Below are 72,089 nucleotides of genomic sequence, written 5' to 3' on the forward strand. Positions count from 1 at the left end.
TCTAACCATTCAAACAGCTTTTGTCCTTCCTCCTCCGGGCTGGGAGAACAGTTCATAGGAAACCTGTGAATCCTGCTTTCAAGTCTCAGACTGAGCCTTTGGGTTTCACATGCTGTTTAATTAATAATTATTATTTCCAAATTCTCCTCCACATCCTGGCTTTTTTCTAACGGAGACTACATTATTAAATAAAGGATTATAATTGTTGACACTCAAAACAGGTCAAAACAAGAGGAACAAGATCTATTAGGAGAAAACTCTTCTTACTGATTCCCTCACTTATTTTCACACAGTTAAGTTTTCATAAGCTCAGTTTTATTATTTGTATTTCAGGAACATGTAGTGAGTCCACCACAGACTGGGGCTCCACACACTAAGTATAAATGCACAGTGACAACTAGTCCCTTCCCTAAAGAGCTCACAACAGAAATAGACCAAGAGAGGCAAAGAATGGATCATTACCCTATTTTACAGAAACTGAGCCCAGACTCTCACAGGGCAAATCTACACAGCAGCTGGGATGTGTAATTCCCAGCTTAGGTCCCCCTACATGCACTCACTCCACTCCAGCTAGTGCACCAAATATAGAGGTGTGGCGGCAGTGGCCAAGCAGCGGCTTGATGAGCCACCTGACCATACACCCAGAGAGGACTATGCCCAGCAGTTAGCCTCAGCTGTCACTCGTACCACCGCAGTCACACTGCTCTTTCTAGAGTGCTAGTTCATTTGGGCCTCAATTTCCTGATTAAAATATTCTTCTAATTAACACATTTGTTTGAGCCAGAGAACCTCACAGAGAGAAGCAGTTTCAAGACGATGCAGGAGAAGCTGCCATCCTCTTCTCTGTGAGCTAAGAAGAAATTGGTTTCACACTTTGTGAAGTATTCAAGCCAACTTGCCATGTAGGGAGACAGAGCAAACTCAGTTATCGTCTGATATCTGGGTCCCCACCCTCCTCCCTCCATTTTAAACTTAAATAGATTGGCAAACCTCTCTTGACTTATTGGGAAAGATGCTCTATGCTGTTGGTGTGTCTATTTACTGCACGTTTGTGAGCCTGGGCAATATATGAATCTCAAAAAAAGGTTCCCTTACCCAGATGATCGTTCTTAGGAGCTTCACATTCAAAGCAGCAATTCCATGTCTCTGTAGCATGGGTGGAACCTGTCGGGACGAACTCAGTGCAAAGATTCTCTGTGCTCCATTCCAGGCCAGGGGATCCAGCAGAGCTGTGGTGGTTTATCCAGAAGAGGAACTGTGTGTGAGAGCTGGGCAGTATGGCCAGCAGATCCGCATACAAGTGCAGATCCATTGGCCCCAAGCACTGTCCCAAGCACTGCCTTGGCGACAGGTCCTGTGTCAGCAGTCACAGTGCCCCCAGGCAGGAACGTTATACTGTCTGCCCAATAACAGCAAGGCACAGAGCAAAATACAGTTTCACCTTTAGAATGACTGGACTTAGGCAGAAGCATAAAATGGACAACCTAGTGACCTGGGTGATGCCAACGCACCCCATGTCTTTGATGTGGCTACTCTTTAGAAATAGCTTTTCTTAAATGGAGGAGTCAAAAATTAAAGCTTCGTATAGTTTTCAAGTGCCCCAAAATGATACAATACTTTCAAATGATTATTTATAGATATGCACCTGTCCTCTGCACCCATGTGTGTGTGTACATATGGCATGAGATATTTAAAATGCGATCTTGTCAACTCCAGATGCCTAAAGAGTGAATCTTTTTGTGCAGGAAGCTTTAACTGCAGTAGCTGAAAAATATTTTTTAAATGTGTTGCAGTAGCAGGAGTATTTTTACTCAGAGAGGGACCATGTGAATTAAAATTTGATTTGTGACTTGTGTGTGAAGTAGTTGAAGTCCATGAGCTTTTTTACAAGACTGAAGTTATCTCTTCTGCCAGGAGACTGCAATTTGGAATGAAGCCACATGCCCTGAAATAACTCAGACTAGTGCAAACCAGCCCATCTGCTTAGCAACGTCGTGAACAAATTACCCCAGCACGCTGCTCTTGCTCTCCCTATGGGCTTTTCATGGAATACATAGCACTCGGTTGAAGGTTTCTGGCCCGATTAGGCCAACTCACAGCCAGGGCCGCCCGGGGGGAGAGGGGGAGGCAAGTGGAGCAATTTGCCCCAGGCCCCGCAGGGGCCCCCACGAGAATACAGTATTCTAAAATATTGCAACTTTTTTTTATGGAAAGGGCCCCCAAAATTGCTTTTCCCCAGGCCCCTTGAATCCTCGGGGTGGCCCTGCTCACAGCTGTGTTTCTGGTCACACTTTGGAACTCTGGGGAGAAATTAGGTTGTTCTTACGTCAGAAGGGACAGTATTACACAGAACAAGCTTGCATAAAGACGTAAGAACAGCTGTCCTGGCTCAGGCCAATAGTCCATCTAGCCCCGTATCCTGTCTTCCAGCAGTGGGCAATGCCACATGCTTCAGAGAGAATGAACAGAAGAGGGAATCATCATGTGATCCATCCCGTTAACCCCTCCCAGCTTCTGGCAAACAGAAGCTAGAAATGCTCGGAGCATGGTGCTGCAGTGGTTGAATTACTTGATCATTTTTTTGCTCAGTTTCACTTCACCATTTCAATGCACTAACTGTAAAACTTAACAATCAAGGAATTTGAATAGATACCACGACAGAATAGCAAGGATTATGAAAAGGAGTCAGAAAAGAAAGACTTGGACTTCGGCAACCTAAAAATACTTTTCCTTTGCTAAGCAAACATCTGGAAATAATTGGCTGCTTTCAGGGACAACACAACATCAAAGAAACGCACCAAAGATATCCAGATATAAACAGATATCAGAGGGGTAGCCATGTTAGTTGCATCCAACGAAGTGAGCATGCACCCACGAAAGCTCATGCTCCAATATGTCTGTTAGTTTATAAGGTGCCACAGGACTCTTTGCCACTTTTACAGATATAATCAGAGTTATTGGAAACCTGTTCAGGATGATATAAGTTTTTACAACTGGAAAAGACACTAAACTCAAACTGCCAGACAGATCTCTGTGTGAAAATCTCTATGTCACACACTGCTAGTGACAAGACAGAGAAAACCTTGAGATGCAGATGGTTCAGATCCAGAAGAGAACTGTCTGGAAAACTAAATTTGCTGACATCAATTTCCAAGAAGGAAATATCGAACATGTCAGGATTAAAGAAAACAAACAACTCCTAAAAATGGATCTGTGATTTAGTCTCAGTGCCTGTCACACCAGTTAGTGGGATAACTCAAAACATCACCTTGCTGGCCCTGCTGAAAGATTGCTGCAGAACAGGTTTGGCACGAATGCTCTAAAATCGCCCTGTTATTTCCCTGCACTTAAAGATAACTCTTCTGCAGTTTTAGAGAAATTTGGACACAGCTCCTAGAAAACAGGCACTGTTTGTACGCTAGCTATGGCAAAAGGGTTTGAGGATCAAGTGAGCTGCAGCGGGGGGTGACCACAGCAGCAGCACGATCTCCTGGTGCGCTGGTACAAGGGCAGAAAGAATCAGATTCGAAGCTGCTGTGCTCAGGGCTGGCTCCAAGTTTTTTGCCACCCCAAGAAAAAAAAATTCCTGCACCCCATAGCCCCACCCCAACTCCACCCCTTCCCCGCCCCATTCCAACCCCTTTCCCAAATCCCTGGCCCCACCCCCTCCCCCAGGTGTTCTGCATTTTCCCTCCTACCCTGCCTTCCCAGGCTCCGGGGAGGAGGTGGAGGTGAGCTGGGGGGGAGCGGTTCCTCTGCCCACCCCACGGTTACTTCCTGCGGCCCTCCCTGCGCCCCCCACCACTGCAGCTCACCTCCACTCAGGGCCAGCTCCTGGCGTTTTGCGCCCAAAGCAAAAAAAAAAAAAAAAGGAGCTGGAGTGCCGCCCCTTGGAAAGTGCCACCCCAAGCACATGCTTGGAGTGCTGGTGCCTAGAGCCGGCCCTGGCTGCGCTCCCGCTACACTGCTGACTGGAATCAAAGCACTGCACAGGCCTGACCACTGAAGAGTCTCCCTCTCTTCCACCAGCTGTATCTTTTAAAGGAAGCTTTCAGAGGGTAGAATCCCTGCAGGGAAAGCCAAGTAGAATTTTATCTAGAAATACAAACATCCCAAAGCAGCAGCCTAGTGTTTACTGCAGGGTTATTTGCATATTTTCAGGGTGTTCACAGGGAGAAGGTATATTCTGGTTCCAACCCATCCCTCGGTGTTTTTCATCTCTAGATGTTTTTTCCATCTCTGTGTGTGTGCGCTGATTTGTGCTTGAAGAGCTATGCAGTGCCCTCTCTTTTTTTTGAATTCTGAGAAATGTTTTCATTAAAAATAAAACAGCAGATACATCAAGACATTTCCTCTGGTAAAGCTTCATGTTCTGAATATAAAATAGGGTTAGCCAATTTTTACAGCGCAGCCTCCTAATGCTTTGCTGCTAAAAAAAGGGACAAGTTAGATTGTTTCAGAAAGCAGATGAGACAAATTGTGTGGACAGCGTTCTGGGCTAACCAGACCAAAAAAATAAAAAAGATTTCTGAACCAATACGTTCTGTGAAAGAATAATAAGAATCCTGGACCATCTTCTTTGTTTCAACTCATTATTCCAAAAGCAGCAGAGTGTCCTGTGGCACCTTATAGACTAACAGACGTTTTGGAGCATGAGCTTTCGTGGGATGCATGGGATAAAATAATGCAAGTTTTTTCACCTGGACAGTCTAACTGCTTAGGAAAAGCAATCAGATCTGACCATAATTTCAGCACAAGCATGGCATCAAAACCAAACATTACAACAGTTCAGAGAAATTCAGCTTATGATTACAGCTGCCGATTAATAACAGTTAACTCATGCGATTAACTCAAAAAAAATTAACCGTGATTAATCACACCATTAAACTATAGAATACTAACTGAAATTTATTAAATATATTTGGATGTTTTTTCTACCATTTTCAAATATATTGATTTCTACTACATCACAGAATACAAAGTGTCCAGTGCTCACTTTATATTATTATTTTTTTAATTCAAATATTTGCACTGTACATATGATAAACAAAAGAAATAGTATTTTTCAATTCACCTCATAACAGTACTGTACTGCAATCTCTTTATCGTGAAAATGCAGCTTACAAAAGTAGCTTCTTTTTGTTGCATAACTGCTCTCAAAAACAAAACAATGTAAAACTTCAGAGCCTACAAGTCCACGCAGTCCTACTTCTTGTTCAGCTAATTGCTAAGACAAACAAGTTTGTTTTCATTTATGGGAGATACTGCTGCCTGTTTCTTATTTACATTGTCCCCTGAAAGTGAGAAAAGGCATTAGCATGGCACTTTTGTAGCCAGCATTGCTAAGTATTTATATGGCAGATATGCTAAATATTCATATGCCCCTTCATGCTTTGGCCACCATTCCAAAGGACATGCTTCCATGCTGATGATGTGTTAATTATGTGTTAATTAAATTTGTGTCATCTGCAAATTTTATGAGCAATGATTTTATATTTACTTCCAGATCATTGATGACAATTTTGAATAGCATTGGGCTTAGTAGTGATACCTATAGAACCTCCTAGAAAACCCATATTTGATGATGGTTCCCCACTGACAACTATTTTTTGAGATCTGTCAGTTAGCCAGTTCCGAATCCATTCAACATGTACGCTACTGATTTTGCTGAGTGCTATTTTTAAAATTGGAATGCCAGGCAACACTAAATCAAGTGTCTTCAAAAAATGTCAGGTACATTCCAGTTACACAGTTATTTTATCAATCAAATTTGTAATCTCAAAGAATGAAATCAGGTTTGTTTGACAAGACCTACTTTTTGGTTGATTACCAAAACCAGCTGTTTGGTTGGTTAATAAAAGTAATTATTATAGAAAGAGCACTATGCAGTCTCAGTTGTGCAACATGAGATCCCCCTTCTCTTGATAACCTCTCTACTGTAGTTGATATTTGGGGGGCTGAATTCTCACAGATTAAAATAGGCGTAAACCTGCTCTTTGGGGTGAGTAATTCATTAAAATAATCAATAACTATCGATAAGGCTATAGCATCTTCCAATAAGTGTTCTGCTAGGATGCATATGGCACTCCCCTTAGAAAAAATTTTTCTGTTTTTTTCCCTTAAATTCTCACCAAAAAATCTACATATCATGAAGCCTAGATTGTAGGTACTTATATGCCCTCTATCAGTTGAAATGAATGGTTCTACTCAAAAAGTGACTCAGGTGGATCTGCTTGCTGTGTGTATTCAGTCAATATATTTTTATCATACGAGGAAGGCTTGACACAAATAAGAGTGAGATGGATTCTTGTGTATTGCCACAGAACTGTTGACTAAGAATTGTTGCTGTCTTCAAACATAATGTGCTCTAGAGCTCAAGGAAATGTAATATAAACCTGGATTGATTCCCACCTCAAAGAGGCCCCAAAAACATCTCAGAGATGATCAAGTTAGTAAAACCATAAATTGGTCAAAAATAGGTTTTGGGAGGGAGAAGTGAGAAAAGAGGGGGCAGAAGTCATTGACTGTTGCAGAATGCTCCTTGCTTTTGCAAATCAAGTCCCAGTCCTACAAATACTTATGCATGTGCTTAACTTTAAACTTGAGTAGTTTCACTGAAGTCCAATAGAAGAGTTTACATGCTTAAAGTTAAGCACATTGTTAAATATGTGCATAACCAGGACCTAAATATCATTTAGGATAGTAGCTTTCAACTTTTTCAGACTACTGTATCCCGTTCAACGCTCTGATTTGTCTTGTGTGCCCCAAGTTTCACCTCACTTAAAAATTACTTGCTTATAAAAATTAGACATAAAAATACCAAATGTCACAGCTGAAAAATTTGCTTAATTTCTTATTTTTACCATACAATTCATTAGAATATAAATATTGTACTTACATTTGAGTGTTACTGTATAGAGAGCAGTATAAACTACTAATGGTTCATGTGAAATTTTAGTTTATGCTGAGTTCACTAGTTTTTTTTTATGCAGTGAGGTTGTAAGACTAGGCAAATATCTAGATGATCTTGATGTAGCCCGGGTTGAGAACCACTGATTTAGGAGATAAAGTTAGGTTCCTGGTTTTGTACATCTTGATCATAGGACACTTGGTATGTTTCTATGCCCTGAACGCATGAAGCCTCTCTGTTACAATCCAGTTAATAATATGAATATTTGCAATTACGAATCTGAAATGACTGTTCTGCAAATATTCATAGACTCTAGGACTGGAAGAGACTTCGAGAGGTCATCGAGTCCAGTCCCCTGCCCTCATGGCAGGACCAAATACTGTCTAGACCATCCCTGATAGACATTTATCTAACCTATTCTTAAATCATCCCAGTTTTCTTAAAACCTTTCCTCACAGGTCAGGTTTTCTAAACCTTTTATCATTTTTGTTGCTCCTCCTCTAGTTTCTCTCCAATTATCTACATCTTTCCTAAAGTGCAGCCCCAGAACTGGACCCACTACTCCAAGCTGCAGGGCCTCACCAGTTCCAGTAGAGAGGGACATTTACCTCCCGTGTTTTAACATTGTCATCTGCAATAGATTCCAAAATGGTATTAGGCCTTTTTCGAAGCTGCATCGTTATTGGACTCATCCACTCCAACACTCAGATCCTTTTCTTGGAACTACACCACCATCCAGTATTTCCCCATTCTGTAGTGTGTGTTTTATTTTTCTCTAAGTGAAGTATTTTGCACTTTTTTTACTTGAATTTATTCCAGTTGATTTAGATCAATTCTTCAATTTTGTTCAATGTCATTTTGAATTCTATCCTGTCCTCAGTACTTGCAACCTCCCAGCTTGGTGTCATGTGCAAATTTAATAAGCTATTCTCCACTCCATTACCCAAGTCATGATGAAAACATTGATTAGTTATTTGGCCCAGATGACCTCGTGGATGACACAGATGTGCCCTCCCAGTTTGATATGAACCATTGATAACTACATTAGAACTCAAGTTATGAACAGAGTTTATAACAGGCAACCATACAGATTCATTTGGATCAGGAAGTATGCAATTAGGCAGCAGCGATTCCAAAAAAAATAGCAAATCCTGTACAATACCTGTGAAACATAAGCTACTACAAATAAAGGGAAAAATGTTAAAATATTTGACAAAGTAAGGAAACTGTTTCTGTGCTTGCTTCATATAAATTAGATGGTTAAAAGCCCAGCATTTCTGCATCAGTATAGTTTTCAACTGTATTAAGTTAATGTTTCTCTTGTAAATTTTAAAAAGAAAAAGTCATAATGTTTTGTTCAGAGTTACAAACAATTTCCGTTCCTGAAGTGTTCCCAGCTCTGAGTTTCTACTGTTACTCGTTAGTTAGAGTCTTTCAGTCAGTTGTGCACTCCCTTAGAATATTTCATCTAGACCACATTTCCCATTTTTTACAAGAAAGTCATGTGATTGTGCTTCACTAAAAATCAAGATACAGCACGGTGGTTTTTTTGCTTCCCTCATCCACTAGGCAAGTAAAAAGGGGAAACATGGTTGATTTGGCATGATTTGTTCTTGGACAAATCCATGCTGGCTGTTCTTTATAAACCTTTTTCCTCTAGGTGCTACAAACTGATTAATAATTTATTCCACTGTCTTTGCAGTACTGAAGTGTGGTCTGACTGGGTCTTAAAATGCTGGTCTTCCATGTCCCCTTAAAGACAGGTACTATGTTTGCCTTCTTCAGTCCTCTTGGACCTCACCTGTGCTCCAGGAGTTCCATAGATAATTGCTAATGGTTCCACGATTGCTTCAGCTAGTCCTTACACCCCGGAATTAATTTCATCAGGCCCTGCCTACTCAATAACACCCCACTTATCGAGATTCTCTTTAAACCTGTTCTTTCCATAGTTTGGTTTGCATCCCTTTGTTGTTAAATTGATTGTGTTGAGTATTGCGTCACTATCAATCATTTTAGAGAGACGAAGCAAAATAGGCATTTAACACCTCAGCTCCATGGGCCAGACATGTCCTTTAACCCTTTCAGCCTGGTATAGTATTTGTACACTCCAACACAAGCGTCGAAACAAATCTTAACTTGCTGTGATGTGGCAATTGTTGTCCTCTAAACATCGGTCCTCAGACCATTTCAAGAATGTCATATATTATATCTTGTATCTATATCAACATCAACTTCTACATTGTCAACTCCAATCATGGGCTTCAGGACCCAAAGAGTCAGGAGAGTGGCTTAAAAAAATACATAAGTTTGCGGGTTATTAAATGAGTAAGTTGGGGTCTTTTCTTCCTTGCCTTCTGATTTTTATGTGGTCTGCCAGAATACATTTCGCTTTTTGGCAGCCATCAGGACCAGAAACTTTAAAAAATAAAAGAAGGGGTTGAGATTTCATAGTTATGTGGATTCGGACTAAGATTTTAATTAAAAGGCATCAAGTATCAATGAGAGCACCATGAAAATTACAAGATTGGCCCACTATGTACATTCTAAGGTCTATGTCCCATCACCTTTACAATGAGTATATCATCATCTTCAGGTAGCTGCTCGAAATTCAGATGGGAACGATTTGTTGAAGGAAGGTGCTATTAGTGGGAAAGGTTGGTACAATGAACCGAACAACAAAGGTCTGTTTCAGACTTGTGTGCAGGTGTGTGTAATGCCAGGAAGTTCCTGAAATTTCTCTATACAGACTAGTCTAGGAATTAAAAATGGCACATGCATTCCTGGCCACTCACTTTTAAAACCTTGGCCTATAATTGCCAGGCACTTTTCTCTAAGAACATTTTTAGTAGACATGCAGAGAGGAGATGCGGTTCCAGTGGTTTTAGAGCACTGGCTTTGCAGTAAATTGAGTTCATTTTCAGGTCTGCCAGAAAATATCCTGAGATCACCCTTGTGGCAAGTCATTAGGACCCAGATCCTCAAGGTACTGAGGAAGTCCTAACTCAGACACCTGGAAGAAGCTGAGCCTTAGTCTCTCTGCACCTCAGTTCTCATTCTATATAATGAGAATAGCAGCACTTGCCCTCATCACAGGTTTGAAGGTAAATAAGTTAAAGATAGTGAGAGTGCTCAGATACTACCTGGATGGCACTACAAAAGAGTATAAGACTGACAAACTTCATTAAAAAATATCACCATTTGGAATCAGTGAATGGGAGAAAATATCATTCTCAGTTGCAAAATATTTGGTGCACTCACCAATTTGTTTTGTTTTTCAATTATTAGGTTCAACTTTTCTTTTTTCCATCATAAAGCTTTTCTGTTAGGAACATTCCTCAGGGAATAATATTGTTTTTAATAAACCCTGCATAAGATTTGAGATCACAAGAAGAGTTAAGAATGAAGACAAAGACGTCGTTCATGCGGATAAATGCTAGGTTGCATTATTTCACCGAGCCGCAGAGATAGTACATAGATTGCACACTATGGGAAAGGATCTTTTCCTGCTAAAAGTGTTGCAAAGATATTGAGAATTAAATAGAGATGTCACAAAAATTTAGGTTTAAGCTGAAACCATTTCAACAAAGCGTGAATCGCTTCATCACACAGTTTCTACCTCCACTTTTAGTGTTATTCTTTGCTTGCTTTGTGGAGGATACTGAGCGTCTAATGGCATAACATTTTCCTGCAAGCAATTTCTCTCATAAAACAGCCATACTATTGTTCAGACGAAAGTCCATCAAGCCAGTTCCTGTCTCTGACATTGGCCCAAGGCAGGTGCCAAATAGGGAACAAACAGACAGGTTACCAAGTCATCCATGCCTGTCACCCCAATCCCAGCTTCTGCAAACAGAGGCTAGGGACACCATCCCTGCCCATTCTGGCATAGCCATTGATGGACCAATCCTCCTAAGTCTATCTAGTCCCTTTTGAACCCCATTATAGTATTGGCTTTTCACAACACCCCTGGCAAGGAGTCAGAGATTGACAGTGGTTGCAATAAAAAATTTTTTTGTGTTTTTAACCTCACTACCTATTTCATTTCATTTGGCGAATGCTCTGTTCTTAATATTATGAGGAGGTAAATTACACTTCCTTATTTACTTTCTCAATACCACTCATGATTAATAGACCTCTATCATATCCCCCATTAGTCACCTCTTTTCCAAGCTGAAAGTCCCAGTCTTATTAATTCTCTTTCATATGAAGCGTTCTAGACTTCTATCATTGTCGCTGTTTTTCTGAATCCTTTTCCACTTCCAATATATCTTTTTGGATGGGGCAACCACATCTGCACACAGTATTTCAGGTGTGGGCATACCATGGATTATATAAGGATATGATCTTCTTTCTGGAGTGGTACAGCTATTTAGACCCATCATTGTATATGTATAGATTAAGCCTCCCTCTGTCAAATTCCCTCTCAAACTCCCCTGTCTGCAGCTCCCTGTCCGCTCTGCTCTGCTTTAAAGAGAAAGGTTTTGGATGTAGTTTGGTTTATACGTTTTCAAGGGACTAATGGGTCACGAATAGGACTGAGAAGGGACCTCTGCTCCCTTCCCACTCCCCTTCCCAACTCCCTTGCAAAATTCCCTGTTAGCAGCCCCTGTTCGCAAAGCTCCCTGGTCACTTGTGCGCGGCTTTACAAAGCCCTGGCCTGAGTGAATGCCCCGCCCACTGGTTAAGGCTTAGCCAATTACCAGAGGCTTCTAGCTTTCAAACCTTCCTTTGTAGCTCAGCCTCCAGCTGCCAGCTACAGCACACGGTCCTTCAAACCACCAAAACAAACAAACAAAGACTGACAAACACAAGCTCAGCACATAGCAAGTAACCCCCAAACACAAACGAACACACACACTGCAGACAGTCACTTACCCCACAGATGCTGTATTTGCTCCTCTTTCACCTGGAGAACTCCCTTGCGAAACTCCCTGTTAGCAGCCCCCTGTTTGCATTCTTATGACACTAGATTAAAATTCTAAGTTTGGTTGTCATTTGCAAGGAAACACACAGAAAGTGAACACAAAAGAGGAACAGAAACTGTCAAAACAAATTCACTGAAAAATTCAAAATAATACTCAGTATATGCCAGGCTTACCTTACTGCATACATTTAAAAGCAGAATTGAAATGTGATGCAAATTAAAACAGTATCCAAGTATCCACTGACTGAAATGGATCAGAAGCCATATGCTGAATATTAAACAACAGAGTTTTGAAAATAATGTGCCAGCTCTCATTATGTATATCTTAGATTGAGATATTCATAAGTGGTAGTGATGGCTGATTTAATATATATATATATTATATTTACAGAAACAAAAGATGTCAAGTTTTGTTCATCAGGTACACAGACAGTTACCAGACACTGGGGCAAGAGATTACAAGTCTCAGAGGCTATCGTTATTTATGCATTAAATATTAATTTGAAAATTCATATTATTAATTCTGATTTTTAAAAAGCATTTCAATCATCCAGTACATATAGATATAATACTTGATTTAGGTGACCATCCACAGTACAGACAAAATAGACAGCAAATGGTAGATACGAACAATTGAGAAGCAGCTTATAGTCTGAAAGTTATTACTCGGAAACAATTGGTGAATACTTCTGACTAATGAATACCTGTAATAATAAAGGGCGTTTCATAATTTGAGCTGGTTCGGAACTTTCCTTTGTCTGTTGGGAAATCGGGTTACATACAATCAAAATATTCCAAAGTAAAATTTCAATTCTGCCAAAAAGTTTGCTTTTCTGTCAGGAAAATTGAAGTGTAATATTTCATGTTGTGTTGGTTTGACTGGAATTTGAATATTTCATTTTAACTCAGTCCAGTAAAGCATTAAACTGCATTTTGCTATTAGAGCCTTTTTTATCGGAGGGGTAATTTGGGTCACCATTTACTCCTGTGCACCATGCTCACTGAAAGACTGAATCTCCCACAATGCAATGCAGATTTCTCTCTCCCAACCTCTGTGGTGCATAAAGGCTATGACATCACTCTGGGTGCATCTTGGGAGATGTAACGTAGACAGAGATCCCAGTCCCGAGAGTGTGAGCATCAGATTCCAAAATTATAACTTCCATGAGGCAATGAATCACTATGATAACATATTGGTTAATGTTGAAATGAATCACTTTCTGTCATTTAGACAAATGGAAACAAAAGATTTCAGTTTGGGATTGACAAAATATTTAATTTTGATTGAAAATGTCAATACAAAATATTTCTGCCAAAGAGATAAAATTTCAACTTTCCATCCCAAGTTGGGACAAAAGAAATGTTGAAATTTCCTGTGAGGCAGAAATTCTGAATTTTGCACACCTATATTCTCAAACAATTCACTAAAGCATTATAAACAAGAAACTCATCATTCTGATAAATAGTTCAACCAACCCAAATAGATGCTTAATTTTAGTGTAAGAAAAATGATACTTGGGATGGACACTTCCACCCACAGCCACTATTCTGCGTCCATGTAATGGGGTACACCTGCCCCCTCTAGAGATAATATAAGATACTATTATAGAATCAGAGAATCTGGGAAATGTAGGTCAGAAGGGGCCTTGGGAGATTGTGAAGTCCAGCCCAATGCGCTGAGGTAGGATCAAGTGAGATTTTTTAAAATCTCCAATGATGAGGAATCCCACAATCTTCCTAAGAAGCCTATTCCAGAGCATAACTACTCTAATAGTCAGAAATGTTTTTCCTAATATCTAACTTAAATCTCCCTTGCGGCAGAGGAAGCCTATTCCTTCTTGTCCTGCCTTCAGTAGCCAGGGAGAACAATTGATCACTGTCCTCGCTGTAACAGCCGTTAACATTGAAGGCTGTTACCAGCTTTCCCCTCAATCTTCTTTTCTCAAGACTGAATATGCCCAGTTTTCTTAAACCTTTCCTCACAGGTCAGGTTTTCTAAACCTTTTATCATTTTTGTTGCTCTCCTCTAGTTTCTCTCCAATTTATCTACATCTTTCCTAAAGTGCAGCACCCAGAACTGGACCCACTACTCCAGCTGAGGCCTCACCAGTTCCAGGTAGAGAGGGACATTTACCTCCGTGTTTTACATTTGATACATCTGCAAATAGATTCCAAAATGGTATTAGCCTTTTTCGAAGCTGCATCGTTATTTTTGACTCATTCCACTCCAACACTCAGATCCTTCTTGGAACTACACCACCAATCCAGTTATTCCCCATTCTGTAGTTGTGTGTTTTATTTTTCCTTTCTAAGTGAAGTATTTTGCACTTGTTTTTATTGAATTTTATCCAGTTGAATTTAGATCAATTCTTCAATTTGTCAATGTCATTTTGAATTCTAATCCTGTCCTCCAAAGTACTTGCAACCTCCCAGCTTGGTGTCATGTGCAAATTTAATAAGCATATTCTCCACTCCATTACCCAAGTCATTGATGAAAACATTGATTAGTATTTGGCCCAGGACTGACCTCTGTGGGATGACACTAGATGTGCCCTCCCAGTTTGATAGTGAACCATTGATAACTACATTAGAACCTCAAGTTATGAACAGAGTTATGAACAGGCAACCATACAGATCATTTGGATCAGGAAGTATGCAATTAGGCAGCAGCGATTCCAAAAAAAATAGCAAATCCTGTACAATACTGTGTTAAACATAAGCTACTAAAAATAAAGGGAAAATGTTAAAAAGATTTGACAAAGTAAGGAAACTGTTTCTGTGCTTGCTTCATATAAATTAAGATGGTTAAAAGCAGCATTTTTTTCTGCATAGTATAGTTTCAAAACTGTATTAAGTTAATGTTCTCTTGTAAACTTTTAAAAGAAAAGTCATAATGTTTTGTTCAGAGTTACAAACAATTTCCGTTCCTGAAGTGTTCCCAGCTCTGAGTTTCTACTGTACTCGTTGAGTAGAGTCTTTCAGTCAGTTGTGCACTCACCTTAGAATCATTTCATCTAGACCACATTTCCCTAATTTTTTACAAGAAAGTCATGTGGGATTGTGCCTCACTAAAATCAAGATACAGCACGGGGTTTTTTGCTTCCCTCATCCACTAGGCAAGTAAAAAGGGGAAACTGGTTGATTTGGCATGATTTGTTCTTGACAAATCCATGCTGGCTGTTCTTTATAACCCTTTTATCCTCTAGGTGCTTACAAACTGATTAATAATTTATTCCACTGTCTTTGCAGGTACTGAAGTTGGTCTGACTGGTCTAAAATTTGCTAGGTCTTCATTGTTCCCCTTTTAAAGACAGGTACTATGTTTGCCCTTCTTCAGTCCTCTGGGACCTCACCTGTGCTCCAGGAGTTCCCATAGATAATTGCTAATGGTTCCACGATTGCTTCAGCTAGTTCCTTAAACACCCCGGATTAATTTCATCAGGCCCTGCCTACTTGAATACACCCCACTTATCGAGATTCTCTTTAACCTGTTCTTTCCATAGTTTGGTTTGCATCCCTTTGTTGTTAATATTGATTGTGTTGAGTATGCGATCACTATCAATCATTTTAGAGAAGACCGAAGCAAAATAGGCATTTAACACCTCAGCTCCATGGGCCCAGTACTGTCCTTTAACCCTTTCCGCCTGGTATAGTATTTGTACACTCCATCACAAGCGTCCGAACAAATCTTACTTGCTGTGATGGGGCAATTGTGTCCTCTTAAACATCTGGGTCTCAGACCATTTAAGAATGTCATATATTATATCTGTATCTATATCAACAATTTCAACTCTACATTGTCAACTCCAATCATGGGTCAGGCCCAAAGAGTCAGGAGAGTGGCTTAAAAATCATAAGTTTGCGGGTTATTTAAATGATAAAGTTGGGGTTCTTTCTCCTTGCCTTCTGATTTTTATGTGTGCAGAATCACATTTTCTAGCTTTTGTTGGCAGCCATCAGGACCAGAAACTTTAAAAAATAAAAGAAGAGGTGAGATTTTCATAGTTATGTGACTTCGGGAGCTAAGATTTTAATAAAAGGCATCAAGTATCATGAGATGCACCATGAAAATTACAAGATTTGGCACTATTGTACATTCTAAGGTCTAGATCCCATCACCTTTACAATGAGTAGTATCATCATCTTCAGGTAGCTGCCTCGAAATCAGGGGAACAATTTGTGAAGGAAGGTGCTATTTAGTGTGAGAAAGGGTGGTACAATGAACCAGAACAACAAAGTCTGTTCAGAACTTGTGTGCAGGGGTGTGTGTAATGCCAGGAAGTTCCCTGAAATTTCTCTATACAGACTAGTCTAGGAATGTAAAATGGCACATGCATTCCTGGCCACTCACTTTTAAAACCTTGGCCCTATATTGCCAGGCACATTTCTCATAAAGAACATTTCTAGTAGACATGCAGAGAGGAAGGATGGTTCAGTGGTTAGAGCACTGGCTGCAGTAAATCTGAGTTCATTTTCAGGTCTGCCAGAAAATATCCTGAGACACCCTGGGCAAGTCACTTAGACCCAGATCCTCAAAGGTACTGAGGAGCCTAACTCCAGACACCTGGAGAAGCTGAGCCTTAGTCTCTCTGCACCTCAGTTCTTCATCTATATAATGAGAATAGCAGCACTGCCCTACATCACAGGTGTTTGAAGGTAAATAAGTTAAAGATAGTGAGGTGCTCAGATACTACCATGATGGGCACTACAAAAGTGTATAAGACTGACAAACATTCCATTAAAAAAAATATCACCATTTGGGAAATCAGTGGGAGAAAATATCAATTCTCAAGTTGCAAAATATTTGGTGCACTCACCAATTTGTTTTCATGTTTTCAATTATTAGTCTCAACTTTTCTTTTTTCCATCATAAAAAGCTTTTCTGTTAGGAAACATTCCTCAGGGAATATTTGTTTTTAATAAACCCTGCATAAGAATTTGAGATCACCAAGAAGAAGTTTGAGAAATGAAAGACAAGACGTGTTCATGGGATAAATGCTAGGTTGCATTATTCAGCGATGCCGCAGAGAAGTACATAGGATTGCACATATGGGAAAGATCTTTCTCGGCATAAATAAGTGTTGCAAAGATATTGAGAATTAAATAGAGATTGTCACAAAAATTAGGTTAAGCTGCAAACATTTCACAAAGCGTGAATCGCTGTCATCACACAGTTCTACCTCCACTTTTAGTGTTATCTTTGCTGCTTTGTTGGGTACCTAGACGTCTAAATGGCATAACATTTTCCTGCAAGCAATTTTCTCTCCATAAGAACAGCCATACTAGGTCAGACGAAAGGTCCATCAAGCCCAGTATCCTGTCTTCTGACAGTGGCCCAAAGGCAGGTGCCCCAAAGGGAACAAACAGACAGGTTACCAAGTCATCCATGCCCTGTCACCCAATCCCAGCTTCTGGCAAACAGAGGCTAGGGACACCATCCCTGCCCATTCTGGCTAATAGCCATTGATGGACCAATCCTCCATGAATCTATCTAGCTCCCTTTTGAACCCCATTATATGTAATTGCTTTCACAACACCCTCCGGCAAGGAGTTCCAGAGATTGACAGTGCGTGCATGAAAAAATATTTTCTTGTGTTTGTTTAAACCTACTACCTATTAATTTCATTTGGCGATGCCTTGTTCTTATATTATGAGGAGTAAATTACACTTCCTTATTTACTTTCTCTATACCACTCATGATTTAATAGACCTCTATCATATTCCCCATTAGGCACCTCTTTTCCAGCTGAAAAGTCCAGTCTTATTAATCTCTCTTCATATGAAGCCGTTCTAGACTTCTAATCCTTTTGTCGCTGTTTTCTGAACCTTTTCCACTTCCAATATATCTTTTTTGAGATGGGCAACCACATCTGCACACAGTATTCAGGTGTGGGCATACCATGGATTTATATAGAGGCAATATGATCTCTTTCTTGAGTGGTAACAGCTAATTTAGACCCCATCATTGTATATGTATAGATTCTAGACTCTAGGACTGGAAGGGATCTCGAGAGGTCATCGAGTCCAGCCCCCTGCCTCATGGCAGGACCAATATACTGTCTAGACATCCCTGAAAGACATTTATCTAACCTATTCTTAATTCCGAGATGGAGATTCCACAACCTCCTAGGCAATTTATTCCAGTGTTTAACTACCTTGACGTTAGGACTTTTTCCTAATGTCCAACCTAAAATCTCCCTGCTGCAGTTTAAGCCCATTGTTCTTGTTCTAGCATTAGAGGCTAAAGTGAACAAGTTTTCTTCCCTCCTCCTGTGACACCCTTTTAGATCTCTGAAAACTGCTATCATGTCCTCTCTCAGTCTCCTCTTTTTCAAGCTAATAAAACCCAATTCTTTCAGCTTTCCTCCATAGGGCATTTCTCAAAGACATTTTAATCACTCCTGTTGCTCTTCTCTGGACCCTCTCCAATTCTCCACATCTTTCTTGAAATGCGGTGCCCAGAACTCGACACAATACTCCAGTTGATGCCTAATCAGTGCAGATAGATTAGAGCGGAAGAAATCTTCTCGTGTCTTGCTCACAACCACCTGTTAATACACCCAGAATCCCGTCACGTTTGCTTTTTTTTTTTGCAACAGCATCACTACTTTGCGACTCATATTTAGTTAGGATTATGTTTTCCAATGTGCATTACTTTGCCTTTATCAACATAATGTCACCTGCCATTTGTTGCCCAGTCACTCAGTTTTGACCGATCCTTTTGTAGCTATTCGCAGTCTGCCTGGGACTTAACTAGCTGAGTAGTTTTGTATCTTCTCAAATTTTGCCACTCATCGACTCTCAGCGCTCCTCCCTTTTCCAGATTGTTTAATGAATATGCTTGAACAGGACTGGTCCCAGTAACCCAGTACCTCTCCTCTCCATTCTGAAACTGACCATTTATTCCTACTCTTGTTGTTTGTTTTTCCATTCAGTATGCTAACCATGACAGGACCTTCCCTCTTATCTCATGACAGCTTATTGTTTTCTTAAAGAGCCTTGGTCGTAGGGCTCCTGCCACAAGGCTTTCTGAAAATCTACTTACACTATATCTACTGGATCTCCTTTGTCCGCATGCTTGTTGACCTCCCCTCAAAGAATTCTAGTAGATTGGTGAGGCATGATTTCCCTTTATAAAAACCATGTTGACTATTTCCCAACAAATTATGTTCATCTATGTGTCTGACAATTTTGTTCTTTACGATAGTTTCAACCAGTTTGCCCGGTACTGAAGTGAGGCTTACTCGCCTGCAGTTGTCAAGGTCACCTCTGGAGCCCTTTTTAAAAGGCTCCATGAAGTCCATGTAGTCTGATATCCTTTCTCTGACAACAACTAGAAAAAAGATACTTCAGAGGAAGTTACAGCACCACCACAGTAATAGCTGTGGGATAATCTGTCCAATATATTAGCCCACATCATGCTGGTCTCTGATAGTTAGAGATTGGCTTAAATCCTCAAGCACAAAGTTAGTACCTCTTTCAAAAAGTCAGCATCATGAATTATGACAGCACTGGATATTCTTGATATCCATAAAATTGTACAATCTTTTTTGAATCCAGCTAAATTCTTGACCTCAGAAACTTCCCATAGCAGGCAGTTCCACAGCCTTATTACATGATGCATTAAATTGTATTTCCTTTTATTGGTTTTGAATTTCCCATGTTTTAATTTAATTGATTGCTCCCTCAGTCTTATGCTATGGATCAGTCATTATTTTATAGACTTTTATCATGTCCTATTTTATTTATTCCCTTTCCAACTTAATCTCAATCTCTCTTCAGGAGAGCTTTTCCAAGCCCTTAATCATTCTTGTTGCCTTCTTGTGAACCCCTTCTAGTTCCTGTGAACCCCTTCTAATATCTTTTATCCTTTATGAGCTGGGGTGACCAATACTGCACACAGTATGTAGATGAGGCTGCACCATTGATTTATTTAAAGTCGTTATAATATTCTTTGTATTATTTACCATCATGTTCCTTAAGAATCTAACATCTTATTTGTTTTTATTACCGTAGCTGCACATTGACCAGAGGTCTTCAGTGATGAAAAGTCCCTTCTAGTATATGAGTAGATTAAACTTCTCTCTAGTTGTCATGTGTGTTTATTGACAATGAATTTTGTTTGTCTTTGTATTGACCATTCACCTAGCTTGGTTTGGTGTCTCTGAAGTTCCTCACAGTTTCAATCCTCAGTATATTGAAGCAGTCATGAATCCTGCCTACTAAACATACTGGTATATCTTCCCTGATGCAGCGATTGGTGACATTGTTTGAATCATCCTTTAAGGATTCTTTGAAATATACAAGCCCCTCTGCTTGTCAGGCAGGTCTTATTCCACGTACACTGAACATTGTCTAGGTTCTCTCCTTCTCTGACATCTCTCTACAGTGAGTTGAAAAGTTTGTAGTTGTCCCCTCAGCTGAATCCATGAAATTACCAGTTAGATGGCTCTCTCATATCTAATCTCTTTAATGTGAGACCATTCGATGCTTTCGTAATTCATGCAATCAGCCAGAATCATAATGCAAGAGAGCCAACTGATATTAATTCCTCAGGCATCACCAAATGGCATGTAACTGTAGGCAACAAACGGACAGGAGAGAGAATGGCAATCTGGAAAGTAAATGTCAAATGACACTTGAATCAGCCTCCTCATTTTACAAAAGAAACTTTTAAGATATTTGACATCCTTATCCCTCAATTGCAACTTGAAAACCACTATTGTGAATAACTTGACATATCTTGTGGCTGATAATTCTAGTCCCTGATGAAATCTGAAAACACTACAACCTCTTCGTAAATTACACTCTGCTTTCCTTGTAGCACCACTGATGCAATCCAGACATCATGTTTTTTACCAAATAGGTTTTAATAGAGCTGGTACAAAAATAAAAACATTTCACATTTTTTATGGAAATTTCACACCCACAAAATCCCTGAAAAATTCAATTATTTGACGTGGTCTCATGCTGGAACAACAAGTACCTCAATATAGCTGGAAACAAAGAGAAGAACTGCTCTAACAGCTACTGCAATGCCTTGCCATTTGTGTGTGAGGAAATAAAACCCCAGTTGAGAGTCCACTGAATGAGTATTTAATTAATTGTAAATCAAAATGTAATGATTATTTGGATAAGTGTGACAATGAACTCTATTATTATACACTCCGGATTCTGACTCTAGTTCCATGTTTAACATTTGTAACTCTTGTCTGATGCTCATTCGGTTTCCCCAGTATTCCGTGACTAGTAGCATCAACAGGTGTTCCAAAAGAGGGGAATGAATTGTCAGCTTTTCATCACAGGTTACCATTACAGATAAGCAAATACTAGCAAATCCCCAGCAGCAGATGAATCGTTTCCATTTAAGTATTCAGTAGAAAATGCACTCAAAAGCCATGCACTAAGGCTGCATCACCAGAGCAAAGAATCCTGTGAACAAGTGATATGTACCTGATATTTTCTATGCAGAAATATTGGTATTTGCTCTAAGACAGCATTTTAAGCTCACATGTTGTAACGGCGTTAGAGTGCATTATTAATTAGTAGCAGTATTGTACCAATCCTTTCCATGCTCTTGCTGGTACACTTTATGTAGTTACAGCTAATCCGCTCATTACTCAACTAGAAAGTGGAATACTTTGGTTCAGCTGAAAGAGGAGACTTTCCAGCTTGAAGAAAGCTATTTGTTGTTGGAAGAGGCTAGTATTTAATGCCTTGCCCTTGCCCTTGCCCTTCTTTTCCCAGTCTGAGATCCAGCCACCAAACTCTCACATCAGACTAGATTCACCAGTATGCTCCAGCTGGTTTGCACAGCGGTGGTGATGCAAACCAGCTGTTTTCCTGATTTACGTGTAGTTAAGCCAAGTCTGCGGTACCATCACATTGCTGCACAGTGCAAAGTGGTCAGAGCATCACTATGAACCTCCCCCTTCATTGCTATTTCTTATTTTTCACTGGAACCACCCTGGGAAGTGTTTTGGGTGGGGACAGAGCTATTGTGACTTGTCCTGTTGCTGTGAAACAAAGCGTGGCAGAGACTGGGGAGCATCCGGAGATACAGCACTTGAACATGTGGAGACCGGAAGGGGAGCTGCTGTTTCCAAACTGGTATCTAGGCAGCTGTGCGAGGAGATGTGGGGACCAGGGATGTTTCCCAGGTGTTCTTAAGGTGTATCATGACCATGTCATACACGCAATCTACAGGTGTGCAATTGTGGTGTTATATGTGCAATCTACAGGCACTGGAGTCCCTTGGTATGTGCTCTCCTATCTCACAATGGAGCCGAGTTGACACCATAAAGGCAGATCCAGACCCATAAGTAAAAGGCAACGTCTGTTTTCTTACGTGGAAAGCCTGATTAGTCAGCGAAAAGCTGGAAAATGTGCCATGTTTGTCTTGGCTACTCTGGGAATTCTTCTGTGTATGCCCAGGACATGCACAAGGCCTTGACAGCATTTATAACACAGTTTCAGTCTGAATTATAAGGTCCAAAGGAGCCTGACCTGCCTTTTCCCTCATATTATTTATAAAATTAAGGCAATTGGTGTTCAGACCTAACCTGTCCTTTAAAGGGAATCGGAGCTTTTTTTCCTTTTTTTTTTGCATTCAGCATCAGCTGTCCATAATCAAGCAGCAGAGCCCCATGTTTACAATCCAGCAGTGAGAGTTTGGGGACAAGCTACTTGACAATCTTGGTCTTGTAAAACATTTGTGAACTCATGAGTGCAGGAGCGGACGCTTACCTACAGCGATGCTGGTGAAGCATGGCTTCATTGAATGAGGTGGCTAAATCTAACCCTGCCACTCCTCACGGTTAGCTGGGCCCAGGGTGACCAGATGTCCCAATTTTATAGGAATAGTCCCTGACATTCGGGACTTTTCTTATACAGACACCTATTACCCCCCAGCCCCATCCCAAGTTTTCACCTTTGCTATTTGGTCACCATAGCTGGGCCCCTAACTGGCAGCAGCTGTGTCTAGAAGCCTCCCTGGGGACCCAGGCCAAGCCCACTTCACTCCTCCCTCCCCTTAGAAGGTTGCTTCTCTGTCAAGAATGGACCAGAACAAGTTCAGTCTCAAATGAATCCCAATCTAAAGAGTTAGTGTTAACTGAAGTCTAGAAGGTAGAAGTAAACAAAACATAGGCCCCATTACTTCCTCCCCCAGACTATGGGTGCCTCAAATCTCACTGGGGCAGAAAAATGTCATCTTTGTTCCAAGCAGAAGTCTCTCTTATTGGAAACAGCCACATCTTTCCTTCCCTCCTTGGGCCATCTCAGAGCTCAGCTTCGCTCCTTTAAATTGGCCTTTGCTGTGCCTCTCCTCCTCTCTCCTCTGAGACATCCTGGGTACCTTGTGTCATAAGTAGATAGGTAAGGTAAGGGTTAAGTTTCTTTTACCTGGAAAGGGTAACCAAACACCTGACCAGAGGACCAATCAGAGAACTGGATTGTTTAAAGTCAGGGGCGGGAATTTGTATACTCGGGGTCTTTTTTGTTTTCTCGGCTGTGAGTAAACAAGGTTTCCTCCTAACTCCTTCTTATTTCAAATATTATACCAAAAGTCTGTGAGTACAAAGGAACCCCCAAAGCAATTCGGCTATGAGGAGCTTTGGGTTGTACGAATAGATGTGGATGGCTGTGTCTTTTGTTGTTTTCTCGGCTGTGAGTTAACAAGCTTCCTCCTAACTGCATCTTATCTCCAAGTGTCTCCTACACATCTGTGAGTACAAAGGAACCCCCAAGCAATTCGGCTATGAGGAGCTTTGGGGTGTATTTACATGTATGTGGATTTGTTGGACTGGTTTAATTGGGCTATCTTTTAAATCAGACTGTTTCTTCATATTTTCTTATAAGCAAGAGCCTGTATTGAGTTTCTTAATGCAAGATTATTGTTTTATATTTTCTTTCTTTTTTTATATAAACTTTTCTTTTAAAACGTGTGGAAGTTTCTTTTCCTAGGGAGGCAAAGGGAAGGGAAAAGCCAGGCTGTGGGCTATTTTCCTATTGCTTTCAGGGAAAGAGCAGGCTACGGGGAAAGATAAAAAGAATCACCTCTGTATCAGGTACCTGTCTCCCTCACGGGAAGGCAGGCACGGGGAAAGGCAAAGCCAAGCTGTTGGTATTTTGCATCTCAATTGTCCTGAGGGTAGAGAACGCTTATCTCTTGGGAAGCAGAGAAACCGGTTTCTTGATACTCGCAGGCTAGACCAAGAGGCAAGCCTGGGAAGGAGGGGGGAAGGGGTTTTCTCCCCTGCTTTTAGCATCCAAGGGATTTGGAATCTGGGTGTCCCACCAAGGGAGGGTTGGGGACACCAGAGAGAGGAAAGGGGGGATCAGGCCCTATCAATTCCTGATCTGGTGGCAGCCTATCAGATCTAAGCTGGAGATTAAGCTTAGAGAACTTCATGCGAGTACCTTATATTTGAACTCTAATGTTCAAATTGAGGATTAATACTTGACACCTTGACCAGACCATTCAGTTCCTCTCCTGAGGTGAATCTTTCCAGCTGCCTGGCTGGGTTAATTAAGGGGCTGGGTTGGTTCTCTCACTACGCATCACACAATTGTCTGCTATTATCTCTGTCTGTTCGTTTACCCAGCAGTGACTCCTAACAACTCTTTTAGGTTTGCGTATTGCCCCTCCAATCCTGGGGCTCTAGGCTCCTAGTGAAGGAGGAATAAGCTTGAGGCCTAGACTGAGGCTGCTGCCAGGGTACAGACTCCACCTCACCAGTTTCAAAGAGAGTTTATAACATGTCAGTGAATTCTGCTTCCTGACTGCCATGGATCAGTGCTTCCCTGAGTACTGGACTCAGGGTCGCACTGTTAAGATCCCCGTCATTGGATGGCTTCTGAAATTGCTGTTCCTTTAACTCAAATCTTTTTCTGATTCCACATTTCTGATTCAAAAATGAAAAACTAAACAGAAAAATTAGAGCAAAAAAGTTTATTTTGGGGATTCACGGCAGAACTTTCTCACTAGCTACCAGCAAAATGGGCCAAATTGAACCCAATGATTCTCAGTAATTAATGGCTATGGGCTTGGGAAGGATTGCTAGCCCCAGTTCTCAGCACTGAAGCTCTAGCTGGTAGGAAGTTTCCAGGCATACCACATTCCATCAATAAGAGTAAAGGGCTGCCATCAGAGACACCGTCAGGAAAACTCTAGGAAGTCTGTGGCCTTTCAAACCACAAGTATACATGCACTGTGATATAGGGTGAGCTGCTATAATGCATAATTGTATCTCTGAAAGGTGGCAAGCCTCTTTGCCACCTCTGAATAGTTCTGATGAAGATTTCCATGACTTGTATATTATGTGAGGGGCAGATGGTTGTTTCAACCAACCAGAAAGACATTATTGCAAAGATCTGCTCATGCTCAGGGCTGTGCAGCTGTTTTACATTTTGGGCACTGTAACAGTGTAGGATTCACCCCTGCGGCGCCTCCTGCTGGTCGTCATGGGAATTAGCTCTTCCAGCCTCTGGAGCGCCCTCTTCAGGCCAGTGTTCTGCTGCCATTGGCCACCCTGTCCCTCCCAGGACTCAGGTGCCCAATTATCTGGGATACTGCCCCCTGGCCATACACCCCTCAGTCTCAGGGTCTCCCCTCCCCAGGGAACCCCCACCCTCTATCCCCACATCACCTCAGTCGTAAGCTACTGCCAATCACCAGTTAGCGCCCCACCCTGGGGCAGACTGCGGTATCAGCCACTGATCACAGGCAAAGGTGGGTCTGGACCTGCTGCCTCTCTCTGGAACCCAGTGCCTCTATGGGGCCTTGCACAAGGCCTGGCAGCCTGAGGAGTTGCCAGCCTGGAGCTCCCCAGCCCCTCTGGCCTTTCCCCAGCCCTGCCTCACTCTAGGTACCCTGAGCTTCCCAGCTGCCAGGCCCCTTTCTCTCTCTAAAGGCAAAGAGAGACTGTCTGTGCTTCTGGAACACTGGCCTGTTTGTACTGGCCAGCTGTGGCCTGACTGGGGCGTGGCCACAGCTGTGGCTGTTTCCCCAATCAGCTGAGGCTTGCTGCTTTCCTGTCGCAGCCTCAGCCCTCTCCCAGGGCTGATTTCAAGCCCTTCAGGGCAAGAGCAGGTGACCCTCCCCGCTACAGAATTCCTGTGCACCACAAATTCTAGCTGACATCAAGGAATACAAGATTGGCTTCCAATTATTGTAATAGCTTCACTAACACACTGTACATGCAGCACCAAAACTCGTAAAAATATCTTCTTGATTATTCCAGGTAGCTAGTAATTTGATAATCAAAACCATTTCTTGTACTGTGTGACATAAAGTGAATGTTAAATGTGTTCCTCTCCCAGCAATAATCACAAAAGGAGTTCAGATGACCACCTCCTGCCCTCCATTGCTGGACATTTTTCTGAGAAATTCACATCACTCCCACTACATGCTCACTCTTCCTGCTCCAGACTGTCCGGGGTTCTGGAGGAGGCTCAGAACAAGATCAGGGGAGACAAAATGTGGGGTAAGTGCTGTTCTCACATGGAGAAGCATGTTCGCAACCTTAACTTCTCTTGGTGGCAGCTGACTTCTTTCCTACTCAGACTGAGAGACACCAAGGGACGGAGAAGATAAGACATGTGGAGACATTTGTGTGGTGATGGGGGAACAGATAGAATTATTTAATCAAAAGGTTAAAAAAAGTTAATTGAATCTAGTATTAATCTGAATTTATCTTGAAATTTACTTGTTCTTCTCAACAGTTCTCTCATTATTTTATTCAGCTCCATGCTTAAACTCTAATGATACTGGCTGCTTTGAGACTTCAAGAAAGGAAATTTTAATAAAAGTTTGATTTGATGTTATTCCACTACAAGTCCTGTGTTTAATTAAACATGAGGCTGAAGAGATATATTGACAGTATGTCTGCTTAAAGCTCCACTGGCCAAAGCAAAACATGGGTAACAGTTTTATGCCATTTTCTTTCAGTTCATTCCAGCTTTCAATCAGCCCTAAAAGATGGCTTTGGTGCTTTGTAAGAATTCTTGTCATGGCCACCTGTCTGGAAAGCAGAGGCAGTGCTAATATTGAGATAAGAAAAAACCTGTCTTGTTCATTTTATCATTAGGGAACTACTCTTTGTCTCAATTCATGGGCTCACTCAGGATGCCTAATGTACACCGAGTCCCGGAGAAAATGGCTAAGCAATAGCCAAACATTCCATGCTGATCGTTCCTGACACACGCTCTGTTGCAGTTCTTGTAACTGCTCTTACGATAACTCCCGAAAATAATAAAGTGCAGTAAGTAAACTCCTGAATTGCTAAATCTCTCTCAATACTCCACCCTCTCTCATGTGGAGAGTAATGTCAGTTAAAATCAATGGGACATTTGCTGTATGCAGAAGGTGAAATTCTGGCCTCCACTAAAATCGACAAGAGTTTTACCCAGGGTCTGGATTTCACCAAAGCACTGTAGGATCAAGTCCTAAGTTGTTAGCCAATTTCACATTTCACCATTATTTGCTACTTATGGGGAGAGCTAATCATAGCAGATGTAGACAAATTACCTCTTTCCTGGCGTAGATGTGTTATTGCTATCTGCTATCTCCTATTTGTGCATCTTGTGACTGACTCCTGGAGGACATAGCTATCTCGTACAACTCGATTTATATTTTTGGAATGCAACACCCCACTGAAATCAATGGAGCACTGCAGATTTACACTGCTGAGGGGCTGGCCCAGAGGATATACATTGACACTAGACTACCTTAGAGATGAATGAATCCAGCTTTTGCACAAAAAAGAGCTCAAAAATGCATTCTATTAGGTACACGAACTGTTTGTTAATTAATAATCAGAGTGCAGGCTGGAGGTAGCTCAGTACATTAAGCTGATAAGGTGAAAGTCGGAAAGGAAATGTGCTGAAAGCTATTACCGAGCTAGGAGAAAATTCACAACATGGTTTATTAACTGATTCCATCCAAATTAAAGGTTTTTCTCCTTTCAGAGATTAACATAACATTGGTTTAAGGGGACAGCTTTACTTAATTAAAAGGTGCCTTTTGAAACATTTATTTCATTAACGTTTACTGGAGGCACAGAGCAGCCAGACCAGATATCCCTTGTCCACAAAGTCACTCCATTCTCACATAGCTTCTCCTCCTGGGCCAGAATGCCAGGGACCTGTGCTTCCATTATGGATGCCCTACCATCACACCGGTCAGCGTTGCTAGTTAGTAGCATGCTAACCCTCCTGGAAGAAGCGCTTTTGGTGATCTTAGTGAGTGCACCCTATTGTGAGAGGCACACTAGAATCACATCCTCTGTTGTGTCCTGCCACACTGCAAAGCCTGTTCGGGAGCCAGTTACGGCTTCCCAATTCTCTACCTGGCCCCAATCCTAGGCACTGCTTAGAGCAGCCTAGCTGCTGCTCTTGTCTACTCCTGCTGGGCATTGGTCTTGAAGTGACCTGCCACCAGTTGGGCACTGATAGACTATAGTGTGCTCTGAGCACATCTTCCCCCCCCCCAATACATTTCCTGCACCGGGGTCTATGTTTAGGCTGCTGTAGGATCCAGCTCAGAACCAGCCAGGGACTCCCCCACTGTAGGGAATTCCCAGAAGGGAAAGAACCAGGAGTCTTCCCTCTGTTTGTATTGTGCAGGCTGCAGAGCAGGGCGACCACCTTAACATTAACACACCTCTCCAATTCTGCCCTTGAACCTAGATACTAGAACGAGTTAGACTCACCCCAAATGTGGGCACCGGTTGGCTCTAGGATTTGCTGGGGGTGGCTGAAATCCATACGAGATTCGCAGCAGCCAGGACACCCCTATCCTGTTGGAAAGTTACTTCTTCTACTAGGTAAGGAATTGATTTCAGTGCTGCTCCCATCAGAGAAGAGTCCCCATTACAAATGCCAGGTATCAAGACGAAGAAGAAGGTTTTTCTGCTCCAGAAAGCAGCAGCGAACTGCTGGAGCAGATGGGCAGGATCTGATGGAGAGTAAAATATGCTCAGATCAGAAAGTCTCCCTGTATAACTTTTCCCCATTCCCTGACATTTGCAGTAATTCCATCACTAGTGCTGCAGTGCTTATAAAGCTTTAAATAGCATTCCTGCCTTTATCCAGTGACTTAGAACTTCCTGTTTGTCTAAAACGAAGAGAGATTTTTAATTGATGACTGTTTTAAAGGAATCGTTGTACTCTGAGATAGGTGTTCAAACAGTCCCTTAATGAGTCCGTGACTTCCCTGAACTGTTCCGACTTGCTTTAGATCCTTCCATCTTCACATTTGGTTACCAGCTATTAGAAGGATTTTTTTGAAATCTTCAGGAGTGATATTGGGCACTATATCAAGAGAACAGATTAAAGTTTCAGTTCCTATTAAAAATCAAAATCAGAGAGAATTAGCAACCACCGTGAGGCTGAGTTTAGTGGAATGGGAAGGAATACCTGGATGCTAGTGAGATGTTCAGAAAAGACATACCACCAACCCCATTTTTTTTTTTTTTGCTTTATAGTCAAACCTTCAAACTTTATGTTATTTTACTGCTAACTCAGGCCACATCAAAATACTGAGATATGCTTTGAAAAACTTGCACCTGCATTGACCATAGCTGGTTGAGATTTTCTATAAAAATTACTTTTCAATTAAAAATATAATTTCCACAAAATCAAAATTTTCCACAGAAAATTTCATTTTTTTACTGATTTTTTTTAAATTTTCAGTTAGGAAAAATCTAAACAAAATATTTAGTTCTGGATCAGTTCAACATGAATCAGAATATTTTGGTTTGGGGAACTGAATCAAGCATTGCATTTCAAGTCAGGCATATGAGTTTAATGTCAAACTAAGGTGCTGTGATGCCTCCTGGGAATTGTAGTTCAGCTGTTGCGTCCCCATTCGTTCCTGTGGGCTGGGCTACTTGGCTGGACTATAGCTCCCATGATGCACCATGGTCTCCCTCTGTCCAAGCCTTGTAGTGGAGTCACAGGAATCATGGGAGTCACAGGACTGATGGAGTCTGGCAGATAGCCAAACCCATAGAAAAGAATGAGAGCATAAGGCCCCTGAACTACAGCTCCAGTGTGACACTGTGAACCATAAGAGAAGTTAAGTCAAACTGATTCAAACAAAGCTTTCTGTATTTCCAAATCAAAATGAACTTTTCATCCCATGAATACTTTCACTATGTTGATGTTTCATCTCAATTCAATGTAAAACAAATATTGAAGTATCAGAATTTCCTAGGGGATATAAATTCTAATTTTTGCTTAGCCCCCAGGATGACCATGTATAAAATGTGTTTGTATCTGTTGTGAACTTGCAATCCAGAGAAATTCATGAGGGGCAATATACACTAATGACAGCACAATTCTGTCTCTCATAAACTCTTAGATTTTAAGGCCAGAAAGGACCATCATAATCATCTAGTCTGACCTCCTGCACAATGCAGGCCACAAAACCCTACCCGCCCACTACTGTAATAGACCCCTAACCTTTGGCTGAGTTACTGAAATCCTCAGATCATGATTTAAAGACTTCAAGTTACAGAAAATCCACCATTTACACTAGTTTAAACCTGGAAGTGATTCATGCCCAAAGTTGCAGAGGAAGGCAGCCTCCCCTCTCCAGGGTCTCTGCCAGTCTGATCGGAGGGAAAATTCCTTCCCAACATGAAAGCAACTGAGGGCAAGACCCAGCAACCAAACACCTGGAAAGAATTCTCAGTACAAGTGTGTAAAAATGTGCAAAATCCAGCAGTTTTACTTGCCTTTTCTTGTGACAATCTACTTTATTTCATTTCTTCCTGGAAGGTTTTGCATCTTGTGGAGTTTTGGGATCAAAATACAGCACTGTATGCTGGAAACTGGAATCACTCTGGGCCCCTATTTCTCTATTATTATGAAGGGGGCTACAATCTGCTTCATTTTAGGTAATTAATATATTTGTAGCCTTCTTCCTCCTGACCAGTGGCCTACATGGCCCTGAGCTGAACACAATTTGGATAACTCCTTGCTATTGTACCAACAGGATAAACCACTCACATCAATACTTTAAGTGGGGTGATAACTGATGGCAGCTTGTTTCTTAGAGCTTTTAAGTATTTTGTTTTGATAAACTGACCATTTTCTACCAAAGAATACGAGTGACCAAGAATTCAAGTGTGAGAAAACATTAAAGAGGCCAATGTAGTAGTGTTTACAATCATCCTTCTGCCAAAAAAATGAAGCACTAAATTTCAGACTCCACACGATCATTTATAGTAAATCAGCACAGTAACCTGCCCACAAGCAATCTGCTCCTGACAAGGTTGTAATGGCAGCTGGAAATGCTGCAAACATAGCTCATTCTCATGGCATCTTCATCTACTAATAAATCATTGAGGAGGGCTTTATAAGCCATGGAAGAAGACTTCTGAGCCTAAGAAGACTCAAAATGTTATTGTAAATGGGGACTCATCACTGAAGGTGCATGTTTCTAGCAGCACGACACAGAGCTCTGTTAATGCCCTGGAAGGAAAAATAAAATCATCACTGATAAAGTGTGCAGACGACACAAACGTTACGGAGTGTTATATAATGTTATATAATGAAGAGGCGAGGTCACTGATTCTGGATTGATTGGTAAGCTGGGTGCAAGCAAAACAATGTGTGTTTTCATATGGCTATGTAAATGTATACATCTTGGCACAAAGAATGTAGGTATAACTTACATGATGGAGGGATGTATCCTGGGAAGCAGTGACTCTGAAAAAGATTTGAGGTTGGTGGTGGATAATCAGCTGAACATGAGCTCCTAGTGCGAAATGGGCTAATGTGATCCTTGGATGCATAAATGGGAATCTTGAGTAGGAGCAGAGAGGTTATTTTACCTCTGTATTTGGCACTAGTGTGACTGTGACTGGAATACTGTGCCCAGTTCAGGTGTCCACAATTCAAGAAGGATGATAAATTGGAGAAGATTAGAGAAGAACTATAGGAATGATTAAAGGATTAGAAAACATGCCTGACGGTGATAAATTCACAGAGCCCCATCTATTTAAATTAACAAATATGAGTTTAACGGGCAACTTGATACAGTCTGTAAGAAGCTACATGAGGAACAAATATTTGACAGTGGGCTCTTTGATCTAGCAGACAAAGGTATAACAAAATCCAGTGGCTGGAAATTGAAGCTAGGCAAATTCATACTGGAAATGAGGCCTACATTTTTATCAGTGAGAGTCATTAACCAGTGGAATAACTTACCAGTGGTTACGATGGACTCACCATCACAGACAATTTTTAAATCAAGGCTGGATGTTTTTCTAAAACACATGTTCTAGGAATTATTTGGGGCAGTTCTCTGGCCTGTGTTATGTGGGAGGTCAGACTAGATGATCACAGTGGTCCCTTCTGACCTTAAAATCTATGACTCCATCAAGAGATCACAGAAGGGCCCACAAAATTAGCAGTGCTGACAGTGTCTCATGAACTTTGTATCTGATCTTGCAGAATTTTGCAGCCCTGTTGCCCCCACACTTACAGTCCTTAGGATTCTCCCCCACTTACAACATGCTCTGGTTCCTACATGCAAAATCCTAGAAATAACTCAGTCTGTGGAAGCCAGCCCCCCACCCACTAGCAAAGGGCCCCTGAGGATAGGGGGAGAAAGTACTCAGCCTCTTCCACCTCTGATGGTCTTAGTGTGATTGTAAGACGCAGCTGGTCTCATATGGGACCTCACCGCCCTCATCCTTTTCACATTAAGCAGCATTCTGGGGTCCTGCTCCCCAAGATAGAAGGGAAAGGGTAGTTCTACAGGGCCTTGCGGGGACCTGAAAGAAGGGCTGAAGAGCCAGACTTCCTATGTAACACCTACAGAATATAACCTAGAAAAGGAAGGATCCAGCTATCCAGCCGCTACCACAAAAAAGCACCTGCATCTAGAAGTTTGGAGGGAAGAGACTTACTCAATTTATAGAACTTTCCCACAAACTGAGTTTTCCAAAGCAACCAGAACCAGAGGGAACTGAGAAGCCATTAACCTTCATGGGAACTGGCACTCAAATCCCTTAGGTAGCTTTGAATGTCCTATGTCTGGAAATTTCCACCACATGTGTCTGACGAAGTGGGTATTCACCCATGAAAGCTTATGCTCCAATACCTCTGTTAGTCTATAAGGCGCCATAGGACTCTTTGTTGCTAGTCTTTGTTGAGATTTGTATACCAGTCTATTGCACGGTGATATTCAGACCCTGTTTAATCTCATTGGCTAAAGCATAAATGTATAATGTTGAGTTCCCATAAAGCAAGCCCAAAGTAATAAATGAATCATGGCCAGGTTGTAACCACGTAAGATACTCTAAAGGAAGGGTAAGATACAGCATGATTGAGGACTGAGAACTAAGTAGCACAGGGAGAAAACAAACAAAGAATAGTACAAATACTGGGTAGTGAGGTCTATAGCAGGATTTCTCAGCTGGAATGTTTCAAAGTGTCGCATGAAAGCTCCTGTGGTTCATGTCCCCTGGGCTGGCTGGGCTCACCCCCTGCTCCAGTCACTGCCACCATTCAGATCTGGCCCAGCCAGATGACGACAGGAGTCTGGGGAGGCCAAATGTGAGTTGGTGGCCCTGCAGCCCCATAAGCCAGGCCACAACTCCACTCACAGATATTTAGTCTAGTCAGGGGAGCGGGGCCAAATCTGAGCAGCGCTGTAACCCTAGAGGTTGCAATGCTTGGCATGGAGATCCAAGCCCAGCCAGCCCGACAGGACAGGAGCTGCAGGAGCCAACTTCCGCAGGTGGCAGGACTCAACTGAAGCCACCCCAGGGCCTCCACTTCCAGACTATTTACTGGATTGCAGAAGGCCAAATTGGTCCTGAGCCCAAAGAGGCTGAGATCCATTGGTCTACGGGACACTTGCACCCACAGCTCAAACCTAGGCTGCTTGGCGCCCAGCCAAGCTCTGTGTATAGTACGTTACACACAGAGATCCAGTGTGAGGAAAGATTCTGCATTAACCTTGCCAAGGCATTCATCTTTTTCCATAAATAATTCTCAATGTATTTGGCAATTCTGCAAAAAGAGATCCAGTTACTAAAATGGATGATCTGTTAATGCCTAGAGGGTAAACAGTAAGGACTGGTCTACACTGCCGTGGTAAATCGATCTAAGTTATGCAACTTCAGTTACATGAATAACGTAACTGAAGTCGACGTATTTAATCCGCTTACTGCTGTGGCTACACTGCGCTGTGCTGACAGGAGAGCATCTCATGTTGATTCCCCTTATATTTCTCAGGGAGGTGGAGTACACAAATCGATGGGAGAATCCTCTCCCATCGATTTAGCGTGTCTTCACCGGACCCGCTAAATTGACACTCGCTGCATCAATTGCAGCAGTGCCAATCTACTGGTAAGTGAGACATGCCCTAAAGGAGCCTCTGCCAAGGGGCAGTAACAGAACTGCTCCTCTAATTCACTTACAAAAATATCAGCCAGGGAAGCCCCTGGAACCAAATTCAAGCCAAACAACTCACTCCTTGCTGCGAACTCAATTACTAATCTGACAAAGTTCCTCCTCTACCTTGGTGGGTCCTACGCTTATTTGGCAGATTTGCTCACCTCAGTTATCTTCCCCACAGTCTGGATCAACTCCTCCTGTGTCTGATCAGGAGTTGGGAGGTTTGGAGGGAACCCGGGCCCGCTCTCTACTCCGGGTTCCAGCCCAGGGCCCTGTGGATTGCAGCTGTCATAGTACCTCCTGTAACAGCTGCAATGACAGTGACACCTTCCCTGGGGTACTTCCGCACTTCCCATGGCCTCCTCCAAAAACACCCTTCTTTTATCCTCGCTTCTTATCCTCACCACAGATCTTCCTCTGGTGTCTGATAAACGCTGTAACTCCCAGTCCTCCAACAGTACACCCTCTCCTCTCATTCTCAGTTTCTGGTGCCTCTTGCTCCCAGCTCCTCCTTTCTTCTAACACATCCCTCCTCTGGCTCCCCCCGCTGACGGAGTGAGCTCCTTTTTAAACCCAGGTGCCCTGATTAGTCTGCCCTGATTGGCTGCAGGTGATCTAATCAGCCTGTCTGCGTTAATTGGTTCTAGCAGGTTCCTGATTACTCTAGTACAGCCCCTTCTCTGGTCACTCAGGGAACAGAAAACTACTCATCCAGTGACCAGTATATTTGCCCTCTACCAGACTGCTCCACCCCACTGGTTTGGATCTGTCACATTAATTAATACGTAAGCCTCTTTAATAAGATATCTGGTCTCTGTCAGTGCAAATACTAACAGGAAAATAAGGAAAAGTAGCTTAGCAGAGCAGAACACAACACGAATCTCACCAAAATTTGGTTCATGCTAGTTTGGTAACAGCTCAATTAACAACTCTGTTGTCCATAGTCAGATACTTCCTGTTTTGGCTGCCTGCGATGTCAGAACATTTCCTCACCTCATTTGCAGTCTCTTACGTTAAACTAGATGTTCTGGACTTTAGTCCTCACCACAGTCAGATGCCAAGTCCACACCCTGAATTGGCACCTCCTGGAGGAGAAATATTTGCATTTGCTGTGTCTTGAGGAGGGGTTGTATTCCCAGCACTGGTTAAAAACAATATTTCCTGTGGTATAAAAGTAATTAGAAACACTGCTGAAAGGAGAAGGCCTTGGATTTGTTACAGTGCTTTAGTCTTTCTATAAAGGAATCACACCCCTTCTTGGGGGTTGTGAAGCATGTTGTGCTACTTGACACGGGCACAATGCAGATGTACCATAAGCAGTAAGTACCTCAGTACTGGGCTCTCCATCTCTTGTTCACATATGTCTAACAACAGAGGATCTTTACTAATATGAAAGGAAAGAGGCAAATATACCAAATACTACCAGAACTCCTAGTTATCTTCGAGACACCACTGACTTCCTGAGGAAACTACAATCCTTTGATGAGCTTCCAGAAAACACCATCCTAGCCACTGTGGATGTGGAAACCATGTCTACACCAACATTCCACACAAAGGTGGACTACAAGCCGTCAGGAATAGCATCCCCGATACCATCACAGCAAACCTGGTGGCTGAACTTTGTGACTTTGTCCTCACCCACAACTATTTCAGATTTGGGGACAATTTATACCTTCGAGTCAGCGGGACTGCTAGGGGGACCCGCATGGCCCCACAGTATGCCAACATTTTTATGGCTGACTTAGAACAATGCTTTCTCAGCTCTCATCTCACGCCCCTACTCTACTTGCTACACTGATGATATCATCATCTGGACTCATGGAAAGGAGGCCCTTGAAGAATTCCACCAGGATTTCAACAGTTTCCACCCCACCATCAACCTTAGCCTGGACAAGTCCACACAAGAGGTCTACTTCCTAGATACTACAGCGCTAATAAGCAATGGTCACATAAACACCACCCTATGCCAGAAACCTACCAACTGATATGCTTACCTACATGCCTCCAGCTTTCATCCAGACCACATCACACTATCCATTGTCTAAAGTCATGCTGTAAGATACAACCGCATTTGCTTCGATCCCTCAGACAGAGACACCTACAGAATCTCTATCAAGCATTCTTAAAACTGCAATACCCACCTGGTGAAGGGAAGAAATTGAATGACAGAACCAGAAGGGTACTGAGAAGTCACCTTCTACAAGAGAGGCCCAACAAAGAACGTAACAGAATGCCACTAGCCGTCACCCTCAGCCCTCAACTAAAACCTCTCCAGCATATCATCATGGATCTACAACCTATCCTGAAGGCTGATCCCTCACTCTCACAGACCTTGGGAGACAGGCCAGTCCTCGCTTTCAGACAGTCCCCCAACCTGAAGCAAATACTCACCAGCAACCACACAACAAAAACGTCAACCCAGGAACCAAATCCTGCTACAAACCTCAGTGCCAAATCTGTCCACACATCTATTCAAGGGACACCCTCACAGGATCTAACCACATCAGCCACAGCATCCAGGGCTGATTCACCTGCACATTTACCAATGTGATATATGCCATCATGTGCCAGCAATGCCCCTCTACCATGTACATTGGCCAAACCAAACAGTCTATACGCAAAAGAATAAATGGACACAAATCTGACATCAGGAAGCATAACATTCAAAAACCAGTAGGGGAACACTTCAATCTGTCTGGTCACTCAACAACAGACCTCAAAGTGGCAATTCTTCAATAAAAAAAACTTCAAAAACAGACTCCAAAGTGAAGCTGCAGAACTGGAATTAATTTGCAAACTAGATACCATCAGATTAGGCCTGAATAAGGACTGGGGGTGGTTGGGTTACTACAAAACCTAAACTTAATTTCCCCAATACTAATTTCTCCCTACTGTTCCTCACACCTTCTTGTCAACTGTCTGTAATGGGCCACTCTTGTACCACTTCAAAAGTTATTTTTCCTCCCTTGGTATCCTGCTGTTAATTGATTTTATCTCGTTAGACTGACTTAACACTTGGTAAAGCAAACCATATCCTTTAATGTATTTATACTGGCTCCTGGACACCTCTACCCCGATATAATGCAGTCCTTGGGAGCCAAAAAATTTAACCGCCTTATAGGGGAGACCGAGTTATATTGGGTTTGGTCCAGTATGCTGTGGTGATTTAAAGGGCCCGGGGCTCCGCGCAGAGGCTGGAGCCCCGGGCTCTTTAAGTCACCGTCAGAGCTCTGGCAGCAGGGCCCGGGCAGGGATTTAAGGGGCCTGGGGCTCCCCGCAGTGGCAGAGCCCTGGGCCCTTTAAGTCACCATCGGAGCTCTGGCAGTAGGGTTCGGGCAGTGATTTAAAGGGCCCGGGGCTCCACACAAATTCGGGTATAATGTGGTAAAATAGCAGGGCTTCGGTGGCGCTTTAAAGGGCCTGGGACTCGTTATATTCGAATTCATGTTATATCGGGGTAGAGGTGTATCTTTTACTTCATACATCTGATTAAGTGGGTTCTAGCCCATGAAAGTTTATGCCTAAATAAATTTGTTAGTCTCTAAGGTGCCACAAGGACTCCTGTCTTTTCTTGTTTGGCTGGTTGGTTGGTTGATTTTTTGCTGATACAGACTAACACAGCTACCACTGAAACCTGACACCGGATAAAGACACTAAGGCAATCTGTATAGAAAAGAAAGACAGTTTTGTTATTAGGTAATGGCCATTAAAGAACAATCCAACAGCTAATGTTAGGGTAAACATGTTCTCAGCAGGGCTCATCAGATTTAATACAGAAGATCACCGCTCTCCACATGTACAGATTTCCCTGCATTCCCATTCCCAGCTGCTAAAGTGTCCATGAGCAGACCTACATGACCACAGATTTCTAGCCTGCTAAGCAGGAGTTTTAATGATGCTCAGTGTCAGGAAGCACTGAGGACATCATCTGCATTCATTAAGGTAATCACACTGAGAATGTGCGCGAACATGAGTGCTTGGAGCAGGATGATGATTAATGGCTTCCCAGCGCATGCTGCTGTGGAGAGCACTCAGCAGCAGAAGCTTGAACTGTCTGGAGGCAAGTACAACTGGCAAGCCTCTCATCATTGATGCTTTGTTTTATTTTGTTGAAAAGAGAAAAATACCTCCTGGCCATTTCCCTTCTTTTCGGAATACGTCAGTTGCTACACGCACCTCAGTTCCTGTCACTCCTCCCACACCAGGAAATATTCAGGCTCTGAAGAAGAACAGTAGTGAACAGGCAGAATAAAGCAAAAATCACTAGTAACTCCCAGCATCCCCTATTGACTTCCCCTTGCTGCATTTTACTGAAGTACAACCTACCATTGGGAGTTGGTGGATATTTTCCCTGTATTTTAGCAACAACCACCAAAAAGAATATTATATATATTATTCCACGCAACCCCCATTCTCAACCAGTTCTACTGAAATCATGATCAAGCAAATTTTAAAATCCCACATATTTTTCAAGGTTTAGGCACTAACTCCTGTGCAATCATTTGTGTTTGCTATTGAGTTTAGAACAGGACTAAGACCATGTGGGTATGTTTAGTTTCTGTATCTACCTACTGTCTGTTACAGCTATCCTCCTATTCCATTTTGTTTCTTAGAGCTGTCCCCATACTCCATTTTGTTCTCCTCCTGTGGCCGCCCCTCCCTGGCTGTTAAGTTGTTTACCAGGGCCACTGCCCTTCTCAAAGGAAGGGCCCCTTAAGTTGTTTAACAAGAGCCATTGCCCTTCTCAAAGGGATGGCCACTTGTGCTAAGTGGGACCACTGCCCTGTTCAAAGGGTTAGTCCTGTTATCACCTTGTTGAACCTGGGCTGTTGGTCTGAGTGTTTGATTGAACCTACGTAGGCCCGCGTGTAGGCGCGGTACAGGCACATCTTCCTAGATACTGCGGTAGATTACATCGAAGAAACCGCTATCTGGAAGAGCCTATGTGCTTAAGATCTTGGTCCATTGCAGTCATTTAGGCCTCATGTGCTTCTTGAATCACTATTGCACAGGACTCTGCCCAGGCATGTCTCTTCCCTAATGCGACGAGTGCTCAACCATCTGCAGGGTTTTCCCTGCCTCCTCTCCTCCCCTGTATCAAGAGGAAGCCAATCAAAAAGTATGGTGTGCGGGGGAGGGAAACTGCCTTATAAGTTTGCCTTTTTAAAAACCAGACATTTTCTGATCGACCCAGAGAAGGTCCTTGCTTGCCACCTGCGTCTGCACCAGCTAGGGGTTTGTGGGGCCCCTCCTCTGTCCACTCTCGTTTGTTTTTGACGCTGCTATCGTTTACCCCTGTTCTTTAAACTTCCCGTTACCACGGAAGAAGGAATTGCTGCCTGGAAGATTCTTTCTGATTATCGAGACCGTACCTAGCCTTCTTGATGTTCTTGCTGCTTCTGCCTTCGCCTGCTGCCATCTTGGCGGGCTGGTAAGATCCCTCTGTGAAACTTTCTAGACTTTTATTTTATTATTTAGTGCTGGCGTCTGTCTCCCAGCACCTACAGCTCGAGCTAAACCTTTGGTCTGGTCGTTAAAACCTCTCCTAACTCCGCGGCACTTTGCCGCTAAAAATAAGTTATTGTGCCGTGCTAAGCTCTTGCCCTGTTGAGGCTTTGCCAGGGCTCTCTGCTGCAGCTGTATCCACTGCATGCAGCCAACCATCCTTGGCTTTCCTTGGGAGCTGGAGATCTGGACTGTCAGCTTGCAGGGGGGGCCCCCCCCCCCCCTTCCCCCCAAACTGCTGTAAGGTTGCACCTATTTGAATCAGTGGGTGTCTTAGTCTAGATAAAGTTGTAATATTTCATTTTGCATAGCTGTGGTAATTAGGTTTAGAGAATGTGTGTATTGTGCTCTGTAAAGTTAGTTAAGAAATTGGTTGCATTGGTTTCTCGTTACTTTGCTAATTTGTGTAGTCTTGGTAAGTTAGATCATAGATAAGATTTGCTGTTCTTTGTTCTGTATAATTGTGGTTAAAGTCTGTCTTCCCCGCTGCCCCCAAACCTCAATGTATTACAAAGCGAGCATTAAACACATTGGTTACTCCTTTTTTCTCGTCCTAACACAACCTCACATTTTACATTTACACTACTGTGACACACTTTACCATAACTGTTAGTTGCTATATTGCTGCTGTGACACACGACTACATGAGAAATTGTTAGCTACCTGTTAATTTAGACTTCGTGCTGTTAATTGGTTACCACTGTAATTGTTGCCCCACTGGTATTGTACCCGCTATATGAAAACCCCTATACTATTTGCTAAAGAAACCCCTCCCCAATTGTGTACCTTAACAAACCCCATACCCTCACTATTTGAATTTTCCCTGTTTTTTGCATTTCTTAACAAAGGTTTATTTATACCCCCACCGTGCAGTTAGTGTCCCCAAGTATCCCATACCTGTTGCGCTAGGGTCGACTCTACATGCCTATCGCATTAGACATAACATTGTACAGTTACAGGCATTTGAAACAAAACCCACACTGACATGACCTCTTCCCTCAGGGTGAGCTCATCTACTGAAATGCACTTAGCAGGCTTAGCCAACTCACGTGCATGCTCTGGAAGGCAAGACCGATATTTCCTTCTTTGCCATCACTTCCTTTTCCTCGGTGTGTGGAGTGGGCGGCACAGAATCTTCTTTTTTGGGTGGGAAATGAGGGAGAGGTCTTGAAACTTTCAGTGGTTGTCTGTGCCAAATTCTAAATTCAAAAATGGAAACAACCAATCTTAGTTTGGACTTACAATGTTTTGCATTTCGGATACCTCACCAGTTTTTTTTTTTGCTTTACTGCCCCCCCCCCCTGCATTACCTAGTGTTCCTCTGGATGAGAAAAAAGGGATAGGATGAGGAAGGAAAAAACACAGAAGTGGGAAGAAACCTACGTAGTAAGATTGAGGCCTGTGAAACATAACTCTTTGTGTCAACGAGGACCCAGTCTCGACGCCCTGAAGCCTGAACCAAAGTAGTAACTTCCAGGCAGTGCTAAAGCAAAAGCTGGGCTGTGAGCCAAGACGCAGGCCCCACTCACAGAAGTTGGCGAGCAAGAGGGCTTTAGCACAGGTGGGTCCACACAAAGTGCTAATAAGAGAACTTAGTGTGCCAGATGACATCACACAGACTCCATAGAGGTAACGAAGGAAACACAGGTGCTCTGTAAGCAACTGGGTCAAAAGTGACAGCAGATGGATAGATCTGTTTGAAACAACATATCAAGGTGGATGAGCAGCACCTAATGAGCCGGGGGGTTCAGACCTACATACATCAGTAGGAGAATTAGTAATCTGTCCTGTACTATCAGAGGGTAGCCGTGTTAGTCTGGGATCTGTAAAGCAGCAAAGAATCCTTCCTTGGTGTGTGGGGTGGCGTACCTTCATAGACTAAATGCTGCGGGTGTGTGTGGGATCACGAGCTGTCAGTGATACCCACTGGCGTCAGATGCATGTAGGTGTGGAAATTCCAGGTCTATGGTGTGTGTGTGGTAGTAGGGTGCGTATACCTATAGCACAAGCTAATAGATAAGTAATTAGTGGGCGATGTAGTTGCGGGGATGTGAGTAGCGGTAGGTAGGCTTGAGTTGCCAGTTGATCGTTGTTGAAAACTAAGGGAGGAAGAAACTGCTTTTGTAGTTTGGCAAGCCTATTCACAGGTCTTTGTTTAAATCCTTGAGCTGATGAATGGCGTCAGATTTGTGCGAGTATGAACTGAAGCTCAGCTTAAGTTTCTCTTTGAAGTCGGTCCTGAAGTTTTTTTTTAAAAAAGATACCCAACAGGACTCCACTGGCCATCACATTACAGTCTCCTAAAACCCCTCCAACGCATCATCAGGATCTACAACCCATCCTGGACAACGGTCTCTCAACTTCACAGGCCTTGGGTGGGCAGGCCTGTCCTGGCCCACAGACAACCTGCCAACCTGAAGTATATTCTCAGGCAGTAACCTGCACACTGCATCATGTAACTCTAGTTTCAGGGAACCAATCCATGCAAACAACCTCGATGCCAACTCTGCCCACATATCTACACCAGCGACACCTCACAGGACTAACCAGATCAGCCCACCTCACCGTTCATTACCTGCACGTCCACCAATGTTAATATACGCCATCATATGCCAAGCAATGCCCTCTGCCTATGTAACAGGCCAAAACTGGGACAGTCTCTTGGAAAGGAGTAATGGACACCAAAACAGATATTAGGTAATGGCAATTATACAAAAAACCTGTAGGAGAACACTTTCAACCTCCCTGGCCACACTATAGCCAACCTTAAGGTGGCCATCCCGCAGAAAAAAACCTTCAGACCAGACTTCAAAGAGAAACTGCTGAGCTTCAGTTCATCTGCAAAATTGACACCATCAGCCCAGGATTAAAACAAGACTGTGAATGGCTTGCCAACTACAAAAAACAGTTGTCTCCTCCCTTGGTTTCACAACCTCAGCTGCCTAGAACAGGGCTCATCCTCCGCCTGAGTTGAATATAACCTGCGTTATCTCAGCTTGCGTTGCATGATGTAATATACCATGCCCCTGGAAAATTTCCACTCATGGCATCCGATGGATGCAGTGAGTCTCACCCACGAAAGGCTCATGCTCCAAAATGTCTGTTAGTCTATAAGGTGCCACAGGATTCTTTGCTGCTTGTCCTGTAACTGTATAAAAGTAGGTCCCAGAGTGCACATCTTTGTCTGGCCTAGGGGGCAGTGGAAAGTCCCATCACTGATTGAGCCGGTCCATTGCCAGGGGGCACAAATTCATAGTACGTCTTGTAGAGTCTATGGGAAACTATTACTGTGCTTCATTTGACAATAAACCTGGCTCGGGTTCCTTCATACCTTACTAGAGTCTGTGGTCACTGGGGGTTCTCTCGGGGTTTGCTGTGTCAGCTATCTGCGCAGAACTGGGGAAGCACACAGAGGGAACGCGCACGCAGCCGACTGTTATAATCATTGAACAAGAGCAGAGTACCACACTGGTAGCTACTGACAACACCTACTTGCTCACACTTACTTTTCTGTATGTGTTTTCTGTGCATCATGGGAAACGTAGTCCAGTCAGGGAACTGGACACAATGCACGTGAACCACAACCATGCAGTACTGCAGCAGCGTTTGTTTTGTTTTCATCGGTAAGTTTCCATCCAAAAATGTTTAGTTTGGGGGCTGAATGTTTTTAGTTTTTGATTTTTCACTGAAAGGAAAAAAAAAACTTTTTCAAGGAAAATACCCTATTTCTGACCAGCTCTAATATGATAAGAAAAATGCAAGCATGCCGATATTTCACATCACAGAGAATCATCTTTCCAACAGGGCACAAACTATGCCAAGGCACACTGGTAATTATTGTGCTTTAGCTCTGAGAAAGAGACACAAAGCTTTCTCGACAACATTTTATCTTCCCTTGCATTCATAAATGAATGTGTGTTAAGTAGAAATACACCATTGATTGCCTGCTTTTACTCTCCTACAATGTTGCAAAGGTAACTGCTTCTTTCCTGTATTTGAGGCTGTCACAGGATTCTCATCTCTCTCGATTCCTCATAAACAGCTACCCTTTCATATCTGTGAAATCAGCTTCCATGGCATCCATGACACCAAGCTGCCAATGACATTTCTTCAGCACAGATAAGTGAAGTCTGTTTTTAAACTGCTATTTAAAAAGAAGACACGACACTCCACTTCTTCTGACTAGGAACTACAGTGTAATCCATCCCTTAGAGCATTGGGGCAAGAGCGAGATTAGATGGCAGCAGGACCTGAACACCTTCTTTGAGAAGGTGACAGATTATTTAGACAAAGGAAATGCAGTAGATCTAATTTACCTCGATTTCAGTAAGGCATTTGACACGGTTCCACACAGAGAATTGTTAGTTAAATTGGAAAAGATGGGGATCAATATGAAAACTGAAAGGTGGATAAAGAACTGGTTAAAGGGGAGACTACAACGGGTCGTACTGAAGGGTGAACTGTCAGACTGGAAGGAGGTTACTAGTGGAGATCCTCAAGGATCAGTTTTGGGACCAATCTTATTTAACCTTTTTATTACTGACCTTGGCACAAAAAGCAGGAATGTGTTAATAAAGTTTGCGGATAACATAAAGCTGAGAGGTATTGCTAACACAGAGAAGGACCGGGATATCATACAGGAAGATCTGGATGACCTTGTAAGCTGGAGTAATAGTAATAGGATGAAATTTAATAGTGAAAAGTGCAAGGTCATGCACTTAGGGATTAATAATAAGAATTTTAGTTATAAACTGGGGACACATCACTTGGAAGCAACAGATAGTAATTGGTTATCACAGGATGACTATGAGCCGCCAATATGATATGGCGTTAAAAAAGCTAATGCAGTTTTAGGATGCATCAGGCAAGTATTTCCAGCAAAGATAAAGAGTGTTAGGAGGGTTATATAAGGCACTGGTGAGACTTCATTTGGAATACAGCGTGCAGTTCTGGTCTCCCTGTTTAAGAAGGATGAATTCAAACTTGAACAGGTTCAGAGATGGGCTACTAGGATGATTGAGGAATGGAAAACTGTTTATGAAAGGAGACCAAAGAGCACGGCTTGTTTAGCCTAACCAAAAAAGGTTGAGGGGGATATGCTTGCTCTTTATAAAATGTATCAGAGGATTAATATTAGGAGAGAGAGGAATTATTTAAGCTTAGTACCAATGTAGACACAAGAACAAATGGTATAAACTGGACACGAGGAAGTTTAGAATGAAATTAGACAAAGGTTCTAACCATTAGAGAGTGAAGTTCTGGAACAGCTTCAAGGGGGATAGTGGGGGAAAAGAATATCTGGCTTTAAGACTAAGCTTGATAAGTTAGGAAGGGATGGTATGATGGATAGCTTAATTTTGGCAATTGATTCTTTGATTATCAGCAGGTAAGTATGCCCAGTGGTCTGTGATGGGATGTTAGATGGATGGATCTGAGTTACTGCAAAGAAACTTTCCTGAGGGCTGGCTGTGTGAGTCTTGCCACATGCTCGGGTTAGCTGATCGCCATATTTGGGGTCGGAAGGAATTTTCTCCAGGGCAGTATGGCAAAGGCCTGAGGGTTTTCAGGCCCTTGAAGTTTTTTGCCTTCCTCTGCAGCGTGGGGCATGGGTCACTTGCTGGTGGATTCTCTGCAGCTTGAGGTCTTCAAACCACAATTTGAAGACTTCAATAACTCAGACATAGGTTAGGAGTTTGTTATAGAAGTGGATGGGTAGGATTCTGTGGCCTGCTTTGTGCAGGAGGTCAGACTAGATGATCATATTGGTCCCTTCTGACCTTAAAGTCTATGAGTCTATGAGTCTAACCCAGAAGATAGTATTCTGGAGATGATATCTCATGGAAGAATTCTGTCAACACTAGAGCACCTGTGGACTTCTGGAGGGGAGAAAACACTGTTGACACACATCTTCAGACAGAGGGTTCAACAACTCGCTTACAGTTCATGGTGAATTTGTGTATGGAGAATGAAATGGGTGTAATCCTTGACCTTTCTAGGTGCTATCTGCACTGGTTTTCCTTTCTGTTTGAATAATAAAATAGATGTCTGTACAAAGCTCAGGGCTTCCTGACACAGAATAAATATCATAGCCAAATGAAACCCCAGCAGCATTTAATAACTATTCCAGAAGTGACTCTGCCAGCCAGCCACCTACAAGAAAGCTCCTTGCCATCCTCCTCATTCTGCAAAGCAGCATTCAGTTCCCACTCAGCAAGTGCCCTGGAACCAGGCCTGCCTGCTTCAGGACTCCAGGCTCTCCCCATGCCTGCATGGACCCCAAACAAACTCCTTTCAGTCAACTGTACTCAAAGTTACCTTCCTTCTGATTAAGCTTCTTCTGAGGGCAGAGGTCCAGTATCAGGGCTCAGGTTCCTTCTCTCCAGAGACTCAAAGCAATTGATTCCAGTAACTTCAGCCATACTTGATTCAGTTTGTCTTAACTAATCATTGGAAGCATCATTTATTATCAGTAGATCAAAGACAGACATAATGAAGCCTGGTATTGCTCAAAACATCAATAGGCAGATCGTATGTTTAAAGATAATCAGTATAGAAATATTACCTCTTTAGCTCCTGCTGAGTCTGGAAGTCTTAGTCAAACTGTTTCGCCACTTGTCACTGAAGGATCACATGGCCAAACAGGGTTGAAAGGGTTGGGATCCAGGAAGAATTGTATTTGTCTGAGGGTGAGTGTTTTGCCTTCTTTTATATGAGAACCATGGTTCTTTGTAGTCTCCAAAGACATCCAAGCCATCTTATACCAGAGTGTCATGTACACATTACTTAATCTGCCTAAGCCAGTTTGGGACTGTTTCCTCTTTCATCCCAGCTCTCAACAAGGTCAATAAGCCATTTCCTCTTGGATCGAACCCTTCCAGTCATCATCTTATCACTTTCAGGCTGGCTTTTCTACCACTGCTCCAGTCAGCTTTGGAGAGAAAGGACTGTCTTACCCTAAAGCCAGCAGCAGAAGTCATCTATGGGGAAATTACAAAAAGGTTTGCAATTTGACAAAACAACCCCAAAGATAGAGAAATCAGGTGTCTCACCTAAGAATCATGTTTAAACACAATGCCAGCTAAATCAAGTTTTAACAGACGGCTTAACCACTGTGGACAAAGCCAAGCCAGGTTAGAACCCTGACTATGTGGCAGGATGCTGGAGAAGTTTTCCAGTCCAGAAACTGCATGAGGTTATTAACTGCATTACAGTAGTGGCAAAGGTCCCATTAAAGATCTGGACCTAGCTCTTCAAGGCACTCCCCATGCACAAAGGGAGGCAGCACCCTCACTGCAGCAAAATAGTTCACACAAATGAATGTGACAAATGATAGGAGCGGGCATGAAGATAAGATCATGTGGTTACCTAACTAGGTTAGCTATGTGCACAACTTCCTGGTTCTCTATGATCACTGCTCAATCTAGGCAATACTTGTTGACTGATTTACTGTGGGCCTCACAGTTGAAGTTGGTGTTGACAAGGGATTTGAAATAGTAGAAGGCAAGGGATTATTTCAAGGAAGGCATTCCAAGCACAAGGAGCATCACGGAAGATGTAAAGACATTTGTGGCAGAAACAAAGCCACTGACAATTCATTCAACCATCAAGCTGTGAACGCTAGTGAAAAGCTCTTCTTAGAACAGCTGTTTTGCACTGGGCACATGGGCACTTCAGGTTTTTTTGATACTGGTTTTGTTTTCCCAGATTTTCTTACACACATTTCCTGTCCCACTGCCAATCTTCGTAACTCACAGCTCACCGACACTCATGTTGGGCAGGCAAAGTGCAGCTTGTGGGAAATGGCCTCGGAGTCACCTTTGGAGTCTCCTAAGGGAAGATGCTGGCTGCAGCTGCACAGCTCTGCTAGAGGTAGATCAGGATGCAGGGGTCCTGCTGGCCATGCACCTGTGCAGGAGGCAGCCATAGAAAACTACTAAAGACAGCCAGGAATGGGCTGGTCGAGGTGGGCTCGCACCGAGAGCCGTGCTCCGGTGCTCGTGCATCTAACACCCCACTTGGCAAACTCCGCCTATGCCTTTCTAATGAGTGGCTAAAAGAAGTAGAGGCTGGTGGCAACAGCAAGCAATAAATAACCCCTCCCCCTTCTGGACAGGAAGCAGTATTTTCATGCAATGTCCATGGCTGAACTCATGGCCAAACATGGCGGGGGGGGAGGTATTTAAAAAGTTATTTAAAATCAGTCCAGAGAAACAAGTTTGAAAACTTTTTGCAGCCTGTTCCACCCTCCTGCTGGAAATGTGTCAAATAAGACCTGCTTTATCTTTACTGCTGCCCTTCAGCACCATTATTCTGCAATTCACCCTATGGGATCACTAAGGCGAGCAGACCACAAAGCCCTAATTTCATTGCTTAGTCCTGACTCAGGAACAAGAGAGATGTTTGCTTTCCCTTTTCAAGGACGAGGATTCACTTTACGATTCGCTTTGGATGGGGGCATCAGCTAACGCAAGTGCTTTTATTATTCTAGCCAGACTTTACTTGGTCGTATCCCTTACAGACTGCCGTCAAGTGCCACATCCTGCTCTCAACTCTGCGTCAGGTATTCAGCAAATGACAGCAACGTCCCTGTGCATTTCACAATCTGCTGATGTTCTGCTGGCTTCTGCAATGTGTGGGAAACTTCCAACTTGCACACTGAGTGCCCTGGGGATGGCTGATCTCCAAAAAGGGTGTGATACGACCAAAACCCAGGAAGATACAGAACAATTACGATGCTCTTCACAAGTTATCATCCTTCCTAAGCAGAATTCAGCTCATCTTCAATTGATGAATGTACATCATTTTAATGGAAGAAAATTGGGCAGCTGTTCATCCCCTTAAAGGCATAGGCAACAGAGATCTGACCCTCCAGGAATGGGTGCTTTAAATGTCTTTCACATCTACAAAGATGTGTGTGTGAGGATATTAATTAATTTAAATAATGCACACTTCTTTTGATACCCAATTGTTAAATTAATTTTTTTCTCTTAGCTGTTTGAGAGAGTAGATGATACTAATGTCCATGTTTTCTTTGAACTCACGAAGACTACATGCTCATCTATAAGTATGGCAACCATTATTTGATGAGAGATTGTCCTATATTATCATTCATCTTCCCATTTGTAAATAGCAGGAACTTTGGTGAGGAGAGCCCTATAAAACCCTAGATAAACAAGTTCCTGATATTGAAGGTTTTTGCTAGCTCTCCGTATGAAGGTTGAGGCCCAGGGCATATGTGAGAGCCAGAATGAGCCCTGTGGCTGAATGAAACTGGGCCTGTAAACAAGAAAAGGCAAATGTAATAGTTAAAATTAAGCCATTTGTTTTCAGGTTCAAAGGTGCAGAAGAAGAATTCCCACCCAGAACTAACATTGTCAACACGGATCACAGTTCGGAAGAGTCCTGTTTAAGTTGGGCAGCCCTCATGGTGGACAATCATTTAGACTTTCATGGTGTTCCCAATTCTAGAAATATTTGGAGTGAAATCCTGGCTCCATTAAAGTCAATGGCATGGCCTTCAAGTGGGCCAGAATTTCACCTTTGGTGTTCTTCTGAAAGCTCCAGCTCCTGGAGTTAGATGAGAATCTCAGCTTTCATTTAAGAGAAAAAGTTTTCAGCCTTCATCATTGCAGAGGAAAGTTTGAAAATGCGACCCACTACTAGCACAACACCAAGGCAAAAAAAAAAAAAGGACACAGAATGTTCTGTTAAAAATAAACATTGCATTGTTTTTAAGCAAATCCTCATGAGTTTGGAGGCCTGACTCCTGACTTTTTCCTACAGCTTTCAAAGGGCAGCACTTGGTCCAAAGTAGCGGATTCAAGTCAGTTAAGCACATGTCCAAAGAGAACCAGCCTAGGCTTGCCATTGGTTGTTCTGGCCTGTCAGTCAGGCTTAAGGCCCAGTAACTCCTCCTCAACTCCCTCAAAGCAGCCCCCACCACTATTCATGTCTGAGACACCCAGGAGAGAAAGTTCTTGGTGCAACGAGACCCTTCTCTGGATTCCAATGTTGCTAGGTAAAATTGTTACTTTGCCTCCTCCTTTTCTCCCCACATCTACTGCTTCTGTGTGTGGGAACTGCTCCTTGTGGCTCCCCCAGCCTGAAAAACTTCCAAAGCAAATCACCAGGCTGACAAGCTATTAGTGCAGGGGACAAGAGAAAAGAATCTGGTGCAGAAATACAGCATGCTTCCGTGGCTGAGGGACGGGCCGTGTGTTATTAATACAGGAAGCTCAGAGAAAGAGAATTAAATCTCTGATTTCTACAGTGGGAGCGGGTTTTTCAAATCAAGATGAGCAAACAAGCCAATTTATGCTCCAGGACCCGGTCAGATAGAGCTGAGGAGACTAGGTGCTTGGATCTGAACAATATATTATATCTCAGTAAAGTGGCAGTGCAGTTTTGTTATTTCATCTCAGATAACACAGTTGTGATTCTTCTAACAAAAGCAATTCTTCATTCCCTTCTCCCTCATGCAGGCCTACTCCCACTGTAGGCTCAGAAAGCAGGAAGAGGTCAATCACTTTCTTCGACTCTGACCCCAGGAGCAGCTGAAACTCTTTCGACACAGAGGATTCCGGCTTGACAAAGCCTTGGCTGGGATGATTTAGTTGGGGATTGGTCCTGCTTTGAGCAGGGGGTTGGACTAGATACCTCCTGAGGTCCCTTCCAACCCTGATAGTCTATGATTCCCTTCCTTAGCGTCTATGAGACTGGGGCACTGGGCTGAGGTCAATCTCTGGTCCTTCACCCAGATGATGAATGTGAACGAGAGACGGAAGCTCTAATATCCTTAGTGCATCCTCAAAATGTCCTGAGTATATGAACAGCATGAAAAATCAGCGAACCGCAGGAGACAAAGCAGGCTGGTTGGACATCGGTACCTGCCAGGATCAGAAACTCGGGCTCTGTTTCTCCCTACCAGACTTTGGCTTCCCTAGGGTTCTCCTTGCAGGCCTGTACCTCAGCATTTCTGCTTCAAGGACACACTGCAACCCCTCTTACATTCTGGGATGGGGCTAATAAGTCTCATGCACAAGCAGGAGTCAGCAGGAAACTTTCTGCATACTTCTGTGGGGCTCTGAGGTGCCACATTCCTCACATCATTAGGGAGCAGTCGTAATAATATTTTCTCTAGAGAAGTAACTTTCAAAGCCTATAGAATGGAATACAGCACAAGAGCCTTTCTATTATTTAAATCAGCTCTAGAATTCATTCAACAGCTGCAATATCATTTTCTGTTACATTCTATAGGATGCTTCCATACCGGTGGGGGGCCACTTACTCATTTTTCAAACATATTCACTGCCTCCACTGAAATAATTGTTTTCTGTCCTTATTTGATGCTGATGGTAGTTATCAAAAGCACACAATGAAGTCTGTATTTACACAGCTGCCTGAGGCTGAATCAGTAAATATTCCACCTCCTCTATACTTCCATTTTTTTAAAAAGCACTCGAGACCGATGATTGGTGACTTGACTAAGGTGACAGGAAAAGATTGTGTCCTGACTCAGTAACAACGAAGATTGTCCTGTTTTACAGTAGCGGTCGTGTTAGTCTGTATCCGCAAAAAGAACAGGAGTACTTATGGCACCATAGAGACTAACAAATGTGTTTGAGCATAAGTTTTCGTGAGCTACAGCTCATTTCTTCTGATGCACAGACTGGAACATACAGCAAGATATTGATACATACAGAGAACATGAAAAGATGGAAGTAGCAATACCAACTGTAAGAGGCAAATCAATTGAGATGAGCTATCATGAGCAGGAGAAAAAAAACTTTGGAAGTGATAATCGAGATGACCCACAGAAGGTGCGAGGATACTTAACATGGGGAAATAAATTCAATTAGTGTAATGGCCCAACCATTCCCAGTCTCTGTTCAAACCTACAGTTAATTGTTTCTAATTTGCATATTAATTCAAGTTCAGCAGTCCTCTTTGGAGTCTGTTTTTGAAGTTTTTTGGTGGTAAAATTGCCACCTTCAAGTCTGTCACTGAGTTTTGAATGTTATGATTTCTGATGTCAGTTTTGTGTCCATTTATTCTTTGCGTAGAGACTGTCCTGTTTGGCCTGGTGTCTCCAGCAACTGAACACTAATCTACTGTATAGACTCAATCATATGCCAGTTTGTTATAAGCCAACACCCTCCCAAAGATGGATAAGTAAAATGGAACATTTTTAACCCATGTATAAGCCGACCCTGTAATTCAGGAGTCAGCAAACTTTGGCTCCCGGCCATCAGGATAGACTGCTGGTGGGCTGAGATGGTTTGTTTACCTCGACGTCGCAGGCACGGAGGTAAACTAAGTAAACAAAGTGTCCCAGCATGCCAGCTGCTTTGATGAGCTGGGACAGCAACTGGTGGGGAATTTGGGGGGGAGAGAAGCTGAGATTCATGACAGTGTCTCCTGTAACCACCCCCACATGATCCCACCCCAACTTATCTGGGAGGGCCAAGGCAGATGTCTTCTGACCGGGTGAAGCTGCTCCGGCAGGCTGGGAATGCGGCCGCAGCCTGCTCCAGTGGCCACACCAGGTGGTCGGCGCCGCAGCATGTTCCACCGGGCTGGGCTGGAGGCACGGCCGCAGTGTGCTCCGGCGGGCCAGGCAGTGTGGCCACAGCCTGCTCTGGGGGCGGGGGAGGTGGGCTGAGCGGCATGGCTGCAGTCTGCCAGCCCCAAAGATGCAGCTGCTTCAGAGGCTGGGGGAGAGCAGCATGGCCAGAAGCAAAGAGACTCTGGCCCCACCTCTTCCCTTCTGGCTCTGCTGGCTCTCTTTGCTCCCTCTGTTGAGAGGAGGGACTGTGTCCCACCTTCCCCTCTCTCTAAACCCATTCATATCAACCCCCTCTCTAGTGCTTCCCTTTATTACTAAAAAAATTTGGCTTATGAACAAGTATATACAGTAATTAAAGATTAGGTCATGTGATGAAAATGCCAGGAATAGTCCAACCAAATAGGCCACCCTAAACCAGGATGAGGAAAGGAAGAGAAAAGAGAAAACAAGAAACAGTAAGGTAGGGGGAAAAGTTACAACAGGAAGGACAGCTTAGATCAGTTCTACGCAGAACTACCGAGCCAACTCTCTTTAGCTGCAACATGGACACATCTTACATTGCCAGTGCACCCCTAATATACAAGATATGACAAATCTGACCTTACTCATAACACTCCACTCTTCTCCTTAAGTAGTTGGCAAAAGGTGGCTCTTTGAGAGCAGCAGAAACAGTGGCTGTTTGGCCAGGTCTTAGCAGCAGGTCCCGAGACAGAAGGCACAAGCTGGGAGGAATACAAGAAATGAAGAACTGAAAGGGACCTAGTGGGCACTCGTCCAGTCCCCTGCCTCATGTAGGACTAAGTATAACTAGAAACAGCTTTTGCCAGAAGCTGGGAATGGGTGACAGGGGATGGATCACTTGATGATCACTGTTCTGCTCTTCCCTGGGGCACTTGGATTGGCCACTGTTGAAAGACAAGATACTTGGCTAAAAGGACCTTTGGTCTGACCCAGTATGGCCATTCTTATGTTCTAGACAATCCTGATAGATGTCTGTCTAATCTGTCTTAAAAAACTCTGGTGAGGAGATCCACAACCTCCTTAGGCAATTTATTCCAGCTTAACCACCCCGACAATAGGAATTTCTCCTAATGTCCAACAGCCCTTGCTGCAATTTAAGCCCTCGACCATTTCTCTGTGGCATGGTGGAGAAGGGAGATCCCAAGCAGTCATTTTTATGTCTGTGATGGGATGTTAGATGGGGTGGGATCTGAGTTACTACAGAGAATTTTCCTGGGTGCGGCTGGTGAGTCTTGCCCATCTCCGGCGGCCGCTGCACGCCACAGCCACGGGATTCACGCCATACCCTGCATAGCAATATCTGGCTGGTCTAAGAGAAGAGAGTATTCTCACACCGACGCAGCGGCCTATGTAATGAGCAGTAGGCCGGAGGTGTTTATTGAGGCCTCTCCTCGCACAGGGTAGGGTCACTTGCTGGTGGATTCCTCTGGCATTGATCTTCAAACGACAATTTGAGGACTTCAGTAACTCAGACATAGGTTAGAGGTTTGTTATTGAAGTGGATGGGTGAGATTCTGTGGCCTGCATTGTGCAGGAGGTCAGACTAGATGATCACAATGGTCCCTTCTGACCTTAAAGTCTATGAGTCTATATGTTCTTCCAGAGGAAAGACCATATATATATAAAAAAAATACCCTGTGCTACTGTTTACAGTCAAACGCACAGCTTGTCTTATCTTCATTGATAGATGCACATCAGGTTTGTTAACCAAATCCCTCAGGTCTTTTTCTCTCTCCATTTGCAAAGAGCTTCAATGGCCAACGTAAGCCTTGTTAAAGGCTTGGACAGAAGGAACGTTACAGTGCTAGAGAATGTGGAGAGCAGATGTAATGAATGTATTTCCAAGGGAACAAACCACTGTGCAGAAACTATTAGCAGCCACATGAAAATGTCTGATCTCACTTTCTGTTTGCATTAGGGATTCTCTAATGGCTTGTAAGGATGCAGGAGAGCTCTCAACAGTCAAGTGGGGAAAAAACCACTAGAAATCATTAAGCAAAATTAAAAGGACATTTTTTTCTTCTTCAAAGCACTGTCTCCTCCTGTACTGTCCATCTGAGCTCACCGTTCACTTCAGAGTCACTGCTATATAGCATCACCCTGGGAGAAATTCTTGGCTCTGTTTGTTTTCATTATTTTTATTCAAATAAAATTAGGAAAACCACTCTAATTGAGCCACCAACATATCTACTATGCCTAATCTCCTCCCGGACCTCTTCTGCTCCTCACATTCATCAGGTCACATCTCAGATCAGGCCCTGTAGACACTTCATGAACATCTTTACCTCATGGGGACTTTTTGCACCCTGAAAGATAAGCGTATGGATTTTACCACAGGAGTGGGCCTTAGGTTGTAATCTCTACAGGGTCCAGCACAAATCCATAAATAATCGATCAAGTTCCCTAGTTTGGTCAGAGGGGTGGATCATCGGCAAGTGTCAGGCTGCTGCAGAGGTAACGGTGCACCAGCATGTTAACAATGAGCACCAGAGCGCTAGCAATGCTAGAGAGAGAGAGCGTGAGCTGGTGAGGTGTCCCTGACATGCACTCCATGTACTGGCATCCAGAGGACATATTAGCAGTGATGCTGCTGCCCCTCCACCACTCACCTCCTATTAACCTGAAGATCATGGTAGTGAGACATTGTACCACCCATCAGATCTCGCCCTCTTGCGTCTCTCTCCTTATTTCTACCCACTCGTTCTTTTGCCTGCTCCTAATCCTCTCTCCTTCCCATTGCAGTGCTAACAGCTCTCATTGCTACTGGCTAGGGACGCTTTGCCTGCAGAGGGAGCTGCCAACAGCCACCACAAGGCTGATTCCACCTGTGCTGATGACTCCTTCCTTACCTCATATCAGTTGGGTGGAGGGCAGGAGTGCCAGTCAGAATTGTGGTGCACTGGCATGCTCTGCAAACAACAGTCTGGAATGCACGGCAGCGACATTGCTTGTAGTTTATTAGATTTGTTTTTTAAAAAGTTAGAAATACAGGATTGGAGTAAACTCCTCAAACTCCACCTTAAAACTGATTTCACTACATCTATTGGAAGGCTCATTCCTCTCCGACAATGAGAAGCTTTCATCTAATTTGCAGCCATACTTTATTCCAGGCTAGTTTATCTCAATTCTTTTCTGACCCTGTCATTTGTTTAAAAAGTTGTGGGAAGTGGTAGGGTTAGGGAGGTGCCCTGAGTCCTGGATTGAGGAGATGGGCATCAAAGCAGAGCATGGGCTGGGTAGGTGGGACATAGTCTGACCTGAATCACAAGTGCACAGAGAGCAATGATGGCTTTGAAGTACTACAGCTCTTCTCTGAGTATAGCTACCCACATTACAGGAGTTCTTCAGACAGATGGATACAAGTTTTCTACTCAAGTTGCTTAGGGTTTTAATGTTTAAAATAGCGTTTCAGATGCAGTTATATCAGATAAACCTGTAGTTCAAAGCTTCTTTTGCCCTTTGTGACTCTGACCATGGCAACAAACTAAGATCACACGTAATGAATTTGTGTTTTCTATGTAGATTGTAACCTGTCCAAGGCATTCCATCACATTTAGTAAACCGATATTGCTTCAAGGATACTGCAGTGTTTGCGACAGCAGCGCCTACCTAAACAAGCAGACTCACAGATGACAGAGATTCATAGGGGCACAAGAACATCACAGAAAGGTCTCTATAACTTCAGAGAAATTCTCCACCACTGCTCATGTGGCGACAGGAAAACTACTTTAGCTCCGCTGGCTGTGGATGCCATTTCTTAAAATTGATTGGAAAAATTCCAGTTACCCTTTTTTGGTCAGCATTTCCAGGATTGTTGAATTTAAATGTTCTGGGGAAAGGTTCAGTTTTGACAAAATTCTGACAGAACCCTGTGAAACCTGTCTGATTTCCTGCCACTTGGCCAGCCCAGCTCCTCTGCAACCCATCTGCTGGATGGCTTCAGAGTCGGGGACCCCAGAATTTCCAGGGTTTGATTACCCCTTGTTAACCAAACCTTGGCCCCTGAAAGCTATAGGTCAACCAATCAGATGATCCAACGTATGGACGGTGGGTGGGATTTTCAGAAGCACAGAAGGTCAGTTCGTGATTGGTGAGTGGGAGTGTGGCCTCCTGCATTCCTTCCCAGAAGGCAGTGGTAAGAGCACCCTGATCCCCCACAACCTGTATCAAGGGTGAGGCAGGGCAGGACGGATTCTTGAAAAGTTCTGATAGCACCAAATTTGCTCTCCCCTGAGTCATAGAGGGACAAAGGGAACCCACTTTGGGAAATTTCACACAGCCACACAAGTTTTCTCCTCTCCTGGTCAAATATTCCCAAATACCTTAATAGATTTATTTTTCCAATTTGGAGGACTAATTTATTCAATGAATAATTTGTTGCAGTATTTTACCATCTTAGTTACTGACTGAATACTGTTAATCAAATTAATCATTCATCAATTAATTGCAGTATTTAGACAACAAGTATTTCTCTGGTCTTCAAACCAGATCTTTTTCTGAATGAATACTTGCCATGCAAATATGACTGCATGTTCTCTGTTTGACCCATTACAAATAGCAGTAGGGTTATCAGACATCTATATTTTTTCCTAGAGAGGGAAGAGGGGAATAAACATCTTCAACCACGAACAAAGAAGAGACACCTTAGAAGCTGGCCAAATATACTTCTCCAAGTAGTAATGTATCTCTCTCTCTCCTGGAAAATACTGTATTGGGAAATATTGGCCCAGATCAGCGTAAATCCAGAGGTACCTGGTTGAAATAATTGCAGGTACTCTGGATTTACACCAGTTTTACTAAGAATACGGAACATTATTTTCATTGCCCATTGCTGCCAGCAAAAAGAAAGGAGAGGCAAATATTGAACAGGGAATCCAGAGAATTGAAAAAATAATAATAATAATTCAATACAGCTTAAGGCTATCACGCATTTTAGACTCCTCTACACCACAGCTCTGTAATTCTCTCACTTTTTCAGTTCTGGTCTTGGCTGCGGTGCTCGGGTGTAAGAGGCTGCCAAGGGAGTTCGTGACAAACCAGGCAATGCACAGAACCGGCCTGGGGCTACGGTGCATGGTCTGTGGTAGTGTTCACACACGCACAGGGTGTGGGTGCTGCAGGGCATGGGGACAGACAGAGGGGCAGGGATGAGAGAAACAGATTGTGCTAATAAGTGTGTGTTTTAACCCCAAGTGGCCACAAGCTAGCTGCACTGCTTTATCTGATATCTGTGCAATATTAGCATCAAGCTGAGGAAACCCACCTCTGCAAAGAGGCCTCTGGGCTTTGCATGGCAGGATGCAGCATTTGCTTTCCTTAGTGGTAACCCGCTGCTCTGGCTTAAGCCACACTTCCAGCGAGTTGGTCTCACGGGGGCATGGAGCAACTTTTTCTATGATTTTACACCTACAACCATTACAAAAAACAGTCTGGCTATTGCGTCTAGGCTGAGTTAGAGAAGGGAATGGGAAACACACACAACTCTGACATCACTTGCGTGCCCTAATGCTAGAATCTGTCATCGGGGCCAGCAAGAGGGGAGAGCAGTCAGGGCAGCTGTCCTGCGTGCGCCAACTCAACATCTGGAGGGGCACCAAATCATTGGTGCGCTGGTTTTGTTCCTGGTATTTTGGGGGGGGGGGGGGGGGGGGGTTGTTTGTTTTTTGTTTAACTCCACTTTTGGGGGTGGGGACAAAAATGTTTTCCGCCCTGAACAACAAATATCTAGGCTAGCCCTCTTCTACTACACAGTATTTAGCAATGCGTCAGATCAAAGTGTTATCTATATAAATAAATAACTATGACATTGGTTGCCATCACTGAACTTGGGGATAATAAACATGTGGAATGTTGTGTGTGGAATGGGTACAGCTGCTCAGAAGGATAGACAGGGGAAAAGAGAGTGTTGCCTATATATTAAAATGTACACATTGGACTGAGGTGGAGATGGACATAGAGACGGAAGTGTTGAGAGTCTCTGGGTTGGCTAAGGGTAAAAAACAAGGTGATGTCGTCTAGGAGTATACTACAAGGCCACCTAACCGGGTGGACGAGGTGGATGAGGCTTTTTTTGAACAACTAACAAAACTATCAAAGCCCAAGATTGGTGGTGATGGGGACTTCAAACTATCCAGTATACATTGGGAAATAACACCGCGGGGCACAGAATATCAATAAGTTCTGGACTGCATTTCAGACAACTTTTTATTCAGAAGGTTAAAAAGCTACTGGGGGAAAGCTGTTCTAGACTTGATTTAACAATAGATGGGGAACCATTGAGAATTTGAAAGTAGAAGACAGCTGGGTGAAAGTGATCATGAAATCAAAGGTTTGCAATTAAGGAGGGTAGAAGGGAAACAGCAAATAGAGAAGTGGATTTCAGGAAGGCGGATTTTGTAAGCTCAGAGAGGCTGATAATAAGGTCCCATGGGAATCAAGACTGAGGGGAAAAAACCTGAGGAAAGTGTGCAGTTTCAAAGGGACACTATTAAGGGCCAAAAGCAAGCTATTCTGATGGTAGGAAAGATAGAAAAGGTGGCAAAGCACCACTTGGCTTAACCACGAGATCTTGCAATGATCTCAAAAATTAAAGGAGTCATAAAAAAATGGAAACTAGGTCAGATTACAAATGATTGAAGTATAGCAACACACAGGAATGCAGGTGCAAGTAGAAGCAAAGACACAAATGAGCTCAAACTAGCTATGGGATAAGGAGAAACAAGAAGACTTTTATCATACATTAGAAGAAGAGGAGACCAAGAGAGGGTAGCCACTGCTCGTGAGGAGGGAGAAACAGTAAAGAAAACTTGGATGGCAGAGATGCTTATATTCTTTGTTTTCGTCTTCACTGAGAGTTGAAGGATGCCTAAATAGTGATGCTATGGGAAGGGTAGGTTTAGAAGTAAAATAAAAAAAAGAACAAGATAAAATACTTAGAAAAGTGATGGCAAGTCACCAGCCTGATGAAATGCATCTAGCTACTCAAGAGCATAGAGAAGTATCTGACCTAGTATTTTCTTGGAAATCATGGGAGACGGAAGAGATTCTAGAAGACTGGAAAAGGGCAATATAGTGTCCATCTATAAAAAGGGAATAAAAACAACCCAACTACGACCAGTTAGTTACTTCTTGCAGGGAGTAATGGAGCAATGTAATTAAGAATCTCGCAAACATTTGAAGGTGGTAAGGTGATGGGAAAGCCAGCATGATGTGTAAAGAACAAATTGTGTCAACCAATATAGCTTTCTTGTAGGATAATGAGCTGTGGATAAGAAGAAGCGGTGGATGTGGGTACTCTAGACTTTAATAAGGCATTGATACGGTTTCACATGATTTTATCGATAAACTAGGCAATACAACTTAAGGGGCTACTATAAGGTGGGTGCATAACTGGTGGATCACCGGTACTCAAGGGTTATTAATGTTCCCAATCTGCTGAAAGGTATAAACAAGTGGGGTTCGCAGGGGTTTTTGGCGCGGCTTGTTCAATATCTCATCAACAACTTAGATGTTGCATAGAAGTACGCTTATTATGTTTGCAGATGATCGAAACTGAGAGGATTGCAACTGCTTTGAGACAGAGTCACCATTCAAATGATCTGGGCAAATTGGGAAATAGTCTGAGGTAACTGGATGAAGTTCAATAAAGACAAATGCAAAGTGCTCCACTTAGGAAGGAACAATCAGTTTCACACATACAGAGAGGAAGAGCTGGTCTAGGAAGGATACGGCAAAAGGGTTAAGGGGTATAGGTGACACAAGCTAAATATGAGTCAAGTGTGATGCTGTTGCAAAAAGCAAACGTGATTCTGGGTGATTAACAGGGTGTTGTGAGCAAAGACAACGAGAGTCATTCTCTCGCTCTTCTGCGCTGGTTAGCCTCAACTGGAGTATTGTGTTCAGTTCTGGCACGCATTCAGAAAGATGTGGAAATATGGAGAGGGTCGAAGAGCAACAGATGATTAAAGGCTTGAGACCATCACCTGTGAAGGAAGGCTGAAGATTGGTTGTTCAGTTTGGAAAGAGAGACTGAAGGGACATGATAGCATTTTCAGGTATCTAAAAGGTGGCACAGGAGGAGCGACACTTGTTCGTCTTAGCCTCTCAATGCTAGAACAAGAGCAATGGTTAAACTGCACAAGGGAGTATTAGGTTGACATATGAAAAGTTCGTAACTGTCAGGGTACTTACAACACAGGAAAAATGCGTAGGGAGGTGGTGGGAGCTGGAGATATTTAAGAGTAGGTTAGATAAATGTCTGTCAGGGATGGTCTAGACAGTATTTGGTCCTGCCATGAGGGCAGGGGACTGGACTCGATGACCTCTCGAGTTCCCTTCCAGTCCTAAAGTCTATGAATCTATGAATCCATTCCTGGTATCTGTCATGGTGGTAGGGGTTATACCAACCCCTAACAATGAGACAGCTGCTGCCCCACAGAGCTCCCAGTCTAGACAGACAGCTCATACAGGGATGGGGGAAAAGATGGACTAGAGCCTCCTTTTATACAGGAACTTGAGACATACACAGATTCAGTGTTGTGCCAAGATTACACAGGGCCTTAACCACAAGTTTGCCTTCCTCTCTCAGCAACAGATCTGGCTCACGTGTAGCTCAGAATAACCTCAGTAATGTACCGTTGTATTCATGCACTGCTTGCAAACACACTGGCATTGCTCTCCACTCATCTCCTGAACACGGGGTTTGACAACCACGGGAAGTTTCACTGAGATTTTTCATGGTTTGTGATCCACAATAACAGCAGTAACTACTTCTTTGTGGATTTCTGATCAGCAGCTTTCACTGAAAACCTGCTGACATTGAGGTCTGCTTTGTTGGATGACTTAAGTAGCTACTCTTCCAATCAAAGGTATGCAGGGAAACATAAGAAATGATTGGAGATGGGGAAGCAGGGAGGAGGAGAGAAAGAGAGAACTGTGCATGTCCGGAGAGCATGACAAAGTGATTTCCTTAAACTCAGCACTTGCCCAGCTGAGAACAGGAGTGAAGAGGAAACATCTCATCAATATTTGAATAGCTGATCACGTAACTAACTTGACAGGCCATTTATATGGAGAGATTAGATCGTTGTATTGTACGCTCTGGGTTCTGTTCTGCCCTCGCTTACACCTTGCAAATCTCGGCTTGATGCAGAAGCGAAATGAAGAGAGACGCTGCGTCTCTCATTTTAACTAGGTGTGTGTGGGGGGGTTGTTTTGTTCCTAAATGTACAAACATCACCATGTCTGCATCTTCCATCTTCTTCATTCTAACTTAAACACTGTAATGAAAATACATTAAACAAATAAATTTCCAGGATAAATAATTCCCGCTATTATATTTACATTATTTATATAACAATTAATAAAATCCCCAATTAGTAATGCATGCATAGCTGGGATACAAAATGGGTTCCTCTTAGGAGCTAGGGAAAGAGAAAAAGGAGGATTAGGTGAATGACCTGCCTCAAAAGGTCTGTCAGCCTCCCCCCCACCCCTCATTCTGGGAGTTCTAGGGTGAGGAGAAGACCCTCCACTATTGCAATTTAGAGCAGCACGAAATTGCACCAGGGGCTAGTTTAGCCCCCAAGAAGGGAATGGGGGGAAGACATAGTATAAAGCAAGTAAGTCGCTGCCTCCAAGATACTCTGGTGCATGCCTGGGATCAGGGCCACACTGTTTGATATTGTGGATTAATGTATTGGGGGGTAGATTGGCTTAGGCTGGCCTGAGTACGGGGTTCAGAGACATATGCCACTGCGTCCTAATCCCTGTTCTGCTACTGACGCTGCATGTGGCCGCAGGTCAGTCAGTGACCTCTATATTCTCAGACCTCTCTGCCCCCAGAAGTGGGAGTGCAACACCCAATCACATTGTAAGCAGTGTTTAGCAGTGCCCAGTCCTGTAACTGGATTTGTGCTGGTGCAAGAAGCCTCAGACTGCAACCCTGCAAACACTCCCGCATACGCTTAACTCTGTCATGTGTGATGAATTGGGAACTGATGGATTCTGTGAGAGATTCTGACCCCTGCGTGTCTGCGTCAGGCAGCAAACTCATTGTGAACGTGCAGTCTTTTGCCTTCACAGTGCTATGTTGGCCTCCCTATTGGCTGGAACTCCAAAGGCTGATGGAGTGGCTAAAGAACAAAGGGAGAGGGTAGCTTACTCTTAAGTACCCAGACTTTTCAAATCTCTTCACTTGAGGCAAGACTGGTCCCTGCTCAGAAGTACTGGTTTAGGCAATGAACCACCTGGCAGCGGATTGTGTTGTCAACTAATATATGCTGACAAGCATATAAACATATATCATATTAATAATATGTATTACCTGCAGAACATACATTAGAATGACTTAATCACTAAAAACATTAAGCATCAATTTTCTAACAGTGGCATAACTTAAACGGCCTATACCATAATCCTGATCACTTCTGCTAAATATCCCATAACTCCTCGCATTTGCTGAAGTAATCATTTGGCACAAGCAGATGCGAAACTTGTCAATATCAAGATACATTAGTTCTATTCTTACTACAAGGTAGTGAAATACCTTCACAGAATGCTAGTATCCAAACCAAAGATAAGGAAGGAACAGAATGACACATTAGGGAACTGGGAAAAATGGATGGGTTGGATTTTGGTGACATGTAAAAAGATGTGTAATTTGTAAAAATCACCATATAAATAATACCAGCCAAAATGTGTAACTTGGGGAGCAAACCTTTTCTGTATGGTGAATATAACATTGCTGCACAGGACAGCTCCTCAGAGACTGGAATTGTCTAGAACCTTTTTCCTGTACCATAGTAATAAACATGATGGACATTGGTTATTTGGTCTCTTCAATATACTTCATCAAGAACCAAAGTGGGGTCAAGCAATTGACCACCCAATTCATCATTCTCAAGCCAAGCTATGAGCCATCTGGCCAAAACAGTCAACCCAAGCAGCGTGGGTTTGAGAGCCAACTGCTTGGAAGGGGATAATGTTCAGGAAGCTTTGGGACGCTTGTGTTTGTTAATCTCAGGTACACTTGTGCAGCTGGTCAGGCAGAAGAGCACTATGAGCACTCAGACAATTCAGTCTGCACAGGAGGTGATACTATGGCAAACCACCTTTGAAAAGTAACCATTGATATAAATAGTGCCTGATAAAGCACTTAGGGAAACACCAATATTTTAGGAATTCCTGGGAGATAAGCCACATTTTAAGTACATATAAAGATCAAAGCACTTTCCTTGTCTATGGGACAGACAGAGAATAAAGGGAGAGGAAAAGAATTCTATGCAAATACTGTGTAATAAACTAAAAGCCCAATGAAAGTGAGAGAGGAGATGTTAGAATCCTTTGTTGTAAAATTTGTAAATAATCATGTTAGTCCATCCTTTGCTCTCAGGATTGCAAATCATGTGTAACCTGCTTAAACTGAAAATGCCAGGACAACATAAACAAGAGCCAAGATAAGGAGCCAAATGGCATTGCAATGCATTGCCTCCCTTGTTCAGAACTGCACAATAACTGTAGAGAGCTGACAAAGGATCTAAAACTAGAACAAGATCAAAATGGGAAATTAAAAGAGCAAGTAGAAGGTTATGAGCAACTGTAATGCTCTCAGCAAAGGAAGGGAAGAGCAGAGGTTGTCAGGAGAGATGCAGCTAGCAAGAGGGGAAATTTACTAAGCTGGTGAAAACAGGCTAAACATTTTTAAAATACCCATGGAGTTGTGCAGAAACAGTTAACTACAGCGGGGAAGGGCACTCCTGCAATCCACCTGGCATTCAGAGAAAGTGACAGGTACCGAGGGGAATAAATTCCAGTTTTGTGGGAACACGTAGCAACCTCCACTCTCCTCCCAGAGCCAGGAAAAAAACCCAGAGGTCCTTGTTCCTAACCTCTTGCCCTAACCCATTAAACCCCATTCCCCTCTGAGACTTAGTAACAGAATCTTTTCTATATTCAAGACTACTCATTTGGCTCAGTTTGCTGAAGTCATCGCTGCTGCTTGTACTTTCAAATAACCTCACGGAATTAATTAGTCTCTCTCGACTCGTGTCTCTCCAACTTCCTACATTGCTTTTGCCTCGTTTCTGCCCTGTCTTTTAAATATTATAGTTAGTACTGAAACCCCCATCACAGACTGACGAAGTAATTAAAAAAAAGACATCATCAAAATGCTCAAGGCAAAAATTTTACTTTAACTAAGTCCAGTAAATTAATGATTTTAACCCTTCAGGAATGCAACAGCTGATGATACTCACTTCCTTGAAGCTACAATTGCTAAGCAATAGAAATACTAAGTCCACCTCTAATCCCAGCATTAGCTAACATGTGAAATACGGGCTTTCCTTACTTCTAGGAGGTCGGATTCTTAAGATAAAAGTAATAAAAAGTAATGGAAACGGCCTTTAGTTAGCTAATTTAATACAACAAAGAGGGCAAATAACTTAATAGGGATTTTGATCAATTCCAATTAAAAGTTGTAAATAAAAAGGTAATAATTTGTCTAATTAAATGTTTAATCCTTTTGATTACTTTTGTTTGTTTTCTAAAATGCATTTTCTTAATAACTTTAATCTTAATGGTTTATCTTGTATAGTTATAAATACAATTTTGGCAACACTCATCTTTAATTTTCAGCTTATCCTATATGCTATGTATGTTGCCTGATGCTGTTCTGTGTTGTGTGTCATGTGACTAGTTTTTGTTGTTGTTTTTTTTTTCAACAAAAGCCAATTTTTAGACACACAATTATTGTAGCAGGGTCCACTCACCAGCAGGACACCTCCCGCTGGCTGCTGGGGATTAGCTCCACTCACGTCCGAAGCCCCATTCTGACACTCATTCACACACTTTGCCGTTTCTCTCTCCCACTGCAGCTCAGGTTGCTCTTTCTCCAGGGCTTGGCCTTCTGTTCAGGTCACTGTGTGTTTTCCCTTTCGGTGTATCAAAGTCCCACTGGATGACAGTCATAGACAATTTTCTGCTTCACTGCCCAGTCTGTGCCACTTCCGTAGTGGTGGGTAAGAGAATCCGGGCCCACCCACTGCTCCAGGTTTCAGCCCAGGATCCCAAAGCTTGCTGCTGTTTCCCAGGGCTGCTGCTTCTTCACCTCCATCAGGCTCTTTCTCCACCCTCCTCTAGGTAGAGCCTTGGCTCAGGACCAGGACTATCAGGCTTATACTCCGCCTGGTTTCCTCCTTTCCTTCTCCACAGCTAGATATGGCTACAGGCCCATTCTGCTGCCAGCTTCCTGGCTTTATCATAGCCCCACCTGATCCTTTTCTGCTAGGCTCTATTCCCTCTCAGGGGTTGCTTATCCAGTCTAATTTCCCTCAGGGGTGCCCTTTCAAGGCAGCTTTGGGATGAATACGCCATCACAATTATAAAAAAGTGGTTTATATATATATATAAATGGTACCACACTACTTTAATGTTGTGCTGGGTTAGAAACATCAAAATATCATTTTTTGCAGAGCTCAAAAAGACCTTAGTTATAAATACAAGTATATATATATATTATGCCTCAGTAAATAATGCAATTACAAATAAAAAGTTTTCTTTTATTAATCCAAGACTTTTTATTAAAAGAAAAAACTGTAGGAGAAAAACCGCAATGTTAATGCAAAGGTAATATTAATAAGATCATATTTTAGGTTTCTATAAACTTGTTTGTGCCTTTTTTAAGTATTAAAATATAGGAAAGTGTGTTATAGCCAAAATGTCTAAAAATATAACTATACGCATTATGTCTGGTTACCCTGCAAATTGTTAAAGCTAACCAAATAATTTCAACAGGTTTCTACCTTTGTATCACAAACACATCCAAGTGTCATGGAAGTTTAATACCCTCAAAGTGTTCACATAAACCTGGATTTAAACTTCATTTTGTTTTAATTTTGTACTATCTTCTTTTGTGTTATGTTAAAAAAGTTTTGGTTATTAAAGTTAGTGCTTTCAAATATTTAATAAAAGTTTAATTGCTCTCACATGCAAATTAACTCTAAACAAGTTTGGGTAAAAATTATGTTGCTAACTCTTACTGAAACAGAGTAGTTCAGTGGGGGAAAGCAATACACCTCACAGAAGATTTGGACCACCTATTTCAGCAGTCCAGCACTGTACTATGAAAAACTAGTAAAGCATGTTAAGGATGTCACACAAAAACTGCAAAAATCAGAGTAAAAAGCAAAAAATAAAGGGTAAAAAACAGACCACTGGACACAAGGGGCTGAAGGTTTTAAAAGGACAGAAGCTGATCTGTGTGGGGGTCATTTTCTCCTATCCACCCAGCATGTAGCGGCCTCATGTGACTGGGCAGCCCACTTTCATGAGCCCAGATGCCCCCAAGAACTCTGGAGAACACAACAGACTTGGATCCCAGCCCAGAGAATGCCCTCACATTGGGAGGAAACTGAGGCAGGGACATGCATTCAGTGCTTATTGTTTTGTATGATCTGTACAGTCCTGTGCTTTTACATGATTCATTTTAAAAGAGCATAAATGTCTCTGGTCTCTGTATGTTAGCTGCTTCCCAAATGTTACATGCCTCCGAAAGAGCAGAACCCTAAGCAGCTGCGTCACAGCCTTGGGTAGAGTTCTGGGGGAGGGATGTGTTAAGGACAGTGAGTCTGAAGAGTCCATGCTGCACCCAGAGGGGCTAGGGAGATGGACAGAGGGCTCCAGCACTTGGAGGGGATTCCAAATAGATCTGTGCTCTGACAGTGTGCCTAGGGACAGTGGCTTTGTGAGTTTGGGGCAGTGGCTGGGCTCAGTTCAGGCCCCAGGAGCTTGCAAAAATCCCAGAGATCAAGAGCACAGAGTCTAGGGTTCCGCTCACAGCAGTCCCCGGAGGTTGCCAAGAGGGGGTGACCATTAGGATCTGACGCATCACATGAGTGATCTCTCACGTTAATGAGCGTATACGCATGGTTAAAGTTAAGCAGCAGGGCCTTCACGGGTAAATTCTTTGTAGCAGGGACTGTCTTCATTTTACATATTAAAAATTAATTAACTTGGGGTGGCAAGGCTTGGCAAGTGCTTGCCCATCAATTTGGAAATGTAAAGTGCTAGGTAAATGTTAAGTATTAGTTTTGTACTATGTGCCTAGACCCAGCCATCAGGAGGGGATGGCTAGATCTCGTATGGGCATGAAAACGAGAAATCACATTTAAGATTCCAACACGGGGACATAAGGGTAAATCCCACTGCAGAGGTCTGATGTGCCCAGATACCAACACCCTAAACACAGATCACTGCATGGAATGTCACTCGATGTGAAGGGAGCTTGGCTTGTCCGTCCAGCCAAATGAAGGCTGGGAGACAATGAGATTCCTTTCAACAGACACACCAGGAAAGGTGAAGAGCTAGTTAAGCTTAAGGACAAGGTTGGCACTAGAACAACTGTGCCAGGAATGAATGCAGGCTGGAAATTAGAAGATTTCTAACTGCCAAAGAGGTGAGGTTCTGGCATGGGCTTCCAACAGGAGCTGCAGAGGTCAGGGTCACCACATTGTAGGGGTAGGGGGGAGAGACAATCTCCCTCTTTGTTCCCTGAGCAGATGACAGAGAGGCACCTGGGCCAAATTTGAGTGAGCGGCATTGCCAGCTGGCATGCTGGGCAGCAGCACCACTCAGACCACTCTGATTTGTGGTGTCCAGGCAGGATACGTGAACAACCTCCTTAGCAAAGCCTCTGGTGGGGGCAAGCAACCTAATTATTTTTGAAATGGAGGAATAATCAGGATTATATAACTCAATGATGCAGAAAGTCCCTTCCAGTTCTGTGCCCCTGTGTATGCTATTGTAGAACATACTGAAATTAACCAGGTCCACACACATCCCGGCGTTTAAACTTCATCACTGCCCAAGAACAAATAATTAATTATCTTCTAGTGAAGCAAGTCCAGGACAGAAAATGGGAAGGCTCGAAGGAACAGAGAGACTGCTCTGGAAGGAGGGAAACCATGTTTTAAGCCTCACCCATGCAAGGAGACAGATGCACTGACTACTATATACCTAACCTGTTCTTCCTGGAAAGTCTGTTTGCCAAAAATAGTCAAACTGTTTGAGCCTCCATGACCCTGAAGGCCCAGGAATCAGGGGGAGGAAAAGGGACAGGCAGGGACATTGTGGAGTTCTCCTGGGGACAAGCTGAATTCTCAGGCCCAGGAAGAAAGGCTGCAATTCCATCCCAGCACAGCCAGACATTGAAGTGAACTGCCAGGCAACCTGAGCACAGATGGGGCAGATCTTGGGGAAGAAGAATTGTCACTTCACTGGGATTCTGGAACCTTGGCTCAATTCCCAGCTCTGCAAAGCCTGCCTGGGTGACATTAGGCACGTCACTTAATCTCTGCACCTCGGAGGGGAGGGGATGGTAACACCACTTCCTTTCTGTCCCTTGTCGCTTTGGATTTAAGCTGTTCAGGGCAGTGGCTGTCTCTAGATGTGTCTGTGCAGCAGCCAGCACTATGGGATCCTGCTCTCAGTCTGGGCCTCTAATCTACTCAGGGGCATGCACAGGAATACAAACCTGGCTGCTTATTGAGAGGAACTTTCTGTGCCCCGCCCTGGCCAGAGAAGCTGGTTCTCCCCACCAGGGCTCTGAGGCCGGTGGAGCTCTCTCCCTTCTGATAGCTGGAAGAGCTGGATCTCTTCCTGGGTCCCCACAGCCAGAGGATCTGCCATCTCCCACCCTGGCCCGGGCTGCAGGAGTTTGCTCTCCCCACCCCGGAGAAGTTCTGTGCCTGCACTGACTGGGAGGAGGCACGATCCTGCTCCCCCCCACCGCACAAGCCCCTGACACTAGTGAAGCCCAGATACCTGTAAGAAGACAGGGGAGCTGTGTGCTGTACTCCCAAAAGAGAAGAATTTCAGGTCTCACCACAATGTATTTAGGGCAGGGTTTAAAAATGGAGATTTGAGACCAAACAGAATGTCCAGAAAAATAAATTGGACAACATCTTTCACTGCTACATCTCCGCAGAAAGAGGAGAAAATCCTTTAACAATAGACAAAAAGCCCCAGCCCCCACACAACACCATGGCTCCACATCACCATTTATCCATTTCCGACTTCCCTCTTTTGCCTTCCAGGAAGATGCACACACAGTGATCAGCTCCCCTCCCCGTGCCCCTGCCCAAAACAGCTCTGTCTCATCAGCTGAGCAGCCTGTTGCACACTTTCTTCATGGCTGAAAGCCCCACACAGTACAGCAGCTTGCAGGCTTTGTTCAAAAGAGCTTTGTCGGCTAAGAAGCACCCTAACTCAGGACCGGCGCTAGGGTTTCTGGCGCCCTAGGCGCCGGGACATTTCACTGCCCCGCGCGCGGGTCTCGCAGCTCCGCCGGAACTGCCGCAGGCATGCCTGCGGCAGGTCCACCGGTGCCGCGGGACTGGCAGACCATCCCGCAGAACGACTGCGGCAAGCTCCCACGGAGCCGCTGCCGCCCCCGCATCCGAAGAATGTCCCCCCCCCAATGCTGGAAGCCCAGGAAAGCGCCGGCTTGGGCGCCCTGACCTGCGGGGGCGGCTCCCTGGACCGGGGGGGGGGCCCCTGCGGCTGCTGGGTCGCCGGCGGCAGCTCCCTGACCCTGAGGCGTGCTGACCCCCGGGGGGGGGGGCTCCATGGCTGCAAGCTTGGGCGGCAGCACACTGACCCCAGGGCGGCGCTGACCCGGGGGGCGGGGCGCCTGGGCTGCCCGCGTGCGGCGGCGGCTCGCTGACCCCGGCGGGGCGTGCCCTGGGCAGCCGGGCTGTGGCGGCAGCGCACTGACCCAGGGGCCTCCCTGGGCTTGCCCCGCGGCAAGGAGCCCTGACCCAGGGGACACCCTGGGCTGCCGGCTGCAGGCAGCTGCTGCCGCTGGCAGCTCAGCCCCTCCAGCAGCAGCGGCTACTACCATTTAAAAAAATTTGGGGGGGCGCCACTTTTTGGCGCCCCCAAATCTTGGCGCCCTAGGCAACCGCCTAGTTCGCCTAAATGGTTGCACCGGCCCTGCCCTAACTGCATCAGCTTTTCAGTGCAGGGGAAGGGATTTCCCCCTGGTCAGAATTACTTGCAACTCAGTGCCACCGCCAATAGAAAGAAGTCCTTGCTTTTACTCATACCAAAGGCTCACATGGACTCCAGAATTATTTACTGGACTAAATTCTGCATTCAGCTGTGCCTGTGCGATGCCACTGGAGATCACTCTGCTGAATTCTAGGCAGCAACTCCTCAGCTGATTGAAATCAACAGAGCTATGACAATTGACACCAGCTGAGTATCTGTCCTGAGATCTTCCCCAAGACAATGGCTTATGATACTTACAGGCTGTGAGGCCATGTTAAGTCCATATTATATTCTCTCATCTGGCCCTGATTTCGCAGACACCAGAGCATGTGTGTAATTTTACTCACATGAGTGGTTCCAACAACCTGCTGCCGCATTTGCTGGATAAGCACTTTTCACATTACACCTAAACAAGAGAAGAACACAGGATCTTGATTTTTTGAGACAATTGCACAGACTCACTAGGTGTGGTCAGTTCCAGCCATGCCCATCAATTCCCCACCCAGAACAGCACCAGTTTAGCATTCATTCAACTCAGAAATACCCTGACAGCTACACAAAGGAACAATATTTCTTTCATCTTTAGGTTATGGCATTTGAACAGTTCATGGGAGAAATCAGTGCTATTGTTAAGGAAAATATGACTGGCGGCTTTGTAAGCTGAAGTGTTTGCTTAGCAAACTGCATGGAGTTCTAAGAATTGAAATAAAATGACATCTTAAATAAAGGGCTTAGCTGAGCCAAAGAGAAGCAACGCCGAGAACCGGCAATACATTATTTATATCAGTTAACAGTAAGCAGTAATACCACAACATTAGCTGCAACATCACTGATCTAAGGTTAAGATCAAGTTTGTATTATAAACCTCAATTTAATACTTTGGCAAGCTCACATCACATCCGATTGAAGTTACAATACATATGTACACACCAGGCGTCTGAAATGAATTACACAATGTACCAGCATATCCTTGCTTGTGATTGAAATATTGTGCACCATGATTCTTCAAAAAAAAAAAAAGTTTTTCATATCACTCGCTATAAAACTCAGGTATTTTGAAAAATAAGTTACTATACTAAGGTCTTCTTAAATTATTAAAATAGCGATTGACAATGTTCACTAGTCAGTGGTCATGGAAGCACATGTTCTGTCTTCATTCACCCCTAGGCAAACAAGATGTTCAATGGACTTGTAAAGGGCATAAAGTCAAGGTAGAATTTGGACCATAGCATTTTTAAGTGGTAGATCCTGTGTAATTTTTTTTGCACGTTCCTATCAATCAGAATGGCTATTCTAGTAAATAGGAGACTATGAAAAGACACAAAAGCCGATGTTTACATGTTATAATTCAAACACAAATTACTAACGGCAAAGAAGTTATGAGTAATGGCTGCCTTTCGTGCCTGCTAGGTATTGCTGCATCTGTGGAGTATGTATATAATTTACTCCGTTTAATGGAAGTGAAGTTTGATACTTCCATAGCAAGGCTTTTACCCCAGGCAGTTCTTTAGCTCCTGTAAATTCTGACAGCTTAAGGAACTCATAAATTATAGGTCACTCAGAGAGACCTGTGATACCTTGGTACATAGAGCAAAAAGCAATGAGCTATTTTTTTTTTTTTAAAGTAATCCATTATCACAGCTGCTTAGGATCAAATATGTGATCCTAGAATATCTGGGTTGGAAGGGACCTCAAGAGGTCAT

This window comes from Chelonoidis abingdonii, chromosome 4 (genome assembly GCF_003597395.2).
Source record: "Chelonoidis abingdonii isolate Lonesome George chromosome 4, CheloAbing_2.0, whole genome shotgun sequence".
NCBI lineage: Eukaryota > Metazoa > Chordata > Testudines > Testudinidae > Chelonoidis > Chelonoidis abingdonii.